Below are 72,089 nucleotides of genomic sequence, written 5' to 3' on the forward strand. Positions count from 1 at the left end.
TCCATAATGGCTGGAAAGTGCTGCTGGTGCTAAGTGGGTGGGGTCAGGAATGTGCAATGACCAACAATTCATGTCACAGTCTGTCATGACAAGAATTGTCCTTCTCCTCAAAGAACTTTTGAAAATATAACTGAACACTTATGAAGATAAGCAAAGCTGAACAGAAAAAACAAAGCAAAAATCCAAAGTTGTGTGTAATTATCAAAGTTATAAATTAGCTTCCATATAATCCAAAGAGTTTTTTGCTTAGTTTTAATCTATACATAATTTTTAATGACTAGAACCACTATATAAACTGTAGAAGGATATACTTTTTATTTTTGCTGGGAGATACAGATATGCATAAAAATCAGTACTTTAAAATGCTTTACAAAGCACATTACTAATGACAACAATACTCATGATCAATAAATTCTCTACTAAAAATGCCAGAATCTGTCTTGTACTCTTTGTTGTCCTTTTCACCGTGATATGGATGCAAATGCCTGACATTATGCTGTTATGCTCAAGTATTTATGTATTAAACTGTACAATCATATTAAAATTACTATTTTATTCCTTCTTTCATATCTTATTTATAATATATTATGATACTATGATATTATATTATTGGGTTTTTCAAAGCATATAGACAGGCAGGTAATATGAGTTTTATATGCGACTACTAAAGGAGACATTATGCCCAAAACAAGGTATTGGTAGACATTTTAAATTTTGCCAATCAGATGCAGGTAACATATTTTATTTTTCACTTTCCTGCTAAGATTTAGGTTGAACACCTTTTCATATCATTAATGAACATTTTTTGTCTTTAATGTATTATGTTCATAACCTTTGAGTTATTTGTATCTTCCTTACTGGTTTGGTAATTTTTTTTTTAAGATCTTATTTTTAAGTAATGTCTACACTTAGCATGGGGCTCGAACTTATGACCCTGAGCTCAAGAGTCACGTGCTCTACTAATCCAACCAGCCATGCACTCCTGTTAATCTTTAATATATACCCTAGAATAAACATTAGTCCTCTAAGTGCTTTCTAAATATTTTCTTGCCATATGTTGTCCTTTAACTTTGTTTATTATACTTTTTTTTGTAGAGAAGTTTAAATTTTATTGTAATTTTGCATGTTTAAACTATTCTAAGGCTTTTATGCAAAATTAATGCTAACCTAGATAAATCTTCCCCACCGCAGGAATTTATAAATCTTTGATCTTTTATTTGCTTTTGCTATTTTGAAGGAAATGCCCATTTTCAGTGGGAAGTTGTGTGTTGTTTCTACATTTCTTACTTTACCTTCCATTTTCTTACCTGTTTTTGTCTCAAGATTTTGGCTTTGCCCCCTGCTCACTGAACCTCGCTCCTCACAGCTGTGGGTCAGGTCTCTTTCCTGCTAAGCTACCAGGGGTTTTGCACTTCCTGTCATCCAGCCAACTATACTTTATTGCATTTTATGATCATATAGCTTTGACCCTGTCTTCATTCTTCCCTAGATTCTTAAGTTTCTGCTTCCTTAGCCATTTCAGCATAGACTGTTCTGACCACTGAGCTGTGGGTGTCTTTAGGCTGGTGATCTGTTACTGAATACCATTGCCATTATCTGTTTGCTGATTTGGATACCAACAGGCCGTACACCTGAGCTGTGCTCAGTGTTCTCCGCATCTCTTCCATTTCAGTATATAAACTGGTTTTTGAACCTGCGTAAAAGTGCTCTTGTTGTCGCCATTGCTGTTTACTTTTTTACATTTTCTTTATCATGCTGTGTATTTGAACCATGGGCTTTGCCTCAAATTGCAAACATACTCTTTAGTAGAATTTGAGTACACATTTTGAAAAAAGGGAAATAGATTGAGCATTTGTTAAATGCCACACATTAAAACATGGATACACTACACCTGTGAAGGGAGAATGTCTGTCATTGTGATGAGGAAGCTATGTCCCAGGCTTATGAACAAGCATAACTCCATCCCTTCCTGAGGCAAGACTGTAATTTCTTAATAACAACCCAAGGTTTCAAGTTAATGGAGCTGCCACAGAGGCAGTGAGTGTAACTGAGACCCCCTAAGTGTTTATATGCTCTTGTCTTACCTATTTATTTTCATTTGTGAGTCTAGGTTGAGAGTGATAATTGTTTAATTGTGCATATTGGCTTTTTCATTTTTTAAATTTAACATTCCCAATGTTTTTAATCTAAAAGAATGCCTCATGCTGTGATAATCAACATGATAAAATGTAAAAATAAATAAATGGCCCACATTTAAAAGATTCCTCTTATCTACCAACAAGCCCTATCTGCTGAATGTAAACTTAATTGCAATATATTTTCTTAATGGTCTCCTTTAATTGGTTACCCTGCTATGGTATCTTTGGAAAGTTGAAGTTCTATAACAAAGCATTAGTGGTTAGTTCTCACACAGAAGCTTATAATGATCAGAGCACATAAAAACAACATTTCTTCAATATTTAGACATTTTAACAATATTTGTTCTCCCAGTCCATGAGCATGGAATGTCTTTCCATTTCTTTGTGTCATCTCCAATTTCTTTTATCAGTGTTTTGTAGTTTTCAGAGTACAAGTCTTTAACCTCTTTGGTTAGGCTTATTCCTAAGTATCTTATTATTATTGGTGCCATTTCTTCAATATCTAACCATTATGTGAAAGTGAATATACTTTGACTTTCCTCAAGTTGAATTTCTTTTTTACAATAATATTAAAATTTGTAGTAAAGACAACATGACAGACAGAGACTGGAAACAGAAAACCTAACCTAGAATTTGAGCCTCTTCCAGTTCTTTGATCAGTTGGCGCTTTGAATTTGCAAACTCTTTGAAGACAATATGTATCAGTTACCAATAATGTCCATTCAACTTAGTACTCTGCTCACAGAGGCCCAAATAAATCATGAAATTGGCGTGTTCTCTTCTGCTCCACTCAGAGACAGAGCTGTATGGTGTCATTTTCTTTGTTCCTTCAACTTCTTAAACATTATTCTATTCCCCAAATAAAATGATCTAATGGACCTCCAGAAATTATTAAGCATTAAAAATAATAATTTGAATGTTTAAATCACATGTACTTTTTGTCAAGTCAATTTTTATAGAAATCACCTTTGTACTCCTTTCTCAATATATTCTCTACCCTTACCTGGAGGGCCTCCTATTCCCATGTATTCATAAGTCATGCATTGTTTGCTCTACACTTTACATACATATTCTCATTCTGTTCTTACCATTCTGCATCTTTCTTTTTTCATTCAACTTTAAAATTTTCAAAGTAAATCCGTATTTATACAGTAATTTTTCACTCATTTATCAGTATGTGAAAAATCTTGTTTATTTTTTTAAGTAATCTCTACACCCAATGTGGGGCTTGAACTCACAAGCCTGAGAAAGAAATTTGCATGCTCTCCCAACTGAGCTAGCCAGGGACCCTTCAGTATGTGAAAATTTTAAATTTTCCCGATGGATGTTTCCATGTTTTTGGTATTACAGAGACTTTTGCTTTTCCAGTCATGGAAACTGGAAGCACTATGCCAACAGTGTGTGAAAACTCCTGATTGTCATATCCTGTCTAGCCTTTTGCACAGTTGTATTTCTAAGCATCAGTGATGAAATTTATGCACAAAGTCAAGTCTATTCCAATTTATGACTGATAAAGCTTGTTTTATATCTTTTCATTTCATTTCTTTTTAAATTTCTAAATATATGTTTGCCTTCATTCTCAAGCAAATGATATCTTATATTTCATAGTTGGAGCTTTCATTCAACACCCCCTGAAAGCAATATATGGTACAAGGCACTGCACTGTAGTGACGAAGAGTGATTTTTGAGATTGTATCTATGTCGGCCTTTCCCACAGAGGAGTTCCCCCCTTTTCTTCTACATCTTTATTTCTTCAAATTATTTTCTTCCTTTTCTCTTTGGAGAGGAGAGAAAGAAGGATTATTCTTCCACAAACCGTGTTCAAAAATAGTTGTTACTTCTCATGTTTTGCTGATGTATAGGTATATCATACCCACGCTCTTAAAAATTGGGGGGAAAAAAAACCCTTCCCAGCCCATTAAACTGTCATGATGGTCTTCCATATTTCCATTCATATTGTTCTAATTATCAGAATATGCACATGAAGGAATGAGGGAAGAGATGGTTTCTCCTTTAGTAGTGAACTGCTCTGTGTTAGCTGCTGATGGCAGATTCATAATTATGTGACTGAGAGGATTAAAGATTTATGGATATTAGGGCCATATAAACAGAAAATAACTGCTATGATGGCATAGGTGGATGTCTGCTAGGCTCTACCATAACTGGTCCAGAACCGAAAAATCTAGTCGATAGACATCTGGTTGTTGCGAGTTGCCAAAGTGGACAGATTCCTACTTTTAACCAAAATACTTCTAGTCAATATTATTTCAAAACAGCCTGTCAATTCAGTAAAACAACTACTGAAAAGAGTAAGTTGAATCTTTTACTAGACTGAATTTACTGGTAGCTCAACCAAAATATCCATTCATTTTCTCTTTCAACCCATCGATGTTTATTGAGAACTAACCTGTGCTCGATTGACACTCAGTAATGAACAAGACGGACGGTTTCCTACAAACACACGTAGCTTTGGTTCTAGAAGCTGGAGAGAGAATTTAAGTATCACCTGCTGGAATCTGAAACTAAAGGTTTTACAATAGCTATCTTTTAAAATGGAGCAATTCTTAGATTAAGAAGGATTATACAGAACATATCTAAAACATCTATTAATATATTATCTTATTAGCCTCAGTTTACACTGGTTGCAACACTTTAACCCTGGAGACCCAAATTATGGGACTAGAACCAGCACTATCAACATCACATGGAAACCAGTTAGAAATACAGATTCTTCAGCCTCACCCCACATCTGTATCAGAAATTTGGATTCCAGTGCAGGCTAAAATTTGAGAAAAAATCAGTGTGTAACAAATTACCTGTAGGTCACTCGCTCACTCACACATTACAGACCACTGGATCTCATGCCCAGAGTTTCAGATTTAGTGGGACTCTAGGGGAGCTTGATAGTTTACATATTTTTTTTTTGAAAATTTACATTTTTAATGAACTTCTGGGTGATGCTGAGCTGGTGGTAGGAGGCCCATACTTGAAGAACTACTGGCTTATTGGATATTGATCCTGAATGAACATTACATGAAAATTATCTGGAAGCTTCTAAAAACACCAGTATTTGGACTCTACCCCAGAACAATTAATGCAGAATCTCTGCATGTGTGCCCAGACTTTGCATTTAAAAAATGAATTACCTGTGATTCTGATGTATATCCAGGTTTAAGGAAGCATGCTTTAAGAAAATCACACCATCTCCCTGTACTATCCTTTTGCACACGAGTAGAATGCTATTCTTCCTACTAAAAACCATTGGGAATTTGAAGCAGAACTCATTTTCAGCTTTTTCTACATAATGCTCCCCCCAAAGCAATAGTAAAATGAAAAAAAAAAATCAATGAAACATATTATCCAGCATTATCTAGGTCAAAATAATATATTAAAACCCTAGGTATTCTGCAGAATTCAACTTAATAAGCAATTCTCAACTATATTGAAACTTTTTCCAACTGGGACACATGTGTAAATACAACTCTAACAGTTTTCATTTTTTTAGGAAGACATGAATATGGGTCGTGGCATAAACGTTAATCACAGTCTTACATCTTGGATCATAGTGGAATAGAAATGCAAAAATATTTACTTTATGGATGTACTGAAATAAATGATAAATCCCTTGTCTGGCACTGAAGCCATTACACCCACTAGTCAAGATGAAGTCTGTAACCTGCTCTTGGAGTGAAGAGCAAATGGCAATTTGTCTGGGGGAGCTTATTCTTGCTGTGTCTAGGAGACTGTGGCCTCTCTTATCAGTCTTCTGTTCAGCAGGGAACCAGTAGGCCTTGGGGGTCTCTTTGTTTACTATCTTAGTCCTTTTCCATTACAATAAGCACCAGGCCTGTAAGTTATTCCGTTCCCCAGACTAGTCTCCTGTGGCTTTAAAGCTCTCCAAATGCCACAAGTTCTCAATACCCCCACTTCCCAACTCCCCTGCAGAATTTTTAAGTGCCAAGAAGCTGGAAAAATACAGATGGCATAATTATATATTTTGCAGTTGATTAATCACCACAAAACATTAATCACATTTTGTATAACAATACATAATCAAATTCTTTATAGTAGAAATTAAGTTTCTTTCTGATAGAGAATGGATTCCTTTAGGATATTGACAGGGTTTTTCAGCATCTGTTTGGCTCCCATTCCACATCTGCATTTGATTTTTGTCTGCTTTAGGGCTTAGTAAAGTGTGGCTTAAAGGTTGTTTTATGACTATAAATGTACGTGCTAATAGAAGAATTTGTTGAAAGGAAAATATTTGCACAAGTTAGATACTATAAATATATTTTTTCCAGGCCATAACATGTTTCTTTAGTGAAAACCATTGGATTTTGTTTTCCTAAAGAGTAATCCCATTGAAATCAAATATAAATTATACATGTGTTTTTTCCCTCTTAATAGCTATTGAGATAAATTCTTAATCTTGTAATTAGCTTTATATTATTATGAGACAAAATCTATGTATAACTTTTATAGAAATAATGTTTTTATAGTATAAGTGCCTAATTTCTTGATTATTATAAAATAATCATACGGATTGTTTGTTATCAATTTGTGTATGCATATAGGTATTTATAATCATTTGCCAAACAGCGATAAATGTATACACATTACATATATTATACACAAGCATACACAAGCTTAAAATTGCTTCTCTCCTTTACTGTTTGGAACTTACAAACCAAAATTAACATACTTAGTAGTTTCTGTCACTCCAAAATGGTTACATATATATCTGCCTGTATTTATACCTTTATTATGTCTCCAGGAAAAATTACGGAACAAAGATATACATTCTCTGCTTTCAAATATTTAATCAGAATAACTTAAACATACAAAACAAGGGAATTTTCCAAAGCAAATATGAACAATAATATAATAACTTCACATATACATTATTGTGTGTGTGTGTGTGTGTGTGTGTGTGTGCGTGATGCTACTTTTATTCCACCATGATTACACAGCTAGCCTGTGGAACTCAAATAGAAATTCACATGATCATGCTATTCTGGCCCAGTATTGAAACTCGTACCACAGCATAGGTACACATGTAAATATTAATTTATCCCTAAAGTACTATTGAAGAAAAAGTATAAGGGAAACATAAATTTAGGTTAGATGATTTGGATTAGAGAGAGGAATCACGCTGCATAATCTGATTACTGGAAAGACAGACAAAGTATGCTAATAATAATTGGAAAGAATGGTCTCATGGGTAGGGGAGAAGAGGAAAGAAGATGAAATGCCTATAGAGAGAGTGAAAAGAGAAACCTGACCAGAGCAGAAGAGCCATGTTGAAGAATGGTTTTAAAAAGCGTGATTATATGTTTTTCTAGTGACATTTGTGTCCAGTTTTATCTAAAATTAACTTAACCACAAACCTAGTTACCAAGTGCAGCCCCTGTGATGGTTAAGACTACGTGATAATTTTCATTCCCAGGGGGTCTCCTGACAGTGTGTTATCTATGAAAGGCCGTTGGAGAAACTGGCATGTGCTCTTACCTGCAGGTACATGTGGCCTCTTAGACCCCCAGGAGCCTGCAGCCTGCCTTTCCAAGAGACCACTGCAGAGATCCACAGCACTTCTGCTTGTCTAATGACATGGGCACCAGATTCCACCCTTATTTCACATTCAGCCAATACAGCTCTGCACACAGAAAGGTAAGCAGTGCAGGCTTGATAAGCTTGCCTTTTGAACAAATAATTTGTTGGGATGTTACTACTTCTGTGAAGCACTTTCAGTGCTGTGAAAAGTGGTATACAAATAAAATGATTGATGTCCTGTCAATAGGAACTTGAGGAAGAGGATCAAACAGAGCAGTTTCTTTTGAAGTAGGGATGGATGTAGGGGGAAAGGTGTTAGATTTTACTTTTCTATCTATCATAAACCCCAAAGCATCATTCCAGCAAGAAAAGAACCTGGTATCTGAATAAAGCAGAACACAATTTCTTAGCAGTAGACATATTCCAGTGAAAAACACAAAAGCTGGATTTGTAAAAATCCATTCATAAGGATTTTATTGTAAATTTTTCCCATCACTGGAATGATGCTGGCTGGAGAACTTACATATCTTCAAGCTTTTTTCTTTTTGCCTCCATTTCATAGGCTTTTAAACTTTCCTTTAAAATGCTCCAGATTACCATTTCTAAGGACATTTGGCTGTGAAAAATATCAATGAGATAATTTAGGAAATTGCTGGATATAAAATAAATATATGCAATAAATTGCATTTCTGTAAAATAAGTATATTAAAAAGTAAAAAATTTAAAAGCACACTATACCACCAAAAATTGAACATAATTGTGATTCTTTTAAAAACTACAGACTTTGTAAGCCCCTTAAATGAAAAAAAAAAAGTACAGACTTTTATTAGAAGACATTAGAAAATATTTAAATAAATGGAGTCATATTGCAATGCTTACAGATTAGAAGATGCAATGTTGAAAAAATGTTATTTCCCCCAAACATATTATAACTTCAACACAATTACAATAAAAATCCTGACAGGGCTTTTTTTTCTCTTTTTTCTTTTTCTTTCTTTTTAATGATAAGTTAATTCTAAAACATGTATGCAAGAACAAAGTACAAGAATGAACCATAAACAGTACATTCCAGACACCAAGAATGGTTAAGACATTACCAAATATCAAGAATTATTGTAAAGTTAAAGTAATTCATTTAGGGGGAAATGGAGATGAAATAATGAAGAGAAAAAAAAAACACTACAAAGTTAGAAACAGACCTAGGTCGGGGGAAGTTGGTTAATGACCAGGTACACTGCTGGGTAGTAGAGGAAAAAACATCTTCGATAAGTTTTCAACAACAATCACTTGTCCATAAAAATGTATTTGAATCTCCATCTCAGACTATTAATAGGAATCATTGAGTTAGGTTAAAAATTTAAACATAAATGTCTAAATTAATAAAAATGGAATAAGAAAATAATATAAAAGGAGGTTTTAAAGCCCTTGACATAAAAATATAATTTCTTAAACAAGACTTAAGAATTGCAACCCACAAAAGATGAATAAATATGAACATACTAAAATTAACAATTCAATTTCTCCAGAAGGTTATTAAGGAAATAAAGACACACTGCAAATTGGAGGAAGATATTTTATAGACATACAACTAATGAAGATTAGATCTAGAATACATAAAGAACCACTGTTAGGGCACCTGGGTGGCTCAGTTGGTTAAGCAACTACCTTCAGCTCAGGTCTTGATCCTGGAGTCCCAGGATTGAGTCCTGCGTTGGGCTCCCTGCTTGGTGGGGAGTCTGCGTCTCCCTCTGACCGTCTCCCCTATCATGCTCTCTCTCAAATAAATAAATATAATCTTTAAAAAAAAAAAAAAAGAACTTTTCTTAACAAGAAGATGATTTTAGGGTTTTGGTATAGTTTTGTTTTGTTTTGTTTGGTTTGGTTTGGTTTGGTTTGGTTTATTTAGGGAAGAAGATTTTTGCAACACAGACACAGACTATGGCCAACTAACTGGCATTTCTCAGAAGAAGGAGAGATGTTACACAATCCCGTGAAAAGACCCTCAATTTGTCAACAATCAGCACAGTGAAATGTAAAATCTCTATGGACGTGTGTTATAGGCCCCGCACACTAGTCGAAAATCAGAAGGCAGGCAAGTGCTAATGCTGCCTGGAGGCAACTGGTTTTTACATATTGCTGGTGGAAGTGGATATTGATAAAATGACTTTGGCAAATAATTTGGCATTTCCTACTAAAAAAGATGATGTTCACACTTTGAGACTTAGCCATGCCATTCCTGATTATGTATCCTACAGAAAGTCTTACACATGTGCTCTTAGCGACATGCACAGAAATATACATAGCCGCACTGTGTGTACTAATAATAAAAAGTACTGACCTCTCCAGAAAGAAAATGGTAAATACATTGTCCTGCATGCATACAATGTAATTCTCTAAAACATGAAAAGAAATGAACTAAAGCCCTGGTGTGGTCTTAATCATACAGCAGCATCTGTATCCATAGCTACAGTGATCAAACTGTTATACAGATTTATCTATCTATTTACTTCACATGAATATATTTGGTGCACATGTTTATCTTTCTGTGTAGATTACCATGCTGTTTGATGTAGACTTGAATGGAGACTCTTCTTTGTCTAACTCTAAAGTGTTGCAAAATCAGAGCAGGACAAGTCCTTGGCTGTCAGCTGTTTGAATCTGAACACAGTGCCTGGATCTCTTCCACAGTATCCCCGGCTTCTGGTGACTCTCACTCCAGTTTGTCCTGTGCATTCAAAACCTCATAGGATATATTTTTCTAATTCTTGAGACAGCTAGGCTGCTAATGAGCGGGAGCTGCAGGTTTACCGTTTTCATTCTTCGTATCTTTGTTATGTCCAGTGTGACTTCAGATTCTTAGTCTTAAATCTACTTCTTTAAATTTTTTTTTTTAAGATTTTATTTATTTATTTGACAGACAGAAATCACAAGCAGGCGGAGAGGCAGGCAGAGAGAGAGAGAGGAGGAAGCAGGCTCCCCGCTGAGCAGAGAGCCCGATGTGGGGCTCAATCCCAGAACCGTGGGATCATGACCCGAGCCGAAGGCAGAGGCTTTAACCCACTGAGCCACCCAGGCGCCCCAATTTTTTTTTTAAGATTTTATTCATTTGACAGACAGAGATCACAAGTAGGCAGAGAGGCAGGCAGAGAGAGGAAAGGAAGCAGGCTTCCTGCTGAGCAGAGAGCCAACATGGGGCTCAATCCCAGGACCCTGGGATCATGACCTGAGCGGAAGGCAGACGTTTTAACCCACTGAACCACCCAGGCGCCCCAACCTCTTTAAGTCTTTTATATATGTGAGATTGGCTGGTTGGCCCTCCATAACCTGAATCATCTTTCTCCTATTCTGGAATCTCTCTAGCTGCCCTTCTTGAAGAGGATGCCCAAATGTAGGTCCAAACTCTCAGAAGACAGCTGAGCAGCTCAAAAACCAGTGGCAGTATTTGACAGGGTCTTCGATCTAGATGATCTAGGTCATTCTCTCCCATCAGTCCTTATACATTCATTTACTCATTCATCTAGTGATGAGGAATTGGGAATCAAAATCCAAACATAGTCCGCCCTCTCACAATTTAGAGTACGTGTGAGCTTGGCAGGATTTGGAAATGAAGGACATTTTTATTGAATTTGTCCAAAATTATAATAGCACTTTTAGCAAAGGGGACATTCTTACTTCTAATTGGGGAATTTAAATGCTATTTGCTACAACAGCCTATATGCAGATTATGTAAATAATGCTGTTTTATCACAGGTGGTTATCAGGGAATAGACTCTGAACCAGAAATTTGTTTACAGAAGGTTTATTGCACAGCATCTTTAGGAACAAAAATTCTAAGGGAGTGAGGGAAGCAGAGTTGAGCTGAAGGAGAAGTAAGACTCTGATGCAATTTCAACAGAGTCTTTAGCTAACCTCATGGAGACTTCTGGAACTGAGATAGTTCTTCAGAGGTTTCTTGACTCAAGGTGCATAGACATGCCTTTGTACTCTGTCATTGGATATGTGCTGTGGTAACCTTGGGCCTGTGAGCAGGGCTAACCTTGGGCCATAGACTCCTTCATCATAGGGCAATTTCAAAGAAGAAAATGCTTCTGGAGCCAGGAAAATGAGAGTTGTGTCCTGGAAGAGGACCTGGCACACCCCTACATTCATTTATTATACTACAATTACACATATAATAATGCATATGAAAGAAAAATTAAAAATTTTAGAAAACTACAAAGTCAAAACACAGAAGAAGGGTAACTTTCCATAAATGTATGCAAGTTATTCCACGATATATATAATACATCCTATCTTGAAGAATTTCCTTTGTAAACACAACTCCTAAAGCTAAATCCTTTTTCTCTTTGTTTTTTGTTTTGTTTTTTGAGATTTTATTTATTTCACAGACAGAGTGAGACAGCAAGAGAGAGAACACAAGCGGGGGGCATAGCAGAGGGAGAGGGAAAGGGAGAAGCAGGCTCCCGACTGAGCAAAGAGCCCTCCTTGGAACTGGATCCCAGGCCTCTGGAATCATGACCTCAGCCAAAGGCAGATGCTTAACTGACTGAGCCACCCAGGCATCCCTCTTTGTTTTACTTTATATCAAAAAAACCACATTACCCTGGAATGAATTCATGTGAATATATCATGGAGATGGGGAGACACAGTGTGAAAATGATACTGGTCTCAAGGAAAAAAGAAAAAGTATATATATATACGTATACACACACACACACACATACATACACACACACTTACTGATGTAAAACTTAAAATTCTTGCTTAAGTAGATTTGAAAATCTATTGCCCATTTGAAAATTATAATTATCTACCTGAATCTCAGAAATAAAATGATGTGAGAATTATTGTGAAAATCAGCAAGGAACATTCTAGATCCCTCTCTTAGCTAACTCTTGGAGTTAACACCATTCTATAGCACTTTTGTTCTTTGTTCATTGTTTTTTCTCCACAATTGCCAACAAGCCTCTGGTAAACAGAGTTCATGTCTCCAACCACCAGGAACTATAGCTGATACAGAAGGGTCTTACACAAAAATCTGTTGAATAAATGTGATGAGTAAACTCTCAAAACCAGGTAAGAACAACATATACAGGAGGCAGGCCATTTTAGATGAGGAAGCAGTTCTGTATAATTAAATAGCAGATTATTATCACAATGGTCCAAAACATTTTGTTCCATATTTTGTTATATTAGGTAAGAATTGAAAACAATCTGATTTAGTTTCACTAATTCTGCTATTGTTATTTTTTATTTTGTTTGGTGGTTGGTCACTTGGTGGTGTACTTTGGTTTTAAAGGGTGTTGACTGGGGCACCTGGGTGGCTCAGTGGGTTAAAGCCTCTGCCTTCAACTCGGGTCATGATCCCGGGGTCCTGGGATTGAGCCTCGCATCCGGCTCTTTGCTCAACAGGGAGCCTGCTTACCTCACTCTGTCTCTGCCTGCCTTTCTGCCTACTTGTGATCTCTGTCAGTCAAATGGATAAATAAAATCTTTAAAAAAAAATAAGGGAAGGGTGTTGACTAAGGGTGCCTAGGGAAGAAACTAATGAAGAATCCATTAACCCAGTGTATACTGTGCTAATGGTTTTATTTGCTGTTTCCAGAAGTCTCAATAGAATTTCAATTTAGATTTATAATAATTAAATCCATTTTTTTCTGAATACTAACTAAAGTTGATACATTAACAAAGAAGTAGTGAAATAAACTTATACACCATCAAAAATATAAAACAGTTCAGCTTTGTTAAATTGATTAGACATGGAGGCCATTAGACTGAGGTCACTCTAATGTCCTCGCAGCCTATGTAGGCAAAACAAAATCTAAGTCTGTACATGTCTTAAGGTTACAAAATCAAAATGCTGAGGACAGCTGATCGCAAATAGCCAACTAGGCTTTAAGCTATAGCCAGTCAACAATTTTCTTACTTTCCTTCTGCCTAAGTCTAAATGTCTTTGCCTGAGCTCCTGTCAGTGGAGAACCCCTAACCACTTCCAATTTGGTGCAGTATGACTGATTTTTGCTCAGTTAAACTCTTAAAATTGGTAATATGCTTCAACTTCTCTTGTAACAGGTCACCTTGAAAAATACAGAAAATATTTTCTTAATTAAGATTTTCACATTTCATGTGGATTGTCTTAGCTATTTCCTTTTGTTTTGAGAAGGTTTGAATAGATTTTGAAATTTTTAATAGCTTTTGGGAATTTTTAAATTGCTTTTGAAATTTTTAAACATTTTTAGATTTTATTCTTTAATTCCTAAAACAGCCTATTAGCCTAGATGCTATATTTCTAATGATCAAATTAATACTAAATTACATTTAAATATTGGATTAAAATAAAATAAAATTAATGTCGATGCACAGCTAAATTAAAATTTTCCTTAAATTTAAAAGAACTGAAACAACTGAACTTTAAGTTATGTGAATATAAATTTACACTTAAAATTGTAACTGAATTTAATTATATTAAATTTAAAATTTATTTTACTTTAAATTAAATGTTAGATTTAATTATCTTTAATTTTAAAAGTACTTGAAAGAAATAATCGAGAAAATTCTTACACATTAGAATTTAGTAAATATTGGATGCTAGCAAAGACAGTTGGACTAATTTTATTTGGTATTAGTTTACTCTAAACTCCAACATAAAAGATTTTAATCATTCGAAAGAGGAAGTATTTTCAGAAATTATTACTATATCCCTCTATATGATTACAACCGCAAATTTGAAGTATAGTAAATATAAATGCAATTTTTTAAAGTATTAGACTGTTTGAAAATTAGATCTCATGCTAAAAGGGATAGGTTGACAAAGTGGATTAAAATGCTAGGCAGATACTAGTGCAAGCAACATAGTAAAAGGAAAAACAAAACAAAACAAAATGCCAACTTTTTTTCAAAAGATTTTATTTATTTATTTGGCAGAGATCACAATTAGGCAGAGAGGCAGGAGGGGGGGGTGGGGGGTGGGGTGGGGGTGGGGGTGGTGGAGCAGACTCCCTGATGAGCAGAGAGCCTGATGCAGGGCTCCATCCCAGCACCCTGAGCTGAAAGCAGAGGCTTAATCCACTGAGCCACCCAGGTGCCCCACCAACTTTTTTGTTACTGAAAATCAAATATACTCTTATGACTATATTATTGAATGTAACTAGTAAAATTCTTAAAGATTTATTTTGAATCGGCTGAAATTTGGTCTTTTGGGAAATTGATCATTTTTGATGAATCAGCTTCTAGCTAATTGTTTTTAGTGAATTGACTCTGAGCCAAATAATAAAAGCTCAAACAAAGGTTATGAAATTGGAATCTCAAGGAAAGGGACAGAATTGTGAGATAGAAATGCCAATAAAGAAAGGGAGTTAGCGCCTATTAAAAGGTTCGCCAAAGTATCACAGCTAGTTAGTGTTCAAGCCAGCTGGAAGTCAGGTGGGTAGCTTTCTTTTCTGCTTTTCAGCTGTGTAGTCCCTGTTACAGGAACCAGAATGAGGTGTAACAATCACCAATGTTCATTTTGCTAAAAACTACTATAAAATGCCTCCAAATAATAACAATGGTTATCTCTAGATGCAGAATAGATTATTTTTATTTTCCTCTTTGTGCTTTCTTGTAGTCCATAATTATTTTTAATTTACATGCATTATTTTCACATTAAGAAAAATCAGTACAATTTATTACTTTTAATATAGAAAAGTACTAGGAATAATACCCTGTAGCAACATATACTTACTTCATTGATTTGTAGAAATCTACATTATAGGAATTAACTTATTTGCCTGATGGGAATGTTCATTTTTGTCCATTTGTATACACTGTGATTCCAATGAAATTTTAAGTAGCAGATTGTTATCATTTTGTTGTGTTTAAGTATTACCCAAACGAGATGTATTAGTGAGAATAGGCTATGTTTATACTGATGCAACAAATAACCCCATATCTTCATGACTTTGTATTTCTCTTTCACGCAGATATCCTATGCATGTGTATGTGTGTGTGTGTGAGCACACACGCACGTGTGTTTTTGCATAAGTGTGTGTGTGTGTGTGTGTGTGTGTGTGTGTGTGTTTTCTCTCAGGGCAAGGATGTCTCCACTCCATGGTACCCACTTTTGCTGATTTTCATAAGCCAGGACAATCCACAAGGTTGAAGTCATAACAAAAAAAATGAGAAGTGTAGCCTTTTCAGGTTTAGGAAAGAAAGGATAGTGGTCTTCTGGTGAATAGTAATAATCAAAGAAGGTATTTTTCTTTTTTTTTCCTGTGTTATAAGGGAATTCCAAAGCTGGATCCCATTTTGGAAATTTGCTCTTCTGTACTTTCAATCTTATAACCCTGATTTCCTCCTCAAATTAAAAAAAGAAAAAAAAAAAAAAAGAAAAAGGACCTTCCTTTGATTCCTTTGACACCTATCAAACACTAAGGATTAGAGGAGGACAAATGAGAGATAATGTATGTAAAGCACTTTGACTAGCTCAGCAGGAAGGAGCCATCTACATTCAAGGCACTTTAAAAAAAAAAAATGCTAATAAAACAATCCCTAGAAAGTTAGAGCAAAAGAGAAAAGGTACAATTGTCACACACCCCCTGCAGGCCCCCATCTATTTCCCAAGGACCAAAAAGAACAAAACTTTTTACTGTTCAGTGTTGCCATCTCCCGGTAATCCATTTCCAGAGTTTGGACTCCAGGGCTTTGGCACCTATGGCCCATCCCACTACCAGAGTATCACAGTGACAGATATTACCTCTGACATCCTTAGGACACTTGCAAGGATATCTTTCATCTGCCTCAGTGACTTTAAAAGTCTTCATGATTAGTGTCTCCTGTATAATCAGTGTCCACGCTGCTGTTGACTAGGTAGATTTGCATGTGAAATGCACCATACATATAGGTGAATTTGCTCCATGTGTTTTATGGAAAATGAGCTGTTGTGGAATAGAAACCAGTCCCTAATCTGAAGAGGTGAGATTTTGATTATGAAATGGAGATGCAACTCTGGAAGTTTGTGACTATATGAATAAATCTCTTCATGGAGAATTTCCAGAAGACAGGAGGAAAACAGCAACAAGGACACCAACCACTTGATAAGGGCTGCATGTTTTACCCAAAAGCTCTTGTGACCTTAGGAAGAGCTCCTCCACTCATATTATTGTCTCTCTTCTTGTTTTCATAGAAGAAATGATGTTTGACTTTGTTTAGAAAATTCTATAGTTTCTTGAAGACCCATTCTTTTAAAACTGTAATTGAAAAAAATTTACATTAATGTCCTTTAGTGATCCAACATCCTATGTTTATATCATCACAAGAAAAAGACAACCAATATCACAAAAATCAAACAAACGTTTTGGTTGGTTTTACAGTGGTCTACCAAATTTAGAGGCCAGATTTATGCTTCAGGATAGACTTCCTGTTTTGAGTGTGATGACACAACCCCTTCCTAAATTATGTGGTCATGTTTAGGAATTTTACAACTACCAAGAAACTGTCTTTCTGTCATTGTGACTCTTTGAAACAACAAAGTTTTCTCCAACAAGTAGATTCTTGGGACTAATTAGGTGCTATCTACCTGTCAGGCTGAATGTCAACGTGATTTGGGAAGGGGCATCTCCACCCATGTCCCAAAACACAACAAAACTCTCTGAACAAGGTTTATATAAAAATGAAAGAAAGCAAAAAACAAGATGGATTTCTTCTCTCTCAAAACCTCTTCTTTGGTCCTAGTCCAGGGAGTGGGAAATGTGTTACAAAGAGAGACCAGAGAAATCAGATTGGTCATTTGATATCCTGCCATATATTCTTCTGGCTTTTGTATTACATGATAATCACTCAGTGTGAATAGTGGCATCTCTCCCACACGTCAAGATCAATCAGATGACTGTCATGATTATGAAGAGTTGGTTGCTGTGTTTAATAGAAAAAACAGTGTGGCATTCATAAGAATCATGGATAATGTTAGATCCCACCAAGCCATTGAAGATCCCAGATTACCCCTAAACTCTGATTGAAGCTACCTTGGACAGATTCTATTGAATTCTAAGAATTAATTAGTTGATTAAGATGAACTCGTTCTCTGTCTCATTGCCTCATACACATCACTACAAACATATATACAGCAATCCCCTGTTTTCTATGGAAGATACTTTCCAAGACCCTCCAGTGGATTTCTTAAACCACAGATAGTACTAGGCCCTAGATATACTGTGCTTTTTCCTATAAATAATTACCTATAACTAAGTTTAATTTAGAGATTAGGTATAGTATAGGGCGCCTGGGTGGCTCAGTGGGTTAAGCCGCTGCCTCCGGCTCTGGTCATGATCTCAGGGTCCTGGAATCGAGTCCCGCATCGGGCTCTCTGCTTGGCAGGGAGCCTGCTTCCTCCTCTCTCTCTCTGCCTGCCTCTCTGCCTACTTGTGATCTCTCTCTGTCAAATAAATAAATAAAATCATAAAAAAAAAAAAGAAATTAGGTATAGTAAAAGATTAACAATAACAGTAATAAATAAACCAATTATAAGATGTACTTTAATAAAAGTTAAGTATGGTCTCTCTCTCTTTCTCTCTCTCTCAAAATACTTTATACATTATCTATTATATGTTATTACTGACCCTTCTTTTCCTTGTCATGATGTGAGATGACAAAATGCTTTTGTAATGAGATAAAGTGAGGTGAATGACGTAGGCATTGTGACATGGTGTTAGGAGGCTAATATTGACCTTTTACTCTTATGTCAGGAGGTTTGTCTGCTTCTGGAACATCTGAACTTGGGTAACTGAAATTGTGGTAAGGGAAATACAGATAAGGTAGGATTCTTATATTTCTCTTTATTTATCCCAATGATAGTTTTTCTCTTACTCAGTCATAATTAACGTTGGTTTTTCACTTACTCTCTAAAGAGGAAAGGGCAGGATGTTACACTATCACTAGTTAAGTCTTCAGCAGTTAGTTAATGATTTGCTTGTTCGTTGAAAAATAAATCTACTTTTTTCCAAGGCCTTAGATCTGTGGGAAAGTGAATCCCAGGGCATCAGAGTGGTGGCACTGGCTTGTAACAGAATAGTCCTGCTCATATTCTCTTTCTTTCTTTTTTCCCCAAGAAAGAAAGGGTTATGCTATAGATTGGAGAGAAGGGACGATGTGATGATAAAAAACAGAAAGCATTGAAAGTTATACCCCAAACTGCAAACCTTGAAATGAGCAGATCTCCATCTTTCTTGGAGATAAAATACTTAGTTTTGCTTTCAGCCCCATTTTTTTTCTAATACTGTTTTCCTAAAATGGAATATTCTTTTCTCATTCTTTCTTAATCCATATATTTTAGGGTTTTATTTTCCTTTTCAATTTTTTTATTTAAATTTGAGTTAGTTAACATATAGTGTGATACTGGTTTCAGGAGTAGAATTTGGTGGTTCATCACTTACATACAACACCAAGTGCTCATCACAAGTGGCTTCTTAATATCAGTCACCTGTCTACCCATCCCCCACCCATCTCCCTCCATCAAACCTATTGTTGTTTATTTTTTAAAGTCTCTATTTTAGGCTTTTTAAAATTGAATAGATTGAGTATAATTTTTAATACTTCTATTTTCCCATTTGAAAAATATTAAAAACCTCCCTAGAATGTGGCTAATCAAAGGATGGGACCTGCTCTCATACAGCTGCTAAGCACCCTGGATATTTTGTCAGAAAAACACTTGTTTTTTCTGTAGGTATCTATCAAGCAAGAACTATCTCCACCCAAGTTTTATTTAGCTTATTTTTAGTTACTTTGTTTTTATAATTTTCGAAATCACATGTAGCTTGGGCTCTACAAACCCTGACTCCCTCACTTGACACACTGTTCCACTGGCAGCTTGCTGTTATGTACTTTCATATTTAAGCAGCGATGTTTTCTCAGAACCTCATGCCCTGCAATCTTCACCATAGGACAGAAATGCACAGACTGGATAGTCATGAAAGCCCTGCTTTCCTCAGACACAGTACGCAAAATGGAACTGGGCAAAAACTCAGTGACCGGGTACTTGTCTCTGCCCAGTGGGACAGATCCTTCTCCCTGATCCATCAGTGAAATGGTAAACGAACACATCCTTTACCCACGTCTTTCTCTTCTGCTTAAAGTTTCCATAGAGCTGGTAACTGGTACAGGCGAGGCAACGACTTAGCCCACTCTGATGTGCAGTTGGGAACAATTAACTTCCCTTTCTCAGAAATTGTATCCTTAAGTATTCCCTTAGTTTTAGCTTTTTTTCTTTCCATGTTTTGTTTTTTTAAAAAGGAACAGATGGTAGTAGAATGAGTTTTAAGATAGTAACACTGTAGAACAAAATGTTTTATAGAATGACAGGAAATCCAAGAAATTCAGAACTTGAAAGAACTTCTGAAATTTGCTATCACGTCAATTTTAAGACTGGACTCTGCAGAGCTCAAGAAGCTCTGCTAGGGAAGGGAAGGGTGCTGGGTGCTATGGGCTCCTCATCCTGCCCCAACTAGCATGTCTCTGTTTCTGTCTGCACAACACTTGGGGGTCTGTGAAAGAAAATTATTTTGAAAAAAAATATTCTACAACTAAAGGTTCAAGCTCTGTGTGTGTGTGTGTGTGTGTGTGTACACATGCACACACACACACATATGTATATATATATATACTCTTAAACACACGCACACACACACACACACATATATACATATATGTATATATACTCTTAAACCAGTGATTTAATCAATCTCTTCACCTAAAAGTTGAAGAAACAAAGTCCCAACATTGTCTAAATAGGCAAGTAAAGCCAAGATGGGAAATCTGCCCTTCTGATTCCTAATTTGTGTTTCGTTTTGTTTTTTCCCCATATGACCCTGTCTTTGTTGATTGGCACAAAGCCAAGAAAGACAGTGCTGGTGGGGGGCAAATGGTTCTAAGACAGAGGAGGAGGGGTAAAAATGGTTATGGTAATGGAAGGGAATGAGAATCCTAATCCTTCTAGTATTCAAAAACTGTTAAGTGTGGCAGAATGACCATTTGCCTGAGAGATATATGTGTCACACAGGTGAGCAGTGGCCATAGTAGAAATGAATTACTGCCCCATAGGTGAGAAACATGGCTCATGCATAGGGTTTCTTCTTGGTCAGTGTTGTTTATTGCAAGAAAGCAAATGTGAAATGTGGGCAGAGGGGAGCGGGACCCGTTGATGGATAAACATGGGTATTCCTAACCTTTGACCAGATTCTACCTCACCATGACCCTTACCTTTCCTCCTCTGTATTAATGAACACTTTCCATTTATATCAGATTATTTAATGCTTGTTGTCTATCCTATATTTTGGTCCGTACATTTCTCCATTCAAATTTGTCCACTGATGACTGATTTCCTGAAGGGGGGGCAAACTGTGGCCCCCATCTCCTGGGGCACTTTTCCCAGTTCTTGTCACTACCCAGTTGATCAAAGAATGTGTGAGGCTATTTTACTGAGTCAATTTTACTGCCCATAAAATTAAAGGTGGACAATTTAAACGAGCAATTATATATTTCCATTGTGAAAAGAGAAGTGCAGAATTCTTAGGGACAGACAGGCTACATGGACTTTGTGACAAAGCGAGTTAGATGGGAAGTGGAGTTCAGCTGTCTTCCCTGCTCGGGGAAGGGAGCCATGTCCCTTGCTTTCATAGCAGGCTGCGCCTTGTTTGCTCTCCCTGCTCTGGTGAATGCTTCGGTTTGCAGCAGGCCCTATAACATTACCATGCATAACAATCTGTCACTATTATTCATGGCTTTCCTCCAGTCTCCATACTTTTGACATTGCCATTAAAGAGATTCAGTGTGCTTAGTAGCTCTTTAAAAAATAAATAATTGAAAGCTAAATTATATTAAACCGGGCCAATGCTGACCCCTTCACCTCAGTCCATTGCTATCTCCTTAAATGTATTCCTTCTTAAATCATATTGTAATTTGAAGATGCTGAAGTCTAAGTTTTTTGACTCAAATGCAGTTCCTTCTGATGCATAATTCATTTTCACTTTGTTACTGGTGCTGCACACGCAATCGCTTTTTTGGCAGCTAAATGCAGAATGAAATCAACAACTCTGTAAAGGGTGAGGAATCGGAGTGGACATCTTGGCGGAAGAAATATTAAGCATGTCACAATGTTTTGTACTCTGTCTGGTGAAATGGAGACAAAAACCTCCAACAACCCTCAAGTTAATGCGAGACAATGGCATTTTACGGCTGGAAATTATCTACCACTGATGTCATGCTGATGTTGCATTTAATTATTCTACACATCACAGGAGACGATGACTTGAATGTTTTCAAGCCTCACAATTATTTGATGAGCATCTTCTTGGAGTTTGACTGTTGTTAAGAAAGAAAATGCTCCATCGTTTGCCTGTCACTCTTACATTCCCTGAGGGTTTAGGATTCCCAAGAAAACACAAGACCTTGAAACAAACAAACAAACAAACAAACAAAAAACTAGCCTGGGATGTCCTGGAGTGATGACATTGTCAATGTAGACAGGAATTTGAATATCTGGATAATTAGGTAAATCTAGACCTGCAGCAAAGACAACTAAAATTATTAGCTTTAAATGATGTAACAAAGTGATCTAACACCATACTAACCCACAGAAATGTCATTTTATTGGGTCTTTGGGAAAAAAAAATACTCACCTGTTTCCTCAAAATAGTTGTGTAATCAGAAAGTTTGTTTCTAGGGCCTTCACACTGTTTTTTTTTTTTTTTAATTACAAAAGATGTAAAGATTAGCATGTAAAATTTAATGTCATTTGTGGTAAACAAATACCACAACACATTTTAAGTGATTAATATTTAAAAACAGTTGTCATAGACATTTAACCTGGGATCACCAACAAAAGGAATGCTTTGCTTTATTCTGTCTCTCTGCTGCCTATCTTTTTTCCTATCCCCTGTGAAATTCCTCCAGCAACTCTGCCCTCAATATCCTGTTTGGCAAGACATTTTTTAGGTACTAACCTCCTGATCAGAGCCTGGGATGTTAGCACTCCAAATGCATGAATATATGTCTATTGGTCAGAATTTCATAACGGGCAACCATAAGGAAGATTCTGTGTGTGTGTGTGTGTGTGTGTGTGTGTGTGTTCAGAGTGTGGGAGGGGAAGGATAAATAGTATTCCTCATATTCATACTAATGAAGTTACCACTTTTTTGGTATGTTTACTAGACAATCCTACTGTATTGCTTTGGCTCTTTCTGAACACCTTAAAAGAAGACAGCTGAAGACAAATTTTCAGAAATAAGGGGAAAACACCTGAAAGGTTAACTGGGTCGAGGGAGTGTTTGATCAAGGTTGATTAAAAGAAATAAATCTTTGTAACTTGACGCAAGGACAATGAGTGACTAAGGCAAGGCATAGAGGGGTGCATTGTCCTTTCCTTTTCTCATGCATTCAGAGTGACAAATTTGAGAAGGAAGAGATTTATGAGGCTCAAAAGTAGCACGGGAATAAAATTTAATCACTTGATCAATGTATCTCCATTGAATCCCTAGAGTGGAGAAGCTCTGTGCTAGGCACCAAAGGAATACCAGAAAACTAGTTTTCATATAGCACTAGTTGAAGATTTTAAAGGTAACAAACATCTTGAAAGGCCTTAAAGAGAAACTGAATGTACTGTAACAGAAATCTCAAATGAATTTTTTTCAAATTACCTACCCATATTATAAGACTCAGTGTCCCTTGAGTCATAGATGGCCACCATTATTTTATCACGTCCTTTGAAGTTCAGTTATATTAATTCATTGTTGTTGTTGTTGTTTTGTTTGTTTGTTTGTTTAATTTGGAGATGTTTTATCAAGCCAAGAAAATGGTCTTCTCTTGCTGGATGTAAGTGGGGTATGTTTTGGGTTGGTTTATTCAACAAACTAGGAAGGAAAATTGTTCTTACCAGATCATTCTTTTTTTTTTTTTTCTGAATTTCATGGAACAGAGGAGAAATTTCCCAGATAGTAGACTGACTATAGTTTAGATTATTTTTGACCCAGCTATTTCAGTACTGTGTAGGCAAAAATATACCTCTTAAATGTCATGGTCCCTCCTGGGCTTGACCTCCCTGGGTATCAGTAAAGATTTATGATACTTAGTAGTCAATAATCCTGTTACTAAGAAGTGGAGATTCTTGGATGCCTGGGTGGCTCAGTTGGTTAATTATCTGTGTTTGGTTTAAATCAGGTCATGATCTCAGGGCTCTGGGATTAAGCCCCACATCTTCTGCTTGGTGGGGTGTCTGCTTCTCTTCCCCCCCCCCACCAACTCATGCTCTCTCTCTCAAATAAATAAATAAAATCTAATATAAAAAAAGAAATGGAGATTCTTGAAGGGAGCCCAATCAAACAAACTATTAGTAAGAGATTTTTTGCTGGTGGTGGTTTTTCCCACTCTCTCTTCTGTCATTCTGTCCCCCACTTCTCTTTTACTTTGCTTCATTTTGTCTTCTACATATCTTGTTTAAAAGTTTTACTGGCTAATATGACTAAGTCCAGTGACAGACACATGGGTTATGGTGTTAATACTTTCCATTGATAGGAATTCGCAAAGACAAAACAAAATCTTTCAGGATCCAAAATAGTCATTTGAGAAGAATGGAATTCAAGAAGTAAAAAAGCATTTTGAAAGGTCATCTCATGACACAGCTTGTCAAGTGCACAGCCTTACTCAAACGGTACTGGTGAAGTCCAGTCCAATTCCAAGTCAACTCAAGATGGATTTATTCTCCAAGGGGGAACTGTAAACACTCTCTACTTGATTTGAAACAAAATAACAGATACTTGGGATGATTTAAGTTCTTTGTAGAAGGTCAGGGATATACTGACTCTACTTGAAGTAAAAGATAAAAGTCACATTTACAAAACAGAAAAGTTAGAAAGTGATCACCTCCAAAAAGCAATGTTCTGATAAAATTATTTATCCCAAGATCACCACTTTTACCTCTTTAATTTTTAGTAGTGATGATTCATCATCTCTCCTCAGTCTTCTTGACCTTTTTACAGAATGAGAATACATTCTTGTTTCTTTCTTTGGTCTCTAGTACAGGGACCATTAGTAAGGTTTTTAATGATCCAAGCTAAGATTTTTTATTTTTTTTTTCAACATTTTCAACATCTTCAAAGGCTTGTATATTAAACAAACTCAAAAAAGAAGATGAAGAATGGGTGAAGGAGTGACAAAATTTATATACATATATCCCATAAAGCACAAAACATTTATTATCCTTTTTTAGATAAAGTTTGTCAGCCCTTGCTCTAATAGGTAGCAGACTAGTAGGACCAGCAACTAGTGGTAGAACTACTAGTAGTGGCCAATCTACTAGAACCAATTGTATACGTGTGGATAAGATTTCTGAAAAAGAAAGCAATGACCAAAATTAGGGAGTCTGGGGAATTGTACTTTAAAAAATACAGACATTTAATCAAACAATGAATTTAGAAAAGACAGTAAGAGGACTCTGATTTCTCAGAGTCATGGACCGTGAAGACACTACAAAACAAAGATTTCAGATGTGTCATTTAAGGGCCATGTTTGTGGTACTAAAAACAGTGGGAAAATGCCATAAGTTGTGAGATGGTAGTTTCAAAGGACATACTAACGCAAACCACTATTCCAAGCACAAGATGCCAGGCTGAGAATATGAGCCAAAATGGGTCAAGGACTGGGGAAACTCGTGAGCAGAGGCTATGAAACCAGATGAGCAAAAGAATTGGTGATTTTGAATATAAGCCCAAAAGTTAAACACGAGTCCATTGATTGCATTTAAAAGGAACTCAAAAGAAAGGATGCGTCTCCTAATACCACCTTTCTTCTTACCTTAAATAGCATCACTCCCCATTGAGTATGCTCACTTGGAATATTTCCATTTATGTCCTGCCAACATCTAAAATGCAGCACTTCTAAAATTTAAAATTATCACCTTCTTCCAAAAATTTGCTCCCCTTCTAGACCTTCAGAGACAGAATTGTTTCTGTCCACTACCACCATCACTTCCAGATGTAAATTGGTATGTAGCCAACTCCCTTACGAGTCACCTTGATCCTGCTCTGAGTCAAGTGTAACATGAGAATCCACCATTCTGCTCAGCACTGCCTCTAACCATTTCTAGATAAAAATGGCATGTGTCTGTCTGTAACATTAGAAAAACAAAAAAGGTGATCTGGTGTGATATAGAGCAAATTTTCACACACACACACACACACACACACACACATTCCCATAAGCCTGAGTAGAACTAGCAAATGCAAGGCCTATCAGGAACAGGGAAAATATATAAGTTGAAATCTACATTAGTCGACTTTGACAGCTATAATATTATAGACTGAATTAATGTTCCATAAATACATGCCAGGCTTCTCCATTACAGTGATGTCAGCTCTTGTCAGTTGAGAAATTGCCCTGACAGTGAACTGCATGTGACTCTGAGGTAGAGCTTTGAGAGAGCTGTTTGGGTGGGCTGACATGGACTATAGAGATGCTGCAAACATCCGGGTCCCCAAAGGGAAGGGAGACATCTGAAAAAAGTAAGAGTATGTTGTCTATGTCCATTAAGAACTAACAGGAAACACCTCTGAAATGGGCACGACACACTTGAGGAAGCATTTCCCTTTAAAATTCATCCCTTCATGTAATTATGATACATGGATTGATACTCTGCCATGGCAACCCTCCTAATTCTACCAGTCAGAATCGAAATTTAGTTTTGCTATTTTATGGATCTGAAGGTCATGACCTTTTCGTACTCAGATGTTATTACTCAGCTTAGTCATTCAGTCACCTTCATCACTTAAAGTCAGCTGATTTTACTCTTAAAAAAAAAAAAAAAAAGACTAATCCAGGGACCACTTATATTAAAAAAACAAAAAACATTCTTCTTGACCCTGTCACACCTTATGTGCAAAGAGTCTTGTATGCTAATGTAACCTATTAGAGACAATAAAATGTAGACTCAAGTATTTCTTTTTACCTTAAAAAACAGTGCAGTTCTTGTGTGGGGGCACAGGAGGGAACTTAAGATGCATGCATTATACTTGATGTGGGAAACAAAGGCAGAAGAAATTTATTAAATTTCCTTACTATCTACAGCCCATTAACAAGTCCTTGAAACAGGCAGAGTGACATTCCTCTAAGAACTCAGCTGCCTCCATGTGAATACTTTGCTAAGGGCAAAAGGCAATCTTTTATTTATTTATTTATTTATTTGACAGACAGAGATCACAAGAAGGCAGAGAGGCAGAGAGAGAGAGGAGGAAGCAGGATCCCTGCTGAGCAGAGAGCCCGATGCGGGACTCGATCCCGGGACCCCGAGATCATGACCTGAGCCGAAGGCAGCAGCTTAACCCACTGAGCCACCCAGGCGCCCCGGCAAAAGGCAATCTTAATCTTTGCCTGACCCCTAGGATCCTGTAAGTCTACTTGAACATACAAGAATTCCTTTAGAAACTTCCTCTACCTCTGTCCCCCAAGGTACGTGTTGGTAATCATCTCCCAAGCCTATGACCCACTGATATATATCTGAAGGGTCTCATGACCAAGGTTTTATTAGACAGTAATAAGTGACCTTTTCCCAACAATACCTAGCCCCCTCAAGGTCCTGGAAATCTTGCGTCCAAAATTCTTTAGAGACTTACGCTATCCCTAACCCTCTCCAGCTATCCCTAAGCCACTCCTCATGACCCCAGTGCAGCTCTTTCTGCCCACGGGTCCTATCCTTCTCTGCTTTAATAAAACCACCTTTTTGTACCAAAGATGTCTCAAGAATTCCTTCTTGACCTTTGGCTTTGAACTCTAACATCTTTCCTACATCATATTCACCACTCGAGAATATTTTTTTTCTCACAAGATATGGGTGCAAAAATTCTGCCCTTGAAAATCTGTCCCTCTAGGTTATGTTACCTTGATCCTGCTCTGTAACCAGATGGCTAGTAGCCATCTTTTTTCAAGTTCAGATGTCTCTAGACACGTTATCAAGCATAATATGTATATTTTACTAAGAATGATTTTATTAGATTACTTCCTTTCATTATTGAAAACATCATGATAACATTAGAATATTGCTTATCTAAAGAGAGAGAAGATGGGACATGGGAAAGGGCTGAGATAGGACGTGGATTTTGAAGGGATGAGGAACACTAACATCAAACTTCAGTGACATCACAAATTTAGAAGTGTTCATTCTGAACTCTCCAATTTTGTTCTTCCCTCACCTCCTGGAGATTAAGACTCCAGGCTGATTTTCTTTTCTTTTTAAAATTGAGTTCAGCAAACACCACACGTGTGGAGTATGAAAGGAGAAGAATGCTACAAGCTCTCAAAGGGGTGGTGGAAATTATAGGTAGCAAAAATGTAATTATCCAACTTGGAGTTTTTCCAGGCCGGATCCACCTGATCAGAGACATTAGAGCAAATGCATTACACTTTTAAAAAGTCTCCTGCCGGGCTCACTGAATGAGAGTAATATCATATTGCCTATGGTTCTGGTAAATAAAAAGCATCATTAACAATAACACAATGTGAAGAGCCTGCTGAAATGATATACTGTATTTAGCCACGATGGTGCATCAGAATCACGAGCCTGGCTTTGGAAATGGGTGGACGCACTGGAGGGGCAAACAGTGATGATTAAAAAATGCAGTCAGAGCAGGAGCAAATTCTTTCCGGCTTCTTACAGAAACTTTGCTCTTCAAAAGCAATCGTACTCAGAAACTTATTCCACTTCAGAATGGGAGAGCCAATTGTATTGCACATGGGAATGCAAAAGTTCTTTCTATTCTGGCACAATCACCGAACAATAGTGGCACAATAGTGGCACAATCACCGAACCAGTGGCAAATGTATTTGCAGTGATGGGTCATGGGCTAGATGCAGGTCCGGCATAGGTGGGACTGAAAAGAGGGCTTGACAATTATTAGACAGCAATGTCTGTGTTATTCCCCATTCCGAACAGATTCACTGTAATAAAATTTAACAAATATGTTGAAGCATCTTTAATACATAGGTAGTACCCATGAGATTACCAGTTAGGAAAGAAGTGTGACATATTCCCTGTTCTCAAAGTGATTATAGTCTACTTGGAGGATGGTGTATGGGAATTGTAATATAGGAAATAGGTTAATTAAAAAATGTTTAATTATCAAAGTAAAATAGATGCATAAAAACGCGTTGTGGGAATCCAGTAGGCGAGACTAAACAGTGGATGGTATCAATAAAGACATCAAGGAGGAAGTGTTATTTAAGATAGACATGGAATGTAAATAAATACTGGGCTGATAGCAGCTGCAAGGCACAAATATGGCCTCCCCAGTTGTTTATGGCCACCGTCCCTTCTGATTGGAGAGTGTTGTACCTGAATAGATTGATTTGCACAGACAGAAAAGAAAGCCGAAATAACATACATACTATGTATAACATATTTAATATGTTATGTGCAGAGGAAGAATCAGGTGCTATGTACAAAGATCTCTATCTACCAGTCATATTCATGTGACTGTACTACCTATTATACAAGTATAATATCTACCAAATTAGCTAGTTTATGGTGTGCCCATTATGCATACTTTTGTTGTCTTTAATTTTCACAACAGCGCATATGATTCTCCCTCCCAGATGAGGAAACAGTATCAGTGCATATGATTGCTCAAGAATCTCCAGGTAGGAAGGGAGTAGGGCAGGATCATTTCTCACTTCTGCTGGGCTCAAAACTTTCTCCTACCACTGTGTTACCCAGATGCTCCTGCCAAGTAGAGAAAGCGTTTTGAAAAAAGACATTGAAACATATGAAAAAAGACGTTGAGAGAGATGTATGAATCACACTCTGTTCACAAGCAGTGTGCTTGCATGAGAATTAACTAGAGTTTTGTATTGTAGAAAGCAAAAAGGGAAGAATATGAAAATCCAACGGTGTCTTAAGAGAGCAGGGCAGGCCTCTTGCCTTTCGATATCTCTCTTCTGTATCACTAGAGGTGAAAATAACACTCATTAGTTTCTGTCACCAAAGCTATATTTTAAAAATGAAATTTTCTCTAGGAAAAGTCAACACCGAAAGTAAATCTACCTTAATGGGAACGTGTTTGTCAAATCCCGTTTCTTCATGACCAGCATGACTTCAAGTAGCATGAAAGCACTGACATTCCTAGATGTATGTACTTTCTGGAATGGAAAACTGAGAAGGACACCCAAGAGGGTAGAAAACAGACATTCTCTTCTTCAAAGTGGGTCTGTGTGTGATCCATTCTGGTGACGGGTGATCTACTTTTTCAGATTGCCCAATGTTGTTTTGAAGTGTAACAATTCTAAGCATTTGAATCTTTTGAATGATTGAAATCTTTTATGTTGGAGTTTAGTGCAAACTAATACCAAATAAAATTACTGAGTAATTCGGTAATCTACAAACAAGTCAGGGACATTTCTCCACCTTTAATCATGCCTTTAAACAATTCTTGAGTGTATTTCCAATTTCTCTTCAATTTTACAAGCCAACTCTTCTTTTGAAGTTTCATTTAAAACCTCCACTATCCCAGAAGTCTATAAGATTCAGCAAGCATGGTATCACATCAGGGTGCCTAGGTGGCTCAGTCTGTTAAGTGTCTGCCTTTAGCTCAGGTCATGATCCCAGGGTCCTGGGATTAAACCCTGCACCCAACTCCTTGCTAGGCTCCTTGCTTAGTGGAGCATCTGCTTCTCTCTCTTCCTTCCCTTTCTCTCAAATAAATAAGTAAAATTAAAAAAAAAAAAAGAATAGTATCACATCTGGTAATTCTTTTTTACCATAACATCCCAGGCTCATCCTCTACCAAATTTTCATTAACCAATTATCAACTGGCAGCGCTGAATGGTGACAGTGATAAAGATACAGCTAAAAACAGTTCAGGCAATGACAATATTTGGATCTTTGTACATAAATAATCACAAATCATCATTTAATATATGTGGTCAGGTAACTTGGTATAGTTCAATGTATTCGTGGGCTAGCTAGAGTGTGTGTGTGTGTCTGTGTGTGTGTGTGTGTGTGTGTGAGAATGTGAGCATATGGCATATAATCGTTTTTTTTTTTCTACCTGTCTTTTGATGCTTACAATCTAGTATAAAAGTACTTAAATGTACTTGGAAAGACTGTACAGAAGGTATAGAGTCTGGCAGAATTTTAGAACTCTTCCATGAAAAATAACTATTATTATAGAAAATTTTATTTAAAATGTGAAAATTGGATCTATCATAGAACTGACAAGAAAATGAGTATCCCTCAGTGTTTGGGAAGACAATGGGAAATGAGAGAGAAAAGTGAACAGTGTAGCAGATTATCTCATGGGGGGCATTAGCCATGCTCAAGAATTTATTTTGTTCAAGTCTTTTGCTCCCCAGTGTGTTTATTAAATTAACAAGGTCTATATGGAAAAAGACAAGCTGCTAAAAAGGACAATGGGAGAGTGATTAAATTTTGGATGAGCAATAATCAGGGAATGGTATCACTATGGAAGTTATTGTAAAGGAGAGATGAGATGAGGCAGCCATGTCAACAGGAGGGACAGTGGGTTCCTAACAAAGGCTTAAGTCACTTCATGCAGCATAGAGTTCTAATAATTAGGAGTTTTTGTGTGATGCAATTATGATGGCTTTTTAGCATAAGTATTTTTTTATTATTTTAAAATATGACAAGGCTGATTTTGTTCATTTGGGTTTTATACTTAAAATTATACTCAAAAAATTAAATAATTTAAACAGAAAAAGTAAAATAACAAGTAAATTCTAATGTTAATAGCATGTTTTAATGAAAAATTACTATATTAATAAACTAATCTAGTGAGAAATATATCACTATTTTACATTATTGTGAAAATATTTAGTGGCTGATTGAATAAGAGATGGTTAGATTCTCATATGTGGTTCTCCCTTCACTCTGTTGCAATACCAGAAATCATGTAGCCTCTGGAAAAGTCCACTGTGCACTCATGAGAGAGTAAGAGTGGAAAAAAAAAAAAAAAAAAAAAAAGATAGTTTTAATGTGAAAATAGTTTTGTTCTTCTTCATCACCTGAGAGGGTCTTCGGGGCTCCCAGGGCCAAACAACAAGAACCATTAATCTTGACCAAGCACTCGCAGATTTGGCTGAAATGCAAAGGCCTCCACAATCTGTATTCTTCCAAATGTATCTTCTGCTTGTCAGAATTTCCCTCCAACACAAGCAGAACCCAAGGTTTTGCAACTGGAGGGAATAAGACTTATCCTCAGGCTATGGAACATAGATTTGAAGCTAACTTGAGTTACAGTGTCCAGGGGGTAAAACAGAAATCAGCAGCCAGGCGACGATCCTACAAATGCATCAGTCGGCAAAAGACAACATGTGGCAAACAATAAATGGGATACTAGGGGCCTCAGTTTTGGACAGGTGAGTTGATGATTGGCCAACCTCCCGATAATTTTTGGAAAAGAGGATTAGAAAACTTTCCTGAGCTGGTAGAATTGCGGTTACTTTTGCAAATATTGGCAGCACAAATATGATTGGAAGAAAAGATATTTTAAGGACATTTGTATGTCAAATATATACCCTTTAAAGAATCAGTAAGAAAAACACCAATAGTCCAAAAGAAAAAAAGGCGTGTGAGCATACCTATATGAATATGAAATAAAGTTGCAACATCTTTAGTAAACACAAACTGTGAAAATAAGTAGCAGTTTCCATATCTTACCCATTATTGATGAATCTCAAACACTTGAAAATATAACCAGTGGTGAGACAAACACTTTATTTTATTTTATTTTATTTTAAGATTCATTTATTTATTTGAGAGAGAGAGAGTGAGTGAGTTCAGAGGGAAGGGGCAGAGGGAGAGAATCTTTAATCAGACTCCATGCTGAGCATGGAACCTAATGCAGGGCTCAATCTTACAACCCAGAGGTCATGACTTGAGCCAAAACTGAGAGTCGGATGCTTAAGTGACTGCACCACCCAAGTGCCCCAGAGGTAAGCATTTTTAATACACTAGTAAAAGGAGTTCTGAATCTTGCTTTTCTGGGGAGTTACTTGGCTCAATTTCATGTACTTACTTCAAGAATCTCTACTTGTAAGAAGGTTACCCTAAGAAGGCACAAAATAAATTGTGTCAGAAATGTAAATCTGTTAAGTAAAAATCCATGATTCCTTACTAATAAGGAAAACATAAACAAATAAATGTAGTGAAAGGAAGACTTTCTTACAGTGGAATGCTTACTAATCAATGTAGAAGGGACAATGGAGTTAGAAAATCACCACTTCGTAATCATTCTAGACATATGATTCAGACGAAGATTTTCAAAAAATGTGAACCTTTCATGAACAACAGGATATTTAGATAGACTCAGAGTGTCTCCTTACAAAAGCATTTATTTAGAAAATAAAACAGTGACTTTAAAATAAAATAAACACTGTAGACCCACCTTATGGTCAAAAATCACGTTACTAAGGATGGGACAAACCAACAGCACTCTGGAGGACTGAGAAAATAGAATCACTTATGTTGTATTCTTCTCCAGAATGAATACACTGAATCTAATTGTGAGGAAACACAAGGAGGACCAGTCTATAAATTAGTCTTTTGTATTTTTCAGAATATTTCATGAAAGACAAAAAAAGGTTTGCAAACTTTCAGGTTAAAAGGCCTTGTGTGTCATGTCATGATTATAAAATTTGATGCATAATCTGTATTGGATCAAAAAGATAAAGTTATCATACTATTGGGACCACTTGTGAAGTCTGAATATGGGCTATATATTAGATAATATTCTTCTACCAATATTAAAATTCCTCAACCCACTAACTGCACTACAGTTATTTCCTTGTTTATAGAAAATATAGTCTAAAGAATTTAGGATTCAATGGCATAATGTTTGCAACTTTCTCTGAAATGTGTAGAAGTAAATTTATGCACATAAAGAGAGAGTGATAAAGCAAATATGGCAAAATTTTTTAAAAATGGTGAATCTGGATAAACATTCTTCAATACATCTTTTGAAAATATCAGAGTAAGTTTGAAAAAAATCACATGCACAGATTTTCACTGAAGCATTATTAAATATATACATGAGAAGGCATAAAAGTTCCTCCAACTACTACTTTATCTGGATTCCATGGATATGGATATGTGGCACTTCCATTCTGTCTAAATAATTGAAAATTCCATTTTGATTTTGCCCTATTGAGAAGAGTGTTAATTACTTTCCAGAGGTGTGACAGTTTTGTGGTTGTTAGTGTAGGTGCTAGTTTCCTTTCCTAACAGCCTCCTTCTGCTCCTTCTTTTTCTCCTCCTTGTTTTTTCTCTCCTTTTTTCTTTACTGTTTTTATGTTGATTTCTATTTCACAGCATATTGACCACTTGATGAGGTCTGTAGAATATCAATTAGAAATTATTGAGAATTTTATGGTCACCTAGGATGTAAGCGGTTTATGTAAATTTCCCATGTATATTTGAAGTATTTTAAACGTGTGTGTATATTGAGAGACTGACTTTACAAACAGTGTGAGATCAGATATAAAAATAAAATTCTGATCCACAGTCTCCAGCAACCTATCCAGGAAACCAACCCTTAACTATGGTAACCTGCCCAGAAGCCAACCATTAGTCAGAATTTCGGGGAGTCAGACTACTCTCTCTAGTAACAATCCAGAGAGTCACATAATAATTTCTAAAACAGTTGGCCCAAAATATCAGTCATGGCTTGATTAATAAGGGACAGCTTTCCTAATTTTCTTCTCCACTTCCAGTTTAGGACCCAACAGAGAAAACCAAAAACGTACTCCCCTAACTAATGACACAAGATGCCCCTCTTCTAGTCACTTCGCCTATACTTTCCTCATGGCAACTGCCTCCAATCAGGGCGTACCTTATGTCTTTTTTTGTTCCACCCACTCAGATTCTTTTCCATTTCTCTGCTTGCCTTTGAGTCTCTGCCAAACACAAGTGATGGTGGCTGATTCCTTTGCTATCTGAAGTTCTGCATAAATAACTTTTGCTTTACTTACCTTGTTGGTCTTTGTTTATTTCACAAAATATCTTATTTGAGGTCTTTATCTCTCTGTGCCTTTCTCTGGTTCTGTCTCTATGTGTCTGTCTCCATCTCTCTCTCTCTCTCTCTCTCTATATATATATATATATATATAAAATAAAGAAACAGCATAAATAGGAAAAACTCTGAAAACTGTGTAGAAATTACCCTTTTGTAAGACACATTTACATTTATAAAAGAAATCTTCGTTTGTTTTCTTCTCTGTACCAGGAAGATGAGGATGACTAAATTTCAGTCAAATATCAGTTAAGAGGAAATGGACTTGAATCTGCATATTAACTCTACCCTTGTTTTGTTTTGCCTAATAACCTCCCATAACTTGTCTCCCCCACCCCCACCCACCAGTATCTTCTTTTGTCTTTAGCTGAAAATATTTAAGGTAATGCCTTGGGCTTTTTCAGGGAATTACTCAGTTTTTCCTGGGTATCTATGTATGTAGGAAGTAAACATGTTATTAAAATTTCTGGTTTTCTTTTTTTTTCCCTCCTGTTAATCAATTTATTTATTATGTGGGGTGTCTCAGTCAAGAATCTAGAAGGGTAGTGGGATATTATTTTTCCTCCCCTACAATGTATATAGTCACTCACACTGATAATCAGAAACAATCCAAATCCTCAGAAATGGGAAGATAGTTTAAAAAATGAAATATGAACCATTTATATAATAAATGATTATGTACTTACATTAAAAATTGTGTTATCCATGCCTGAGATAAGGAAAATGTTCTTTCCCCATATAATAGAAAACAGTTTTCTCAAAACAAAAACAAAAAAACAGCGCTTGGGTGGCTCAGTCCTTAAGAGTCTGTCTTCAGCTCAGGTCATAATTCCAGGGTCCTGGGATTTAGATCCACATCAGTTTCCCTGCTCAGCAGGAGGCCTGCTTCTCCCTCTCCCACTCCCCCTGCTTGTGTTCCCTCTCTCGCTGTGTCTCTCTCTGTCAAATAATAAATAAAACCTTTAAATACAAAAACAAAAAAAAGAGCCGCATATATAATTTTTAAAAGTAAGCTAGAAAAGTTCATAGATTATGAGCCTTATTTTTATAAATTTATAAACATCAGCAATAATAAGTTATCTACTTATGAAAATGAAAGCCAATAAGATTATACCAATATAGTAATACTGGATTTTTGAAAATAGTGAGATTAAAGGTAATGTTTATTTTCATGTACTTAACTGCATTTTCCAAATATTCTACCATAAGTATAAATTTATATTATAAACAACAGCAAAATATCAACAAATGTCTTTTTAAAACTGCTTAATGAAATATTAGTTACCTCTGAGAAAGTTGGAAAGGAAAGTTTATGGCTATTTAATTTTTTTTAATTTTTATTTTTTGCTTGCAGCTATTTTATTTTTTATTTTTTAAAAGATTATTTATTTATTTATTTGACAGAGAGAGAGAGAGACAGAGACAGAGACAGAAAGAGAGGGAACACAAGTGGAGGGAGTAGGAGAGGGAGAAGCAGACTTCCCGTCAAGCAGGGAGCTTAACGTGGGCCTCAATCCCAGGACTCTGGGATCATGACCTGAGCTGAAGGCAGACGCTTAACGATTGAGCCACCCAGGCACCCAGCTTACGGTTGTTTTAGACATAACTGTACATTCATAGCAGGAGATGAATTTAGTTGCAGAAATTCAATCTCCAATTTAAATGTATTAAATATTGCTAGTACATACTAAAAATGTATATCTAAGGGGTTAATAACCTAGATTAAGAAAAATCTGAGCTACCTGTCATGAGATAAAATGGAATAAAATGGATGGTATCGAATAAGGTAAAATGCACTTGTACTGGCAAAAGTGATAAAAATGTCACAATAATTTATTCTATGAATTGAGCTATTCACTGTGGGTGGGTGTAGTGGGTGAAGGGGAGCTGCTTTAGAGAACACCATTCAGCAGTTGTATAATTTTTTTTTTAAATCCACATTTGTTCTGTTAGTAAAACCAGCAGTATAATTTTGAAAATCTACTTGAATCCCCCTATCTCAAAGCTCAAGGCAGTACATTCTCTATAGTGAATTCCTTGTTATTTGTTTACTCTGTTTTTAAATAACAATGCCAACAATAATCTTCCCCTAGGGTCCCACTGCCTTCAGTCCCCACCAAGGACAAATCCAGGGATTATGATGGAGAACATCTAAACACTTGTGGAGCCCTGTGCTCACAACTCCTCTAGGGAGACCCTCCCACAGAAATCTCAAAGTTAAAATGTGAATATTAATTCTTCACAACCCAAATCCTTTGAGCACAGCTTGCCAGGCTTTCACTCAGCATCTCCATGATCTTACCAGCAATGTCCTACATCTAAAGCTCACTACAAATATCCTTACAAGAAATAAGGTGACCTTCACAATGCCCAAGTCCTAAATTTAAATCACTCTACTATATATTGCTTAAGCACCTTATTCCCAATAAATGTGCATTCCGTAATCCTCATGTTGTTTTATTTTATAACCCATTCTTCTCAATACTTTTGATTTAAATGTGCACTCTAAATTTTTTTAATATAAACTCTAAGGCAATTTTGTTGGGTTAAGTATTTTCTTCAAATTATTAAAAATGCACCATAAGGAAAAATATGGAATAAAAATTATTTTGGTTATTTTAATTAAATCTTATTATGGAAATAATACAGCTATAATATCTAGAAAATATTTTAAAATGGATAAAAAAAGAACTATTACCATATATAATTTCACCTGAACAGAGACACACGTTATTACAATTTGAATTCACTTGCCCATCATTTCCTTGGTTTTAACATTAACATTTTTTTAATAATAAGAGGCAATATGTGGTTGAACTAATAACAGCAACAAAAATTCAAAAGCATTTAAATGAAAAAAAAAAAAGATGAGACTTCTAATTTAACCTGTCAGACCAAATGTTTGTATCTGTCTCATTCTAAAATCACAGCACAATAAAATAAAGGTATAAATCCATGAGGACAGCAAGAACAAGATAAGAAATGACTCCAGACAAATGATGTCAACAAAATGTTAGAAAATGAGAAACAGATGGACAAGTGGTAATTGACTAAGTAGAACGGGGTGGTGGGGGAGGAACAAACCCGCAGTTCCGCTGGGGGATTAATTTAGGGAAAATCAAACATATTTGTACTTCACAAAACTGGAGAAACGCAGGATTGAAGATAACAAGTACTTTTAAAGGGCAGGGGTAGAGAAAAGCAAGAAAGATCCCTCCACCCAACACAGGATACAGCCTTGGCTATTGCTCAACAAGAGATAGGAAGGCAGCGACAGGAGAAATCATACAGAATCTCTGGAATTTGGACACCAGCAAAGCTGGGAATTACTTGTGTCATGACCTGCGGGAACTACAGTAATATATCATAAACCACGGCATCTTTGGAATGATTCTGAGGATAATGTAAATTAAAGATTAAAAGAAACCACAAGCTTAATTGACCAAAAATCCAAAATGTAGCTAGAACGAAATGATTCTGTTGTTAGAAAAAAAAAAAAAAAATGGAGACAAAAGCAACATCAAGATTCATAATAGGAGAAATAAGTTAGTATTTGTTTGAGCAAAGTACAATAAATGAGGTAAAATGTAGCTTGATTGAGATGCTAGGCTTGCTTGTTATTGGATTTAAACTCTAAGATGATAACATCCATAGATCAAGGCAAGAGAAATTGGAGAAACCATTCCTACTTAATAACCGTTCATCTCTTGTGGTTATAGAATAGTAATTCAGGAGGAAACATTCATCTGAAGTCAAATATATAGAAGAAAATATTTCTATTACATAGTCTCATAGATTTAGATTTAGAAAATGAGACGAGATCTTAGATATCATTTACACTGAAATCCTTTCTAATTGAGAAGTCCTTTCTAAAATATTCCTCACAATTTGCCATTCAGTGTGTACTTGGTCATTTTTAGTATCCACCATATTAAACATCAGCCCTCTCTTCTTTTCCGTAGTTGGTAAATATGTATGTATATATTCTTATTAGCACCATTTGTGTCTTTGTAATTTCTATCACTTAATCCTAGTTTTGTCCTAAGGACATATTAAAACAATTACATTACTCTCTTAGTGCACATGCTCTACCCTTTTGCATTTTCTTACTTAAATGCTCCAAATTTTTAGATTCTTGCATAGCAGGATTTCCAAACATTTTACTGCCATGCTTTATGTCCCCTAAATTATTGTTATTTTTCTTTAAATCTGTGGTGCTTTAAACAAAATGAAAACTTCCAAGTTGATCTAAGCAATGCAGTTCATTTTCCCTTGTTTTGGACACTGAACTTTACCTTTATTTATATAATTTAGGGTTTGATTAGCTAATTTGAAAGTTAAATCACTTTCTAACCTCCTCTAATCTTGGAGTCACCCAAAACTTCAAGACCTCAAGAGACATCTGCTGAGTTCAGTTTTAAATAGATTTCAAATTTACATTTATCCCGATTAACTATTTTGCTCTCAGGTGTGATGCTTCCTTCTAGCCTAACCTTTTTAATCTGAAGTCTCCGATAGGATGATTTGGTTCTACATCTGACTTTGTCAAGTCTTAAGGCTTTGATAATAACCTTCTATTTTTCCACCCACTTTTCAATGAAACAAGTCAAACTTACATAAGCTCCGTGAAGGCAAGGGAGAGTCTATCTTTGCGCATCTTGATCTTGCTCACTGCTGTTTCCTCAAATTTTAGCACACAGCAGGCACTTGACACCTAGGTGAGGAAAAAGGCAACAGGGCCTTAAGAATTCTCTCTGGATTGACAGTCATCCTTTTAAGAAGCCAGGTTCAACCAGCATTGGCTTTATTCAAATGTTCAGTACATGTTCATTTTTCTCCCATCTTCGCTTTTTTTTTAATTAAAGTTTTGCAATTCCAGTTAGTTAACAGACAGTGTAATGTAGTTTCAAATGTGTAGGTTAGTGACTCAGCACTTCCACACAACACTGCTCATCACCAGTACCCTCCTTCACCCCCATTACCTATTTAACCCATCCTCCTACCCACACCCCTCTGGTAATCATCAGTTGGTTCTCTGTAATTAAGAGTCTGTTTCTTTGTTTCCCTCTCTCTTTTTTCCCCTATGATTCTTTATTTTGTTTCTTAAATTACACACATGACTGACATTTTATCATTTCCCCCCATCTTCTTAAAAAGAGAAAAAGTTGATCTAAGCAATGCAGTGGCTGGCTCGATGGGCGTGTGACTCTTGATTTCAGGGTTGTGAGTTCGAGCCCCCCATTGGGTATAGGATTACTTAAAAATAAAATCTTTAAAAATAAAATGAGAAAAATTTTGTTGAATTCCAGCAATATTGTTATTGAAACTTCTGATCTTCCAACCTGATAACAGGATTTAAAAAAAAAAGCAAAAAACGGTTAATTTAGCATGAGGTATTTTTTGGTGAAAACACATTGCACTTATCACTTTTCCCTTATTGAATATGAACAAATCAATTATTTAATAATTCAATGATTTTATTAGTTATCAATGCCACGCCCTTGAGCTATGATTTTCACAATCCACTTTTTCTTCCTGTTTGAGATCTGGTGAGATTTCTGTGTTTGGTTTCTAGCAATTCTCTTTTCCATTTCCTTTGATTATAATTGCTACAAGACTCTGAAATTATATTTGTAGGTTTTTCTTATTTAAAATAACCAGGCTTATTCTTATAATTTTTTGGTCTCCAGTAGGTTGCAGGTTTTTTGTTTTTTGTTTTTTTGTTTAAGTCTGATTATTTTGCCCTTTAGAGTTTGAATCTGTTTTTCTTCTTTAATAATGAAGATGGAAAGAGATATACTTCTTGGAAATGAAGAATTTCAGATCATGGAATGTGTTGCTAAGGAAGGTTATGTTAAGAAAGAAAAGTCATCCCAGTAAGTTAGAACATCTAATTGCCTTTATTAATGGATTCGCCAGGGCAGTGTCCTGTCCTCTGAGTGTTACAAAATGGAAGGTTTTTGTAGGAAGAGGGGTGGGCCTAGAAAAAGTTATTAGGAAAAAATATATATATATAATATATATGTATTTTTTCTTCCAGTCAATATATATAATATAAATATAAATATATATATATATATATATATATATATATATATATTTTTTTTTTTTCTTCCAGTCAATGTTGCTTGCCCTTAGGGGACATAGCAGAGGGAAATCTTCTCATACAGATTTCCGGATTTCATTTCCTCATCTTCCTTTAGGGGATGGAGAAGACCCCTGTAGCAGACTCTGGAGCTGATCAGGACAATTCCTGACTGGTTAAGATTGCATTTTGGGGAGAGGTTGAAACTGCAATCAGATTAGGTATTAAGCTAATAGGACTTAGGACTTGGCCTAAGTGACACCATTTTGGGCTTGTGGTTTTCCTTTGAACAGTTACCTAATGTCATCTTATTTTTTGGAAGATCTGAAAAAGAGCTTTAATCCTAATTAATTCTGATTTGTAAGTCAGGTTCTGCCTGTGAGAAGACATATGGTTTGACAACCTACTGGCACTCCTAGATGTGGCTATCTTCCCTACACCCCGTTCCCTTCACTTTCTTGGAGCGCAGTCTCGCACATTCCTCATTTAAAAGCACGCGTCCTTTCCAAGTTTGGCAGTTCAGTCAGGCACAAGCAGCTGTGAAAAAGTCTTCAGCATAACACCAAGACATTTTTCCTTGACTCATCATTCTCCTTTTGGCTTCCCAGGGGATTTTCTTTCTGGAGCTCAGAGAGGTTTGATAAAGACAACAGTGTTCCAATCGTTCCTTTGACTGAAATCTCTGGATATCTTGCTTCTGACATTGTCTGTGTTGCCATGCTACCTGATTACCTGGACGAATAGCGTTTGCATTCCCAGTGCCCCAGCAGCTTGCACAGGCAGGGGAGTTTGATCTATTCCTGATTTTGCAGTTATATTAGATGAGATGTCCCTGTAAGCTAATTACTTTGGCAACCAAGGGGGCACCAATGATTCTGTCAGGCGTCCATGGGGGCACCTTAATAGTGTTTTAAACAATGTGTACAGAAGGGGTTACAAGCTACACAGAGAGGAGCAGAGCCTGAGGGGAAAGACACTGCAGGTGTGTGGTTAACAAGGAACTAATTGGGTAACCAGGAAGGAGGAGAAGCAAGCATAACGCTGGTCAGTGTGCTTGTATGGAATTCCAGCAGTTAGGTAGTGCTGAGCCCTTGAGAAGTTGAAATAAAGACAAGTTGAATCTGGAGTCTATCTTTTGCTGTGATCTTTACTAGAAACTGCAAATTGGGACTTGACAGCTTTTCTCGCCGCCTGTTGCTTTATTTCAGGTGGTATTGTTTTGAACGAGCTAAGAGCTGACATTCTGGATGTCTAGCCTGGGTGTCTTGCATCCAGACAAGCATGTGTGTCAACTCTTCAAGGCACGTTACTCTTTCTTCTGTTCCTAATGATCTCTGGGTATTGCAAGTGAGATAGTAAACAGTGAGGTGAACGTTGGTCTAGCACACAGGAGAATGGATCCTTATCCCAAGGGTTTACTCAGTAGCTTCCACTTGAGACAGTTCCCCTGCCTAGTAAGTCTTCACTGCTTTCCAGGCTCTAAAAAGAATGAGATTGTCTGTGTTTCTGCTTGGAATCTTCTAAGCCCTTAAGATTTTTTTATTTTAAAAATTGATTAGTTTTCTGTCTTAAATTTTGACCAAGTACCTAAAAATAGACTAGGTGGTATGGAAAATGTACAGGGAATTGAAGGCATGTTTCCTGTCCTCAGGCACCTTTCCAGTGAAAAATCACAGGCATGCTCTTGATAGATGTGAAGGCCCTTCTAGGGAGGTCAGTATGGGGGTGGGGTCACCCAGAGAGCAGTGAGGCTTTTTGGCAAGGAAGAGGTGATGTGATGAGCCTTCTGAAGAAGCCGGCTTTGAGGTGACAGCCAACATAATTTTCTAAGTTGGAGGAATAGTGCAAAGTATGGTTCGGGATTGATAACAAACCTATGGGAGGGTGGTGCAATAAAGAGACTGATCAGACCGAAGGAGAGACCAGTAAATGGGATGTACTAAAAATAGTTTTCTTAGAACCAAATTACGGGTTAGTTTGAAATGATAGGCAGGGTAATCTTAGAGGAGCAAAGGGAAATACTTCAGCAAACTGAGAATATTTTCAAAAACATTAAAAAAATATTCTGTTGCATAACATATAGAACTCACTCAAATTCAATTATGCTTACTTTTAAATAATAATGATGTTTATGATAAAAAGAAAAAGAAAAAACCTTGCTCAAAAAATAAGTTCCCAAACCAAATTAAAATGTGTTTTCACTAATGTCATTAAGCTGCTTCTTTCAGTCCAAGATTTAGGTCTATATTTTGCTGAGCCAAAATGAGTTGGCATAAAAAGACTTTAAATAAACAATTTGATAATAGTTTTATGCAGAACCTCTTTTTAAAAAGATTTTATTTATTTGTCAGAGAGAGAGCGCATAAACAGGGGGAGCAGCAGGCAGAGGGAGAAGCAGCAGGCAGAGGGAGAAGAAGCAGGCTCCCCATTGAGCAAGGAGCCCAATGTAGAACTCAATCCAGGATGCTAGGATCATGACCTGAGCTGAAGACAGATGCTTAATTTACAGCACCACCCAGGCATCCCAACATAGAACTTCTTCCAATTATTTTTTAGCATAAATACCAAAAGAGATAAAATGGATAGTCAACAGAGCATGTCACTATCACAGGTCTTAAAGTTGGGAACTTGACGTCTTATGCATGGAATATATTTGCTCACTGGTCAACTCAGATATGGGCATGTGGTTTTATTGGCTCCAACAGTACCTATTGTCTCACATCCTTTTTACTGAACTCATTAATGACACCTTTATGACCTCAGAAATCACTTCCAGATATAATCCCTGATTAGAACTGGCACCATCATTGTGTGAGTGTGATCCTTGCTGCCCCTGTACACTCTCTGGCCTCTACATTCACATTTGGAACATGAGGGTGTTTGACTAGAGTAGCTCTAATTTCCCTTTTACTTCTAAAGTTCTGCAATACTTAGCAAGAAATAACATTTTTTTAACATGATAGTATGATATGACAGTTTGGAAAGAGGGGAAAAAGGAAACTTTCAAAGACCAGATTAATGGAATGCAAATTGCAACCATATAACTTTTATTTTAAAGAAATTACCTCGTCTGTGCTGATTTTCTGAAGAACCAAATCACAATTCTTAAAGGAATTTGCAAAATCAGAATCTTAATTCCTGGCATGTCTTTCTCCTCCCACCTCCATTCAAGTTTCAACTTACAAGGAAGAAAGAACATTTTTAAAAGAGCTCAGAATTAGGCTCGAACAGCAAGTTCTGTAGTTTGAAGACATTTTGCCCATTTTAACAATAGCTGTACTAATGCTTTAGCAATTCATTGAGATCAGCGAATCCTTTAAATTAGCTACAGAAAAGTTCAACTTCTGAATAAAACTGACTGGTTGAAATTTTTATATAAAAATAGAGCTATTATACAGAATTTATAATATATAATATAGTATTTCAAATTCCAAATTTCTGTTTCTTAATGGACGGTGCCATCAAACAAAACTGACATTTATATAAATTGAGCACACATCCATTTTATTTCTATAACTTATTCTTGATTAATCACTTTCTTGTCTTTGATGTAAGTTAAAGCTATGACATACAGCTTTCATATGCCACCAAAGACTCATTTTTCTTCTCTTTTTCTCCTATCTAGCCAAATTCTTCAAGTTGGGTTATTCATTTCTCAAAATTGAATCTCTAAAGAGTACTTGAATAACAAGCATTCAGTTCTCTAATTAAAATCATCTCTCATTCTATTTTCATTGTTTCTTAGAGTTTTTAATTTTTTTAAAATGGTTGGGTAAGAAGGAATGCAGAAATAAATGACTGATAATCATAGCATGAGAAGTGTCCATAGTGATACAGGGATAGTTTACAGCGGGACACTGTCAGTCTCCTCCACATCTTTCATATTGTGGCCTGAGGATTAAATGATAATTGCCAATGATGTTAGATTTGTGGCTCCATTACTGGAAAAAAACAGTATTTCCATAATTAAAAAAATAACTCTTGATATTCTAGACTACTTACATACTCATGCTTCTGCCCCATATTCTTTGAATATACTAATGATAAATGCAAACTTCTTATCCTCCTCCATGTTTCCTCCTGTTCAAGAGAAGCTTTAAAATATGATGACACCTGATATATTGAGTCAGTAATTCTAAAGCTTAAATTTATGTGATGAAATAATCTCCTAGGAGCAAATAATCATCCATTTATTTATTCACTCTATATTTATTGAGTAACTTTCATATGCCAGACATTGCACTTGGACCAGGAGACAGTGGTCTACAAGATAGTTATGGTCTTTGCCATTTTAGAGCTAACATTATGCAGATAGAGAGTCATATAATGGACAAGAAAATAAAATATAATAAAATAATTTTTGAGAAGTATTATAAAGGAAAAACATCTCTGTGATAGAAAATAAAGAAATAGTGTTGCAGTAGTGGGGGCTATTTTAGACTGGGTAGTCAACAAAGGGATGTGTCCAAGTGAAACCTCAATGTTGGAAAGGAGCCTGTCATGCAAAAGTTAGAGAAGATTCTAGAGAACTACATGGTAAAAACCCAGAGGCAGGAAAGCATTTGGTAATTTTGAGAAGAGACCAGGGACTGACTGATTTCCAGAATGAGCTAAAGCAGAGTGTGCAAGGTAGAAAGGGGCATGAGAAAAGATTGGAGAGGCTGAATGGTATCACAACACAAGAAATCTCCTAAGTCATGTTCATGAGTTTGTACTTAATTTTGAGTGAGGGTGAAGATTTTCAGCACAAGTTTATGTTTTAAATCATCTCTTTTCTCTTCCGGCTGTAGAGAATGGATTGGTAGAGAACAAGAGTAAAAACCTTAAGTCCAGTTTGGAAATAGGCCTAGAACACAATTGTGGAGACTTGGACAAAAGTGATTCCATCAAAAATGGAAATGAATGGTCAGGTTAGAAAAACATCTTGAGGCAGAAAAAATAGGACTTGCAGATAGATTGTCTGAAGAAAGGCATCAAGGAAATATCTTAGGTTTCTAACTTGAGAAACTTTAAGTATTGCATGCTATCATTTGCTAAGAGTAAAAAAATTTAAGGCAAGGCAAACAAGTCTGTTGGTTTATATAAGTGGGTTTGTGTGTATATTATTTGTGTATTTTTGTGTGTGTATATATGTATATTTGTGTGTGTATATATATAGAAAGATTATAGTTATATTTAAGATGTCCATGAAATATCTTTCAAGTAAATATGTTCAATAAGAAGCATGATATAATAGTCTCAATTTTAAAATTTTTTTAATTTTTTATTTTTAAGATTTCATTTTTTTAATTTAATTTTTTTCAGTGTAACAGAATTCATTATTTATGCACCACACCCAGTGAATTGTCTTAAATTTTTGATGAGTTATGGCCTAAAGATTTAACTTTGGAAGTCCTTAGCATGCAGACTGATTTTTCAAGGCAAGGGAGCAGAAACTATCTTTTGGAGAATTTTTTTTATGTAAGGAGGGAAATAGAAACTAAGACAAAACCTATTATGTACACACATGGTTAGACATAAAATGACTCAGAAAATTTATAATGAAAGTTCCTGTAGGAAGCTACTGGAGGATATTCTCCACCAAAAGCAAAGCAAAGCAAAGCAAAACAAAACAAAGAATATGACCTAAAGGGAAAAGAAAAGAAAAAAGAGAGCCACATGTATAATTTTAAACACTGTAGTAGGCACATTAAAAAAAGTAAAATAAGCTGAAGTTAATTTTAATGCTAATTTACTAATTCAATATAGTAACAATATAATTTTAAAATATAAACAATAGAAAACAATGATTACTATTTTACCTTTTTTTTTTTTAATTTGGTAAAAGGTCTTTGAAATCTGTTGTATATTTTACACTTTTGTACATTTAAATTCATACTAGCCACATTTCAAGTGTTCTGTAACCACATGTGGATCCTGGTTACAGCACTGGATATCAGGGCCTTGAATACTTCCTGAGTGATCTTAGGTAGAGAGAAACATGGGATAAAGAAAAAAGAGTTCATCTAAAAAGATTGTATCTTGGGGTACCTGGGTGCTCAGTCATTAAGTTTCTGCCTTCGGCTTAGGTCATGAGCCCAGGGTCCTGGGATCCAACCCCACATTGGGCTCTCTACTCAGCCAGAGCCTGCTTCTCCCTCTCCCACTCTTCCTGCCTGTGTTCCCTATCTTGCTGTGTCTCTCTCTGTCAAATAAAGCAATAATATCTTTAAAAAAAAAAAAAAAAATTATGGGCGCCTGGGTGGTTCAGTGGGTTAAGCCTCTACCTTCGGCTCAGGTCATGATCCCAGGGTCCTGGGATTGAGCCCCGCATTGGGCTCTCTGCTCAGCAGGGAGCCTGCTTTTCCCTCCCCCTCTACCTGCCTTTCTGCCTACTTATGATCTCTCTCTCTCTCTCTCTCTCTGTTAAATAAATAAATAAAATCTTTAAAAAAATAAAAATAAAATAAAAAATAAAAACATAAAAGGATTATGTCTTTCAAGAAGAAAAGATACCTATGGTACTTAGATTTAGGGCATAAGAGGAAGTTAATCTTTGGAAGATTGGCACTTCCTCAAATGTAACAGAAAGGTTTGTTTAAAAAGGATGCAGATGCTGATAGAATTTTCCCCCCCATGGGATTACTAGAGTGTAATTTACAAAAATTCTATTGTCTTCCTGAAATATGTGCAAAGTCATTAACCAAGTGGGATGATCATTTGGTAACCTGTTCAGAGAGCATTCTAGAATGTTGCCTACTGTGACTTCATGAAGTGAATCAGCGCTTAATACATGGTACCAGATTAATGGCACAAGTTAACCCTGTCAGAATCCCTCTGTGTAGCCCTCCACCTGAAATGTTGAGTAGATGCATGTAAGTATGCATGTAACCTCCTCCTCCCTCCTTTTTCTTCTGCTTCTGGCAAACTTAACTGCTATTCATTGTTCTTAGAATTCAACAGCTGTCTTTTCACAATCCAGTGGGGCATTGCTTCAGTTGAACTGAACAAAATGTCTTATTCAGTCATTGGTCATTTTTTTTTTTTTTTGGTGGGGGGGTGAGGGTTGTTTAAACAATGCAATATATGCTTCAGAGTCAAGGTAGCCATGTTCTTATCAGATCACATTATAGGCATGAACTAAAAATTCATAGGGAACAATTGACACTGTGATGCATGATTTAATAGTTTCTCTCTCAGCCTTGACCTCCACATCCCCAGCCCTGCCTCCATGTATTTAAACTCTCTGACTAGAGCATGGAAACAGGAAATCTGGGGCTGGCAGGAAGGTCATATGGAGCAAGAGCAGGATGGATGGCTGCCCTGTTGTGTTGAGAAAATAAGAAGATAGGAGTTGAGAAGTCAGACTGTGTAAAAGTTTCTTCTTTGTACTGTGGGGAGAAGGAGGAGGAGGAAAAGGAGGATAGTGCAATAGAACTGCTCTGTTTCCAAGAATGCCAAGGCTTTTAAATACAGGTCACTCCAAATCAATCCACACTGCACTCCCCCAAAATAAAGAAAACACTAAAACAGCTCTTGATGTAATTTATTCTTTCAGATCTTGTGGCAGAGAGTTTTCTAAACCTTTAAGCTGTGAGTAGTTTTCTCCCATTTTTTTTTTAAAGCTATATATCCCACTCACTTAACCCACACTTTCTATTTTTAGTTTTCTCTTTCTGATGAAACTTTGCAGATCATGAGGATAACATTCTTTGAGCAAGATTGGACTACGTGATTCTCAAGATTGCTTCCTGTTCAGCATTCTCTTTAGTTGTATTTTTTCCCCTCTGTATACTTCAGTGTTACCTCTTTCTTATAAATACTGCACGGATTTCTGCTATCATTTCTAATGTATGTATAATCTTAGGTATGGGGAAGGATACTGAGACTTTTTTTGTTACAAGTATACTGAATAGGGGAAGACAAGAGGGGAAAAAAAAAGTAGGGGTGAGGTTTTATATTAAGCATTTTAAAATGATGCTGGTTTATGCTTTTCTTCTCCATTCTGCACAGAATTTATATTTGCACTTAGACATGTTAGGTTTGTTTCTGAGAATAAGCCATTATTCAAATTGATTTCCCCTTGCTCTTCAGCCTTGCTCATGGGATAACTGATCACTGAGGCACCATTCAATTTCTACCCCACTGTGGGCCTTCCAGAGTACCCACCCCCTTTTTCATTTTCTGAACCTCAGTTTCTCAAGGAATCCTAGAGCAGGGCAAGAGGGAACTATGAATAAGAGTCTAGATACTCTAATCAGACAAGCCTCAATTTGAATTCTGATTCTAATTCTCTGAGTTATGCCTCTTAGATAAGCAACATAATGTCAGATTCATCATCTTTAAATAATAATTTCTCAGGTAGTGCTACAAGGAGTACACACCATGTTTGCAAATCAATGTGCATGTTGCCTTGATTTTAGCTAATTTAAGTAAATACTTAAACTACTCCATGAGTTGTAGTGTAAGGGCCTACTTAGCCAGAGTGACTCCATCTTGGTTAAATAGCCATTTTGTTGTTTATGCAGTAAACTTAGATTGACCCTGCCCGTGCACCGCCCCCCCCACCCCGAACTTACTTAGAAACAAGTCTGGGAAACCAGTAAAATATGGCCGACCAGCCCTTGATAACAGAGCCCATGGATATGTCAGGTGACCAGGATATGTCAGGTCAGGAGAGATAACAGAGCCCAGAATGCAAGGATGAGTCAAGCCAGGTGGGGACATCCAATCGGTAAAGCACCTCCCTAACCACCAAAGAATGTGGGCCCCGCCTTTTGGGCGCCTTTTGGGTGCCTTTTTGGCGCCAGATCTGACCAGAGTGAGAGGCTAGTTCAAATAGCTACTATAGGGTGAATTGTAATTCAATTGGCCACCTGTGTTTGGCCAGGCTCAACCACATGGTCTTTGCTCTATAAAAGTTAGTCTGTGAGACTGGGAGGGGTCTCCCTCTCTGTAAGAGGCAGCCCCAACCGGTCGGTTTGATTCTTGGTACTAGAGTGAAATAAAGCTTTGCTTGACCTTCGTTGTATCAGTCTCACTCCTTTGATCATGGACCCATCAGTAGTAATGACAGCAATAGCAAGAAACGAAGGAGGACTTAAAAAAATAAATCCATGCTAATAGTATTTGTCTGAAACAACAAAAAGTTTTGAACTCTATGGCATTATTTTTCTGGGTTTTGTTTGTTTGTTTGTTTGTTTGTTTTGGGGCCAAGTTGTTCTTTTATTTTGTTTGACATATTATGCACCACAATTAACCATTTTGATTTTTTAAACCAGTTAAAGCTTCATTTTTCTTTATTTTCTAGTTTTTAGATGCATTTTCTCTATTTTCACAAGCCAAACACAGTTGACTGTTAATGTCTCCCTGAAAGACATTGGAAGATGGCTCCCAAAATTAATGTTGTAAGACAGGCTTACAAACTGCCAGGCTTTGAAGTGAAAATTAGTGTGTCATTCTTTCTGAAAAGAGCAGAGCACAGAACTGACTGCTGTGTTATGAGAATCTCTCAAGGCAAAATATATTTTTTAGGTGAGAGGACAAAAATTAAACAAATGTTTTCTTCCCCACCTTACTTACCAAATTAGATCAACACACTTGCACACACACACACGCACACGCACACACACACAATGGGGGGGGTTCAGCAGCAAACTCTTCACCATCCAAAGAAATCAATAGCTATAGGAATCATACAGTGATGGGTCTCAAAAATTCCACTTGAAAAAAATCATATTGAGTAGCATAACTGGAGAGAGCCAGATGGAAAAAATCTGGGGACCATGTTACTATTTTTTAAGTACTTAAAGTAAGAAATGTTAATGCTGCTAAAAATTTGATGGCCATGTTAATTAAGAAGTTTCAGAAAGATGAGCTAACATTTTCAAATAAAGTCAAGTAATGGCTTTATTTTCAAGCTAAAATGCCAGTGTCATTAAGAGCCCTATGGAGCTCTATCCCAGCTGCTATCTTAGGGTCTAGAATGTTAGAGTTGTAGATTCCACAAAAACTATAAAGCACAACCTCTTCATTGTTTAAAGTGGTGGAGGACTTGGGGTTCCATATTGTTGGGGTCATGCAGATTTAGGTTGCTTTTTCTTTTTAATGAAATCATGAACAATTTTCTTACCCTCCTTGAGCCATGTAGCTATACATTGTGAGTAATAATACCAGTTCAAAGATCTAGAAGAATTGGAAGGGTTAAATTATACAATAGATTTAGAGTACACCATACATTGTTAAGGATGGTAATCAGAGATGGGTCTATGCTGAGATGAGGAAATAAAGACTGTCATCATGGAAATAGAATCTGTTCTTAGAATAGAGGTGGAGTCCTTTCTAGAGTAGGTTTCATATTGGAGAATACCTTTCTGGGAATATACAGTCTTTCTTAGGGATAATTGGGCACCAGTAATTTCAAAGAATACATTTCCAGATCCTCAACTTTATGTCTTTTTATTTTAAGACTGATCTTCCCAAGAGAGTATCTGAGGGCAATTCACCTGTTTGCTCTCTGTTCTCCTGCTGGAAAACTATACATCTTAACAGATCATCACACAGAATTTAAAATCTTCTGGAGATATTCGAAATATTGTCATCCCGAAAGGACTTTTCTTGCTATTCCTGTCTTCTACATATTTCTGTTAAGGACAGAGTATGAGATTGGAAAGGATGATATTTGGCTTGAGTTGAAATGTCCTAAATTCTGATATATTCTAGGATAGGGTGTGATGCAATTTTCATTGAATGACCTTGACTCTTCCATCCCCAATCTATTTAAAAGAGCACATTGCTGCTAAAGGCAGGTCCTATGACAGCAAAGCAAAGTGAACTTAAGTGGAGAACTGAATGTAATGAAGCCTTAGTTCACCCAGACCAAAACTCACATCAAAACTTTGTGACTTTATCTTCTATCTATCTATCTATCTATCATCTATCTATCTAGCATCCATAAATTTACTATCTCAATGAAAATCCAGTGTGATGTTGTGAGGTTGAGATATATCTGAACACTTTGATTTAGATTTAGTAATAAAATTAAACTTTTTGTAACAAATGGATGGTTCTAGTTGGGCTGGTTGTCTTGACATTGACTGTTTTATACATGTAAGTCCTGTATCACTCATTAGGTCAATAACACTCACATCTTTTTAAGAAGATAATCATCATCTTTTTAAGAAGATAGTAATAAGGGAAATTAACAACAAACATTGTCTCATGGTAGCAATGAGTGGTATTCATCCATGAATTCATGAACTAAAAGGGAAAAAAATACCTAGATTTATCTATCTCATTAAGAGATTCTATTCTAATGAATTTTTGTATTTTATGTTTAGTATTATTAAGTCTTGTGATTTATTTATATTATTTTGATCAATAGTGAATTAGTGATAATTATTATAACTTGAGAAGAAATTTTTGATTCTTAGAGCTTTGTACTCAGGGGAATAAAACATTAAATTACATTTTACATGCATAATTGTGTTGCAGAGAAAGATGATAGGATAATCAATAAAATACTTTTAAACATAAAAATATATTAAAGGATGAAATTCTTTGGGGATATAGAACAGAATAATAAATTCATGGAGAAAAAAGAAACTAAAAAACTTAATAACACAAAGGAAATTCACGTTATCTCCTGTTTTTGTAAGGATGGCAGCTTTCAAATCATAGTATTCAGATTCCATTAGATACATTTATAGAATGATTTAGCAATTTTATATTTAAATGTCAACATTTATAATGTATTTATTTTGTAACTCTGCATTGTAAGTATGAGCTTATAATGAAAATTTTAATTTCAACTTAAAAATACGTGAGAGAGTAAATTAGTTTTTCTAAAGTCTTAGTGGTACATGAGCAAGTGTTTGATGACAACTGCTGTGAATTATTTACTGAGAATCCTGATGGGCCACAAAAGTTCTTTGCAAACTCCCTTCTGTTTTCTTCTATGGGATTAAAAATGGCTTATGCACCTGTTTCTTTCTTCATTTTATTTTTTTCTTTAGACTTGTATAGAAAAGTTTTTATTTTTTTCTAGCTGCAGCTATTTAAGATAACATCAACAAATGTTTTTATAATAAGAAAAAAATATTGGTAGTATTATATATATGGTGAAATTATTATAGTGTCACTATAACCCAAGAAGATATGAGAACAGCTCATTAAGAGCAATCTCTATATTCCTCTATAATTCCCCTGATTAGGTACCTGTGTTTCTCCTAGTAAAAGGAATTATACTCTATGTCATGCCACAGAGCAGCTCCGTAGTAAAGTCCATAGGAAAAGAAGGTCTCTGGTTTGGTGTCTTGATACGTCCTCTGTTTTGATGAACCAAGAAGTTAAGGTATCTTAATATTCATTCTCATCAATTCTTCCAAAAAATGTTGGAGCCATTTAAGGCTCCTAGTTATGTCTAGGATTGTTTCTCTACATACCCATTGTTACTGAACAACAGCATTGGAGAACCTCCTTAAAATCTCTTTGAAGCTTAGCAGAATCTCTCTTCCCTGCCTGAACTGAACATTTCCCCATTCTATATTCATTTTAGTACCACCAGCAATTCTAAAACTTTATCAGACCCTAATTTTTCCCATAAGATTGCTTCATTTGTATCATTATCTAAAATTCTACTGTACCTCTTCATAGAACTATACTGTTTGTCTCTTCTTTGCTTCATATTTTTATAAAGGGTTGTACTTCATCCTCCTCCTAAAGAGGAAGCGATTCAGGGAAGAGATCATTTCAGATATTTAATTTCTTTTTAAATCTCATAATATTTAAGGCAGGAGACATTCAGTAAATCCCTAATGATGGATTGCTAAATCCAATTTGCCATATTCCTTCACTGAACCTCCCTATAATTAATTACATCACTTCCTCTTTACCTGCTATCAGAAACTTCTTAAAAATGAATCATTTAAAATGAAACGACTATGGATTATAATTTATGTCTACTGTCCATTAATACCCTGGTTTTCAGAAAGATACTTTAAATCCAAATAATGTAATTAGAATTGCTTCAAATTGGAACTGGTATTGCACAAAATCAAATCTAACTTCCTCATTTTATGGATGAATTGGAGGCTTTATGATTCATAGCCCAAGGTCACATAGCTAGTTAGCAAGGACTAGATTTAAAGACTAGAACTCAGGCTTCTGGCTTGTGATCAAGTGTTCTTGCTATAGTAACATCCTGCCTTTCATACTATAAACCAAAGCTGTTTTTTTGGTGAGTGTGCTCTCAAACATATACTTTTGCAGTCACTCATATACACCCTGCTTCCTTCAGCTTATCTGTTGGTAATTACAAACAGGTTATGGATTGGAATTTGAAAACCTCAGTGCATCACAATCAGTTTTAAGTAACACACATACAGGCAATTTCACTGTCATATCTTGGAAGTTCTGGTGGGCTTTCTTCCTTTTACTTCTTTTTCAGTTCCCTTTAATTTATGGAACATCTCTAAAGGTAAATTGAGACATTATCTTTTTTTTTTTTTTTAAATATTTTATTTATTTATTTGACAGACAGAGATCACAAGTAGGCAGAGAGGCAGGCAGAGAGAGAGGAGGAAGCAGGCTCTCCACTGAGCAGCGAGCCTGATGCGGGGCTCGATCCCAGGACCCTGGGATCATGACCTGAGCTGAAGACAGAGACCTTAACCCACTGAGCCACCCAGGCACCCCCGAGACACTATCTTTTAATATAATATCTTTGTTATGAAAGATAGAACGATCTTTATTTTTTTAAGATTTTATTTATTTATTTCAGTGAGAGAGAGAGAGTGAGAGAACACAAGCAGGACAATGAGCAGAGGGAGAGGGAGAAGCAGGCTTCTCCCAATAGAGGTCTTGATTCCAGGATCCTCGGATCACAACCTGATCCAAAGGCAAACACTTAACTGGATGAGCTACCCAGGTGCCCCAGAACCATCTTTCTTAAGGAATACTTCACATTTTAGATCCAGAGACCATCTTCCAAACAAAGTGACAAATCCCTTATTATCACAGTTTTGGCAGTAGAACTGTTTTGACAGTTAAAAAGCAGTGGGTTTTATTAATGATGGTAATATGCAGAGTGAGAAAAAAAGAATGACAACCAATAGAACATTAATATAAAAAAAGAATGGGAGATAATTATAATTGAAATAAGAATGTAAAATTTTAGACTAATATTGAAGAAGAACTTGGGAGAAGCCAGGCATAGCCTTAGCTGTCAAGGGTAGTTCAAGAGGTAGAGGGAAACCATATACTTGCTACAACACAAAAAGTAGGTATGGATTGGATGGTGACAGAACCAGAGAGTGCGATGAGACAGACTCTTACAGATGGCAGAGTAATTCTTCCAGTTTCATGTTAACCTCAAGGGTTGCGTTTTCTGAATGTCAGGTGGTGGTGTCTTTCCCTCATACCCCTTCCCAGCACCCTCTGATGAGGTCAGGGAGTTCTGAACTGTGTGCTGTTCAGAAAGGACTGGAGACAGAGGAATGGATATTCCCTCTGACTCTATTTTCCCAAATGAGTGTGTTCTTCAAAAAATTATAGTGTGTTATGTTAACACAATATTTAGTTGAATATAAAAAAGTACTTTATAGGAAGCAAATGAAAGACTGTGAGACATAATAGGAAGGTAATCAAAATGACACACCGTTTTTTTAATCTTTTTGCTCCCCATCAACGGATGACACATGTTTCACACCTAGCCTTGCCTCTCATCCCACAAATGCTAGAACTTAGTGAAGCTTCTAGGCTGGGATGAGAGGAAAGCCAAATTCTCTTCCAATTCGATGATTCCAATAGCAGTTTTTTATAACTTGTTCATGTTACCACCTGCCCAGATATCTGGCATTCCCTAGAGAAACTGGAAAGGCTGTTTTATTAGCAGTTTATAAGTCTTATTAGAGAAAATGACTTGAAACTCCAAAAAGAAAAATAAGAGGCGGAAAATATGGAAATGGTTACTCAAGCTTAGATTTGAACAAATAAACAGAAGAGCCTCAATCTAATAGGGAGAAAGAATCTTTCCTGAAAGTAGCCAAAATGAGTGGTTTAATATTGCAGAAAAAAAAAAAATTCACTTAGGTGGCTTTTCTTAAAGCAACTTCTTATTTATTTTTCACTTTTCCCAGGGCCTCTTACTCAAGGCTCATCTCTGATGTCAACAATTTTGACCATAAAAAGAAAAAAAAGAAAAAGAAAAAAGGCTCAAAGAACAGTCTTTAGTTTGGGACATTACTCTTTCTTTTGAGAAAACTGGGACTTACAAAGAAGGGAAAAAAATTTAAACTCAGGTACAAAGGCAAAGGTTTATAAAGAAAATACACATTCCGTACACAGGGAACTAATTTAATAAGCAGCGTCTCCCTGCTAGCTTGCGATTAAACTAAATTGCCAGCCTAAACTTTTCTGTGCAGAATTTCAAATGTCAACACATTATATTGCGATTCCTCTTAATTTCTCACAAAGAAAATGCAAAATGAATTCATTATGCTGGAGTAAGTGGAAAAAATGATGAGTTTCTCCAGAAGAGTATGCAATGGGGAGAGATTGGGCAAGACGATTATATTGAGATATTTGAATAGCTGGCCATTAGCTAGAGCATCCCCATTACTCTGCTGATAATTATATCTCTTCTGCTATGACTTCCCAGTGGAATAATAGAATGTTCCCAGTGCAGGAGATAATGAAAAATACCATTCAGGTGGTACATATATGCCAGGAATAGAATGCAGTCTTTCTTTCCTTCCTGGCTTTTGCTCTGCCTTAGCCCCCATCAGCCCCAACTGCCTGTACCTTGTCACTCTAACGGTGCACACCTACGCAATATATGTTAATATGTGTTTGGTTGTTCTATGCTGTGTACAGGGAGAATAAATGTATCTTGAAAATGGAGATGGCAATGGAATATCATTCTTCCAACATAATTATCTCCTGTGTTTAGAAAGCCCGGTGTTTTGCTGAGTACATTTTTGTTAGCTATTATGTAAATGACTTCAAAACCCACTATGGTGCAGAGTGAAGGCTTTGGATGGGATCTTATAAGGATAAAACTCTTTTTTTTTCTTCGTAAGAAAAATAATGGTTGCGTGTTCTTCTAATTAGTCCATCATTTTGCAGACACTTTTCATTTTAGCAATCAAGTGAAATTAAACAAACAAAAAGAGAAAAAACAAGATCAAACAATAACACCCACTCATTTTCAATAACATTTTCCCTCCCCCTTTCTCCTGTTCTTCCCTCTCTCTCTCTCTCTCCCTCTCTCTCATTTGAACAATTCATAAAACCTCTCTTGTGTTATTGCCACCTTATCATTCTGTGGCATTTTTATTGCTGTTTATTTTCAGTTTGGGGAAATCTTGCTGGGTACTGTATGTCTTCACAAATTCATTAATTTTACAGAAAACTCAATTTGCATCTCCCGTACTCTTCTTTGCTGTGCCGCTCTTCTTTTATAGTCTGGATCCTTGATTGAGAGTTTCAAATTATGTACAAAAAGGAAAAAGTTTCACCCAAACAACTTATATTTGCATCCTGTAGAGGGCAGTGAAATGTTACAATGGTTTTACCCACCATAAGGGTTAAAATTCAGAATTGCTTATTTTTCTGAGTTTTGGTACTCACTGGAAATCAGGACAAAGAAATAGGTAAATAATCCAAGGATACCATTCCCCTCCCCCATTAAAATTGTATTTATGTTTAAAATCAGAGATGTCTACTTCATTATATTAATGTTTTCTGGTTAAAATATTTACCTAGGAATGTATTCAGAATGCATAAAGTTGTAATGTATATGGATGGACAAGGGGCTATAACTCAAACTATGAAAACAAAGTATGTGTGTTCATGGTGTCCTTGTTAGGATTCATACTCAATATTTGTTTGATATCAACCACAGTCAATGCTTAACGCTGGTCTAACAAGAAATTAGGACCACTTTTAGCATGGAAGTTTTAATTTACAAATTCCAGTCATACACACAAAAAATTAAAATCACATCTCTTTACAGGTTGCATGTTTTATCACCAATGTTAAGTGAACAAATGGTGAACATTGTCCTTTAAAATTTAATAAATTATTTGTGCATTTTTAAGAAAATGTGTAGTTCTGAAGGGAATTCAGGATATTGTAGCCTATTGATCTCTAAACTAATCAACATTTGAATTTAGTATAACACAAAGTACATGGCTGTGTATATATTTTTTAAAGACCTTATTTTTAAGTAATCTCTATACCTAGCATTGGGCTAAAACTCACAACCCTGAGATCAAGAGTCATCAGGTGCCCCACATGACTGTGTATATTGTGCATGTATGTGTATATGTATTTTGTTACTAATTATGACTTACAGTCCCAAAGTGGTGTATTCTAAATATCTTAATATTCCTAAAGATCTTATTATGTGATAGACTTAATTTTTTTTAATTTTTAATTTTCTTTTTTTAGAAAACACTTTTTAAAAATGATTTTATTTTTAAGTAATCTCTGTACTCAACATGGGGCTCGAACTTACAGCACTGACATCAAGAATCACACACTCCACTGACTGAGCCAGCCAGGTGCCCCAAAATACTTTCATAATCAGTACACAATGAAAAATGCCATGATACAAAATTATGGAGACAATAAAAAGATCAGTGGTTGCAAAGAGTGGAATGGGAAGAGGAGAGATAAATAGGCAGAACACCGAGGGTTTTTAGGCAGTGAGAATACTCTATGACATTACAGTGGGGCATACATGTCATTATACATCTGCCCAAACCCATTGAATGTACAACATCAAGAGTGAACCGTAATATCAACTATATGATGTGTCAGCTTAGGCTTGTCAATTATAAATAATGTACAACTTTGGTGAGGGATGTTGATAATAGGAAAGCTATGTATGTATGGAGGAAAGGAGTATATGGGAAATTCTATACCTTCCTCTCAATTTTGCTGTTGACCTAAAACTGCTTTAAAAAAACAAAATCATTAAAAAAAAAAGAAAGAAAGAAAAGAAAAATTTCATGGTATATCTATATGCTTTCCCAAATCTTAAATATGAGTGATGAAATCAGTATCATTAATGAGTGAAATCTGTATACCACATTCTGGTATATATTTGGAAACAACCCCTAAATTTAATAATAATGTGACAACACACTTCTATTTAGCTTTCTTCTGGACAAGACTACTTAAGTTCTCTCCTGTTTGTAGTCTCCTTTCTCTTTCCCAATGACTTTTCATTACATTCCAATTTTTTCCTTTGCTCCTTGAGATGTCAAAAGCCCTACGATCAAGGTCTTGACTATTTGCACCTGAATTCTCCAGTTTCCTCACCATGTGTATGTTTTGTTTTAACTGTTCACACTGATTCCATTCTAAACTCTTATCTCCTAAGCCTCCTGTTGGCGTGTCCAAAATTTGAATTTACAAAATTCAGCTAGTTCTGGCAAAGGATAAATTTCCTCATAGCCAGAGATGTCGTCTCTCCTGCTTAGGAGCAAGTTCTCTCCTGCTTAGGAGCAAGTACTCTCCCAGGAAGGTTTTCTTTTTCTTCTAATCTCAGGTGCTTATATGAACTTCCTAATTTTATTAGTTTAGGATAATCTAATACTGGTTTTCTTAACCACTTGTCATTCTGTTTTAAGTTAATTTCTTCTTCCAAGCTTTTGAACCAGAATTTTATGTTGATCTACAACTAGTTACGTTGTTGCCCCTCTACTTTCAGTTGTAACTGTGGCAGCTTGAATTCATGCTGTGCTCTTAATGTTTACACTCAAGGTGTTCTTTGCTTTGAGGCTTGTCCCATGATGTGGGAGCCTATTTGTTCTGTGCACTAGTGCAGCCTGGAAGTGAAAAGGTATTTCTTCTAGGGTAACCTTTAAGCAGTGAATATATAAAAGTTCTTATCCTCTCATCAGGGTACCAAAGTTTGGATGACGTTTTATATGCTTTACAGGTTGTCCCAACCCTTGTGGGAGTCTCAGAGGCTCACACTTATATTGGCTTTCCCACTTTTCCTGATTAACAGTCCCTGTCCTTTGCTCCTACTCTCTTAGTCATCTCCTAAATAAACTACTGGCACAAAAGTCCTTCACTAAAAGTAAGACACTCTTATTAAAATAGAAGAATCATAGTATAGGACAATAATATGGAATTGGTGACAAGTTTATATGGCTTTCTATAATAATCAGATTCATAAAAAGTTTAAATTATTGGCTGGTTGTTTGAGGTACACAACATAGTATTTGATATCTTCATTTTCTAAATGGATCAATTTGTAAATCACCATTAATTGTCATAAAAACAGAATTATAAAATTCTGGCTTATTAAATATTGTTTTTACTAAGTGTATAGTGACAAAAGTTATGAATATCATTCTATATGGCAGCAGAAAAAAAGATAAAACAGTATTTCATAACTTAGACTTTGAAAGATACAGAGACCTGTCAAATCTCAATTGAAAACAATGTTAAAACTTTTAAATTTTATCTCCTAATTATTAAAGGAATCTTAATATTTTATAAAAAAAAACTCCTGTAGAAAAATTAGCATTTATTAACTTACATAAAATTTTCTGATATGTAGATATCAATTAAGTATTTCTAAATATCTTTGGTATAGAAATACTCAGAATGAATTGTCCCTTTGTAGGAGAGGATATCAATAAATAAAATGACTGCCACATAGTTTGAGTGGGGAAAAAAAGTGTTGTTATCTTTAGATAGTACCTATGTTTTCTGTATTATTGATTCTTTTTCTTAATCTACTTTTCCAGCCTTACTGAGATATAATTGATAAATAAAAATTACATATATTTATGGTATTCTTAAATAAACAAATGAAATCAGAGACAGGTGGGTTAGTGTGACTTGGTATTTATCTGTGAAATTCCATTCATAAAATTACTTTGGGTACTTGCTAAACTGCTAGTTACAATAAATTTAAGAAACACTTACAGTAACTATGATACATCATTAATAAGTTATTAAGCTGATTCCCTCAGTTTATTCATCTGTAAAATGAAAGATAATCATTGGAAGAGAGTTTTGATTAAGTAAAACAACCAATATCCATTACAGGTTTCTTATTTTTGGCATTTGAAATTGTCATAATGCATAAAATTAACTGAAGAGTACAGCTACAATGGAACAAATAGAAATCCACCAGCCCAATATCCATTACAGGTTTCTTATTTTTGGCATTTGAAATTGTCATAATGCATAAAATTAACTGAAGAGTACAGCTACAATGGAACAAATAGAAATCCAACAGCAAGATGATAAAATCATATCAACGATTACATTGAAACAATTAGACTAAACATAAAAATGAAAGACAAATTTTCTGACTGGATAAAAAAGTAACTCTAAAATGTATGTTATTTATTTTTTTTAAAGATTTTATTTATTTATTTGTCAGAGAAAGAGAGTGAGCACAGGCAGACAGAGTGGCAGAGGGAGAAGCAGGCCCCCTGCGGAGCAAGGAGCCCGATGTGGGACTTGATCCCAGGATGCTGGGATCTTGACCTGTGCCGAAGGCAGCTGCTTAACCAACTGAGCCACCCAGGCATCCCTAAAATGTATGTTACTTTTACGAGATATATTTTAAATTTGAAAATACAGTTAGCTTAAAAGTAATAGTATGAGTACATACCATGAAAATCATAATCATAAGAGAGAAATCTCCATTAATAAATAATGAAGTCATCTTTGAAACAAGAAAAATGACCAATAAGAAAGATGTATAACCATAAATGCATCAATTAATCAAAGTACCATAATAATCCTTAATGTTATGCATCTAATAAAAGAATTTCAAATTAAATGAATCAAAAAAATTGAAAGGAGAAATGCAGAATACACGACTATACTTGGAGATTTAAACACTCATCTCTTGGTAATTGATAGAAAGAGACAAGATGAGTAAGAATATGGAAGACTTGACAACACTACTAAACAGCTTGACTTACCTAAATGGACATTTATAGAGACTACAGCAAAAAAAAAAAAAAAAAAAAAAAAGCCAAAAGTAGAGTTTCAAATATACATGGAGTATTCTATAAGATAGACTGTATTCTTGGTCAAAAGGACAGATCGAAAAATGCTAGAAAATATAAATTCTATTCTAACCAAAAAGTAATTATGTTAGAAACATTTTTTAGTGTGTAGAGTATCTCTAAAGTTTCAAAATTATAGAAACTCTAAATCAAAGAAGAAGTGCAAAAATAAATTAGAAGATATTTTGCAAAAGTATAAATAAATGAATGAAAACAAAATACCAGTTAGTATGGTGCAGTTAAAATAATGTTTAGAGTAACATTTTTATACCCAAATATTTATAATGGAAAAGAATAAGGAGTTGAATCAATGATATAAGCTTGTATATCAAGAGGCTAGAAAAACAAGAGCAAATTAAATACAGAAAAGTAGAATACAAAACTAATTAGGAAAAAACAGAAATCAATGATGTAGAAAACAAACAAAGTGCAGCAGAGAAATGAATAAAACTATACTGCCTATTGAGATTGGTTGTAAAACAAAGAGAGGAAACATAAATGGACAATAGTAAGAATGAAAGTGCTGATACTTATCATTATAGATTCCACAGATACTACAATTATAATAATGGAATTTATGATTAATTTTATGCCAATGAATTCCACAGATTGGAATTGTTTTGGAAAAAAATGTTTAGAAAGAAACAAAGTACCAAAAAGACTCAAGGAAAAATTAAAAAAAAAAAATCTAAATAGCCCATGTATATTAAAGATAATGAATTCATAATTTAAAAAAATTCCATAAAGAAAAACCAAGTTTTCAATGGCTTGTCTTTTGAAATTTAATGTGTACTAAGGAGGCAATAATACGAATTTTATATGAAGTCTTTCCAAAAAAACAGAGGAGGAGGAACTACTTTCTTACTCATTTTTTGAAGTCAGCACAACCTGGAAAATATAACTAGACAAAAACATTATAGGACGAATACAGACCAAAAATAATATATAAGCATATGTTTTTCAAATATTAGAAAATGGAATGAAATATAAAGAGATAACTCATGAGTAGGTGAAATTTGTCAGAGGAATGCAAGGTTGGTTTAACACTTAAAAACATTCAATGTAATTTAATACCTTAAAAAATAAATGATTAAATTTATATGTTCATCTCAGTATATGCAGAAAAAGTATCTGGCAAGATTTTCCACACATTATAATGAAAATTTTCAGCAAGCTAAGCATAAAAGGAAATTCAACAATCTAATCAAGAGCATTTACCAATAACTTACACTTAGCATCATACTTAGTGGTAGAAATTTGTATACATTGTCACTGATATTTGGAGAAAAGCAAGGATGTCCCCTTCATACCTCTATTTGACATTAAAGTGAAGGTCTTACTCAGTAAAATAAGTGGGGGTCGGGGGGAAATTAGAAGAAGTAAAATTATCTTTAAATAGTGACAATTATTTTGGTTAGAAATATCAAGGATTTTACCAATCTAGCAAAATATTCAGAAAGGTGAATATACAAAAATCAACTGTATTTCTGTATTTTGGAAGCAAAAACAGGGAAATGACTTTTTTAACTCTATAAACACTTGAGAAACTTAGAACTTGCAAATATGTATATAACCTATCTAATAAAAATTACAAGTTATTGCCAAAAGAAAGTAAATAATACCTTAACAAATAGAGAGTTAAGTCCTATCCTTGTTTGGGAGACTTACTTCTACAATATTGATTCCTACCAAATTCATCATAGATTTTATGAAATTCTAATCAAAATCCCAGCACATTTTTTGTAGAAATTAACAAGTAGATCCTAAACATATATGGAAACGTGAAGAAATGGAAAGAGTAAGTACAATCTTTAAAAAAAAACAATACAAATATGATGGATTTACATTACCTGATGTAATTAGAAGATAACAGTAATCAGGAGAGTGTGGTGTTTGCTAGATACAAAAATAAATCAATGGAATAAAATAACACAGAAATTGATCCATTTGAAGGCATTCAAATGATTTTTGACAAGGATGTCATTGAAATCCTATGGAGAGGAGGAAAAGCATTCCTGTGGTAATTAAAATAGAAGGAATATAAGTGACTATAATTACATGAATATATTCTCAATGACGTTAGTCAGAAAGGAAAAAAAAGGTAATTAAATATACCCACTAGAATGGCTAAAATTAAATTGGCTCTCAATAGCAAGAGTTAGTGAAGAAGTTAGCCAGTTGGAACTTTCAACTTGGCTGATAGGAGAGTAAATGGTGTAAAAACTTTGTGAATTAGTCAAGTATTTTCTCATGAAGTTCGATACACATTAAACTTATGATCCAACAATTTTTTCATAGTCAGTTATCCAAGAGAGATAAAAACATATGTATACACATGAACACACACAAGTGCACACACACAAGAAAGTACACAAGAATGTACAAAGCAGCCTTGTTCATAAACAGCTCCAAATTGAAAAACCACAAATATTCATTGACCATAGAATTGCTGAATAAATTACAGTATAATCATATAATGGAACACTATTCTGCAATACAAGAAAAGAAACTACTGGTACGTGCAACAAAATGAATGAATTTCAAGTTACTAAGCTGAAGGAAAAAGGGGTAACTTTACAGTCAAGAAAGCTAACAAACATCTCCTGAAACAAGTGAGAAAGTCGACATCACGATAGAGTCATTTGACAGTTTGCACCCTTGTTGTGCTATAACAGAAATGGCGCTTTACCTCTGTGGTCTTTCTTCCTAAAACTTAAAATTCTAGTCTATGTGTGAGAAGAACATCAACAAATTTCAATTGAGGAACGATCTGCAAACTATCTTACCACTAGTCTTAAAAAAATGTCAAGGCCACCAAAAACAAGGAAAGTCTGAGAAACTAGTCATAACCAGAAGCCTAAGAAGATATGATGACTAAATTAATGTAGTATCTTGGGTTGGACATTAAGTAAAAATTAAGCAAATCTGAATAAAGAAAGGTGTTTACTCAATACTAACATATCAGTATTGGTTATTTAATTGTAACAGATTTACCATACTAATGTGAGATGTTAGTAATAGATGAAACTGGGTGTTGGATATATGAGAATTCTTTGTATTCTCCTAATAATTTTTCTTTAATTCTAGTACTGATTTTTAAAAAGTCACTAAAAAATATTATGATAAATGAAAAAGCCAGAAACCTGAATGGACATACTCTATGATTTCATTTATATTACATTGTAGAACTGAGGCAACACCAATCTATGGTGAAAGAAAGAATCAGAGTAGTGGCTGCCTCCTGGGAAAAGAAGTGTCGATTAACGTTCTCGTCAAGAGAATTTTCTGCCCTTGATATGGGTCAGGATGATATGTGATCATTTCTTAAAACTCACTGAATTATGCACTTAAAATCTGTGCATTTAATGATATCTAGAATATACTTCATTTTTAAACGAAAAGTAAGCAGTTACTGAGAGGCAATAATGAGGTATTCAAAACCCATCTCTATTCTGCCCTTTTGTTTCTGATTTAGTTGTCGTCCATCTGCAATGAGAATGGGTGCTCTTTGCAGCTTTTTGCCTTGTGAGATCTTTGTACAAAAGCCACTTAGGAAGTACAAAGGCTCATTGTGACTGTGTAGCATGACTCACTGCCAAGTGAACTTTTAAATAGGGAACTTCACTCCAAAATCTTACCTCCCTTTGTTTCTTGATCTGAATACATGCCGACATTCTCCCTTTCCTTGTCCTATTTAAAATTCTCAAAAAAGAATGAACTCTTTCTGTAGTCAGGATAAAATGTTCTCCTTGTTATTCTAAAAATCATACTATTTAATCAAGTTTTATTTATGATTACTTGTCACTCTCTTTGTTAGTCTCTTCATTACTCAAGTGTTTTTTACAGTTGTTCACATTTTTGTTCATATGAAACAACTGTTGTAGTGACCTCTAAAGTTCTTACCTTTACGTAAGTGCTACAGACAAAACTTCCCATCATTTATGTTTTATTTTCTTCGGAATTTTGAGTCCCTACTAGTAGGACTTTTTTTTTTTTTTTTTTTTTTTTTTTTTTAAATGAAAGGAGATAGGAGGGGGAAACAAAGAAGGAATGAGAGGAATGAAGGAATGAAGATAGGACTTTGAAAGGTAAAGAGGAAATATGTCTCATCCAGGTTCTCCTCAACAGACTAATAGAGTCACTGGTAAGCTATGTGCATAATGATATTCCTTAACTTACCCATGTATGCTGTTTCCCTTTGAGATTTTGTTTCCCTGAATTGAATGTTATGTATAAATGGTAAGGACATGCTCATATAGGCTTATAATAAGGAAAATATGGTGTAGAATTTGAGAGTGGCATCTTTTAGAATTTCAATGAACTCATGACTTAATTTTTACATATTATGATCTATTATCTTATTTTATAATTGTGTGTTTTAATGTAATATAAAAACTTTTGAGACTCAAAGCATCCATTGCAAGTTATAAATATACACCAGAGGACACTGAACAGAGGTAACTCATATAGGGTTTTAGTTTTTATAATATTCAGATTAAGATGTTTATTGTATAATACAAACATGGGATAGTAATTCACTGAGAGTTCGTGTACAGGAACTATAATTAAAAATATTATGAAATAATGGCTTCTCTTTACAGATTCCAAATGTATATATAGCTATTTAAATAACAAAATATCACTAAGAACTTCAAATATAAATTTCTGGAGGAGAGCAAAGTGCCATTTAATAAAGTTTCTGTTAATAGAATGTCCAGCAACTGAGAATTTGCTGCATTTATTTTCTTACCAAGCATATAATGAGTGTTCAAGATATTCATGGAACTGTGCTAAATATTGTTAGCTGTAGGAGAGGGACAGAACTGTTAGCCATGTGGAGATGGCCACACAACAAAAGGGACTGAGTCCAAGAGGTGAAAGAATTTCAGGAAAACAGCAATTATCAGGAACAAAAGAATCATCTTCAGTAAGAATTCAATGAATGGTGATCATGTGCAATGAATACGCATAGAACGACAAAGTGTCCTGCCCAAGGAAACATGGTACAGCAAAGCTTCCAAGTATAGGATTGTCATGGAGGCAACGAATCAACGCAAATTCATCCAAGGAAATTCCATCTGCCACAAAGTGAAGAACTGAAACATGGATTGGTCTCATAAATGGACTGACAAGACTGATTCTGGTCAGTAGCCTCCAGCTAGTTATTGAAATGAAGATAAGGAGACTATTCAGCCAATTATGGATGTCAAATTGTTTGGAAAAGGATAGAAAAGCCCAAGTATTGAAGAGACCAAAAAGAATAGCAATCAGTAGATGCCTTCGCTTCCTCTATGAGATAGAATAAAATTTGAATAAGTTAATACCTAAGATACTTGCCTTCACACCATTTCTAATATTTATCACCATATAAACATAATACATCAGATGTTTTTGCCAAATGTATCTTCATGCTTGCAGGCAGTAATGCTACATCCTGAATACATTTGAATAACCATGGAAAACTTTGCAAGGTGTGATAAAGCACAGGCTAATAAAGAAGGTATAGAATAAAGTAAAAAAAAAAAAATCAGATACTTTCCTCTTAGGACATTATAGATAAATATTCATCACGGCACATGAATGTAATATATGGTATGTGCCTGAAAGGTAAAGATATCACAAGTAGTAAGGAAAGAAAGAAAGAAAGAAAGAGGAAGAAAGAAAGAAAGAAGGAAGAAAAGGAAAAGAAAAGAAGGAGGGAGGGAGGAAAGGAAGGAAGGAAGAAAGGGAAAAAGAAAGAAAATAAAACCTGCCAGATGTACTGGAAAGTGACAGGGGAAAAGTCAACAAATAGGCCTAATCCTAAAATCCAAGAATTTAAAAGTAAGAATGGGAAAGGGCAGGAGGAAAGGTATTTCTGACAAAAGAAATAGCATAGCAGAGGTGTACACGCCAAAATAAGTCTATTCTAAATGTGAACTCTTGGGTGGTCTGAGAGTATACCTCACTGATCTGCAGTAGAAGGTTTCTACTGAAAAACAGGGAAAGAAAATAATATGATCCAAGCATTATTTTAAGCCCATTTTCTATAAAAGACAAAGAGTTTAAGTGATTTGCTCAAGGTGATGTAGCTAGTAAGTAATAGAGTTCAAAGTTTACCACAAACTGGCTCAAAAATTCATCCTCTAACCACTGTGTTAACCCAAAACTTCATATGGGTTAGGTGAAGTTTCAAGTTTACAATCTATCTTTAACAAGTTGTCCAGACCAATAGGAATATGGTGTAAGTTATTTGTGACCCAATAGGTAAATATTCTTTCAGGGAGAAGACTTGCTTATCCTAACAGCCTGGCTAGTGTACTCTGATAAGGATCAAGCAACAGTGAATCCTCTGAAAGGTCAAAAAGGTAAAATTAACTCATCCCCTGACCTCAAGAACAGCAATCCATCTCAAAAGTGCGCATGAGCCTTGTTCAAAGACTAACCTGAAAGATGGCATATGTCATCTTTGTTTCATTAGCTATTACCAATTTGTAGTAGTAAGGATGAGAATGACCAATAAGCATCTTTCCTTCAAATAGTCTCAACTTATATTTTATAGGGAAAATTTTAAACACGGAAGAAAATAAACAAAATTCTATTATTTTTGTCACATTGATTTAGCCCCCAAACCTGTGGCATTAACACTCATAAAAGCATCTAATTTATCCCATAAATTGTAAAATGTGATTTGTCATGCAGGGAATTCACATGCAAAGAAGAGGTGTCAAATTGACTCAAGCTGCCTGGGAGAACCTTTAAGTATAATTTCTTCTAGGTTTCTATTGGGGTATTTAACCTGCTTTGGGAAAATGCCACTCATACTTATTACTTCAGTCTTGCCAAAGAGGTTTCTGTTAATGCTCCAGCAGGGATTGCACCGCGAGCCCCATTTTTCAAGGGCTTTCTAACTCAGTCATAAAAATTGGATCTGGGTGCAAACTTGTCCCAATTGTGGTGCACTTTCTAGCTTGTTTGTTATAACCAGATGTATTTAAATTTTGTTCAGCTGCTTTTGAAGGTGGAAGGAAAATGACATTTTCTGCTTTTCAGATGAATTTTGGCAATGCTGGGAATCTGAAGGGAGTCTGATTGTAAAATTAAACATGAACTTTTAGATTCCATTAGGTCCATACTTTTGATCTGGGGCCATTGCCTATGGGCATTTCTATTAACAAGCAAACAGAAAATAAAACCCAGTGGAAATCATCCAGTTAAAAAGGGCCTGATGATTCAGTTCCGTCCTAGGCCTTATGCTAATATTTAGCCAATTGTGGAATGTCTTGACCTCTGTAGATGATGCATTCTGACTCTGTGGAACATCAGATTGGGAGTTTGGGCCCAGATACAATTTTGGTTAGAAACCGAGAGGCAGGCATAATGAGAAAGAGGACTTTTGATTACAAAAGAAATATACAGGAGGAATAAAAACAAATTACTTTCAACCAATAGGTAGTTTGAGAGCCTACTATGCATTAAAACAGCTGACTAGAGTGGGTATCAATATATTCTTAGATGTAAATAATATAAATAATGAATGCAAACATGAAAAAGGTGGCTAGAAACCAGAATATGTCAGTGAGTGCTGCAGACAATGTTTAAGAACAGAAGGACTCACTTTTACTGTGGAAAAGATGGCATGGGGTGGGGATGCTCCTTGACATTCTTTCTTTGAGCAGCAAGGGGAACTTGAACTAGACTTTGGAGGATTTGGCAAGGAGAGGAAGGAGAAATGCATGAGGAGAGATACAGTATGAGAATGAACTAATCATTTTTGAGGATCATATTGGCAAAACCATAAGGACTAGACTGCAGAGAGTCTTATAGGGCAGAATAAAGCTTATTTCTTTATTTGTAATAGGACTTACCAAATAAATGAAGGGTTTTTTTTTTTAGAAAGAAAGTTTATGTAAAATGAAGTTTTACAAGACTAATGTGATTTTTGTAAGTAGAAAGAATGGAATTTAAGCCTGGAAAAAGGGAGGCAGAAAAGTACATCAATTAATAAGGATCTAAACTTTTGTGGTTATCTGAAAAGAAAAGAAGGAAAAAATACCTTGAACTCAATGCCTTATTTTATTTGCGGAATGGGAGGAAGGATATAAAGAGGTGAGAAGGAAGATACAAAACACAGAGGAGCATGGTGTCCTAAAGGCACTGGCTCCAAGCTGGGGTTTTCTCTCCTGAACCTCAGGTGGGAAGTTTTTCCTGTGAGGCAACCTCAGTGTAGACATATATGTTAGGGGCAGAGTATACCTCCTCATTCTTGCTGTGTTTTTAAAGAATATGAAAATTGGAAGATTACCTCCTAAGGAATTAGGCAATTTATGGTGTCGTTGAGTTTGCTGTTTAATTTCCATTCTTTTTTTCCTCACTATTGAATGTGCCCAGGTTAAAAATATACAAGCAGTAAAAACAACATCAACATGAACAAGCCATTTTCTTAAGTTCCATTGTTAACCATAGGCCAGTGAGATTACTTTTCCAGCCTTATTGAGGTATAACTGACAAATAAAATTGTATATATTTAAGATGTACAGTGTGGTAGTTCAATATATAAATACATTATTGAAATGATTACCACAATCAAGTTCATTAATACATCAAGTACAATTTAAATAGGGACCATTAGGTAAAATTTAAAGGAAAGCCATTTAAAAGGAGTTGACTTCCTTGAAAGTAAGTGATCATTTCCTCACATCTGCCTTCTCATAGTTGTCTAGAACAGAGATATGGTGGCTGAAGATACAAAAGCAACATTATGTCAATAAAGAGAATTGGAAATGGAAGTCATCCATAAGGATGGCAAAGCAGAAGGGTAGAAGGAGCCTCTATAACTCAAACCCCACCATAACCGTACTGTACTGCCTACCTCTGGACCTTATGTAATAGTCTCCTTTTTTTTGGGGAAAAGAAATCACTTCTGTGATTTTTGGATTATTGCCAGCTTCTCAGTGCATTCCTAGTGGACCCACATTCATTAAGCATAGAGTTCTTGAAGATGTATAACTTTTTTTTTTTTTTTAAGATTTTATTTATTTATTTGAGAGAGAGAGACAGTGAGAGAGAGCATGAGCGAGGAGAAGGTCAGAGAGTGAAGCAGACTCCCCATGGAGCTGGGAGCCTGATGTGGGACTCGATCCCGGGACTCCAGGATCACGCCCTGAGCCGAAGGCAGTCGTCCAACCAACTGAGCCACCCAGGCGTCCCGATGTATAACTTTTCTTGATTAGATTTGTTATGATTAAGAACTGCTTAGGAGGAGTGGAGGACCTTAAGCTCACCGTGTCCCATGGATAAAACTAGATAACAGCCACATCAGTGTAAATAACTCAGAAACTGTCACTGAGGACTGACAGAACAAACTCTCCATAACTAAATGTAGAAAAGGGACCACACTGAAGAGGGTAGGAAGGGTAGAGAAGTAGTCAGGAACTAAACAAACTCTGGGACTGCCCAAGGGACAGAGAGATATTATAGGTGTGGAGAGGGGAGAGAAACAGTCTCTCCTACCACAGAGTCCACATAGGGAAGATGAATCCCCATAGCATTTGGCTTTGAAAACCAGAGGGGCTGAATTTTGTGAGTTCTCACAATTAGTGGGACTTAAAAGCTGGACATTTAAAATCAACAGTATCCTGGAAAAGCTGGGAGGGGAAGGAAACTGAGTCCCTTCCCTGAAACCGATAGCACAATAAATAGCCCTGTGGAGATACAGCATACTAGCAGCAGTATTTTCATGTAGAAGGGTAGTTTACTAATCTCGGATCATGTGCATTAGGGGAAGGGATTATTGGGAGATTTCTCCAAGGAAAAAAGGAGTTGGTTGGGTGCTATTTCCAATCCCAACCCTCAGCCTAAACTCACAGACACTTGTGGAAACTAGAGCTGTGCCATTACCCACTACCTAACTTGCTAACAGTATCCCTTGCCCAGGCATTCTCCTGTGGACATGGCCTATCCAGCCAGGCCTCAGCTCCAGGTCCCCTCTCACCACAGACCCATGCAGACATTACTAACACCTGATGTATCATCCCTGCATAAATCTCTGGAATTACCCAAACTGGTCTGCTTAGGTCCCCAGTAGTTGCAGGTCCCATCCTGCCAGTTTGGACTTTGCTGGCACCGTATGCCCCACACCTGTGATCTGCAGTTTGGTGTTACTGCATTTGTGGTACATGCCTTGTCTGACCCAACTCAAGCCCAAGTGGCCCCAGACTGGCCCACGAACAACATAGGGACCGAACCCTGCCTATAACAGGCAAATAAAGCC

This window comes from Neovison vison, chromosome 3 (assembly GCF_020171115.1).
Source record: "Neovison vison isolate M4711 chromosome 3, ASM_NN_V1, whole genome shotgun sequence".
In the NCBI taxonomy this organism is placed as follows: Eukaryota; Metazoa; Chordata; class Mammalia; order Carnivora; family Mustelidae; genus Neogale; species Neogale vison.